This window comes from Lactuca serriola, chromosome 8 (assembly GCF_051521515.1).
Source record: "Lactuca serriola cultivar US96UC23 chromosome 8, Lser_US96UC23_V15, whole genome shotgun sequence".
Classification (NCBI taxonomy): domain Eukaryota; kingdom Viridiplantae; phylum Streptophyta; class Magnoliopsida; order Asterales; family Asteraceae; genus Lactuca; species Lactuca serriola.
The window spans coordinates 125,371,759-125,443,338 of record NC_136415.1 but is presented as its reverse complement, the minus strand read 5'-3'; the positions used below and the strand labels follow the sequence as shown (position 1 = coordinate 125,443,338).

The window sequence follows — 71,580 nt, the reverse complement described above, 5'->3', positions numbered from 1 at the left end:
GAAACTTGGAATCATGCAATGTGTATTGTATGATGAATGAAAAACTTTCACATTTGGGAAACTTAGACTAATTCTTTGACAAAGTGTCAATTGAAGGACAAGGAGATCAAGTACACAAGGTTGTGCGTTGATCAAGTCCACCACAAGAGTGATAAAGACATTCGTCATGATTTACTAAGGTTTAGTAAATATGATTATACTTATAAGATTAAGTGTAATTCTGAGTTGATTGAAAAAGTTTCAATGAATAGTAGAACGAATAAAGCAGAATCAAGTAGGCAGAAAGATAAAAGTTTCTCTATTCTAAGAAGAAGGGAGAGTACCTTTTATTGTGTTTTATGATAAGTCTTTATGATTGAGAACCATGTCTCAATAGATCCTCTAAGTGAGTCTTAGTGCAATTGCATGTCTAAGAAGAGGAATCGAGTATTGTAGAAATGGTTAAATCAATAAGTCAATCATACTTCGTTCCAATATCAAGTCTTAGAGTCAAGATTGTGACAAAAGTAGGTTTATAACACTCATCAAATGTGGAACTTGGAAAAAATTTCTTATTCTTGCACATTAGAAATTGGTAAGTTGTGATGTCTTGGATAAGACAAAGATCAACTAGGACCAATTTATGAAGTGTTTTGTCTTGATAAGAACTACACTAACTCTTGAATATTTGCTTTGTCAAGAAATGTTTCTTCACAAGAGAATCTTATATGTCAAGGAGTCAGTGGGAGTCTTAATGGTCTTGAAAGGTTTCAAGAACAAGTCAAGAATAAACCTTATCGATCATCACTAGCACACGACTTGAGGTTTACAACCTATCGTGCTGACATTATTTTGTTTATATGCTATTCCAATTGAGTTAATTTTGTATGTGAGTTCTATGAGTTCTCATTTGAATGCATACTAGAGCCTTAGTCGATGGAAAGTACATTGATATGTAAGGACAAATTACTAAACTACTTGGAAGACATGGTGGGCACTCGTGTTACCATAAGGCAAGAAATCAAGATTAAGAAAGTTCAGTCCATATGAGCTTGGATTTGTCACAAACTTTGGTTTTGGCAAATTCACATGGATAGGAACTCATACACCATAAAATCTAAGTGTCATAAGATTCCCTCCTTCATGAAAATGACTGTGAGGAAATACTTTCACTAAGAGAGGTTTTAAGAAGATAGCGATTGTGAAAATTGTATTCTCACATTCGATTATGGTTACGGCATCCCTTTCCATAGTTCGAATTGTGAGATTTGGCAATTAGTTTGAACATTTGGAACTTAGTAACATAAGTTCTAGATTGTTTAAACACACATATGAGCTATCTAAGGCAAATGTGTATAAGTTTAAGAAGCTTAGATAAAGGCTTATCGAAGCATCTGATATTAGAAATATGAATTTCAGAAATTCAATAGGCATTGTTTTCTGGAAGTTCATTTGTTTTCTGAATACATGTCAAGGCTAGTGGGAGCATAAGTGTTGTGCTTATATGATAATCATCATGATAGTGGGAGCATAAGTGTTATGATTGTATGATTATTATGGCGAGTATTGCAAGTTAGCAATATTAATTATAGAAAAACAAAGATTCAAATTTGCAAAGTTGCATGGGTTGAAAAGTTGTTTTGCTATAATTAAGGGAGAGAATATTATACTTCGTTTCAAAATCTAAAGCTTAGATTAATAAATTTTAATATTTTCAGTCAAAGGGTACATTGTGTGTTCTTAAAATTCGATTATGATTACGGCATCCCTCTTCATAGTTCGAATTGTGAGAACATGACACATAAAATATTATGGCAAAAGATTGGTAAAGTATCATATCTTTATGTAAGACATTATGCATCGTGTCCCATACGCTTCGGGTATAGGATCGATTGCAAAGGTTATTATATTTTACCATTCTAAAATTTTTCAAATGTCTAGCACATTAAGAGGGAAAAAGGACTAGAATGGATTTTGACTAAAATTATTAAACAACTATCAAAGGACGATCCAAAGTTCGCTGAGGATTGGTCGCTTGTGAGTAGTTGGAAGTATGGTATTGGATGGACCATATCGACATTATTATGAATAGATAAGATTTTATTAAGAATGAGCTGTCATATGGCAAATGTGGAAATGTTTCCATATTGGGAGTTGGATATTGAGAGTCTATGCCTAGATAGAAACTTTTATGCAAGAAGGATGTTCAAATGAATGTACTTTGAATGTGAGACTTCACGTCTATGGAATTGTCTTGTAACAATTTCCGATAGAGTACCTTGTAATTTCATTAGCCAAGTCTTGGTGACTTTTGTGCTGTGACTTTACGAAAGGATCGTTGCGTAAAATGTTAGAATCTAGTATATTCTAGTAGTGGAAGAACCTTGTGTTCTTACACTAATAATGGGGATTGAGGAATTGTGAAATGAGAATCATTGGAAAAGTTTTCAATTGTTCTATTTCACAAAGCATGGACCATAGGAAACATAGCGTGCATGCTTCATGCATGGGACAACTATTGTTGCAATTTAAGTAATAAGTTGATTTTCTGAAACAGTAAACGATAATAATGAGTATTCAATATGGTGGTTAAATAGAAGTGTTTTATTTACTCTCACAAGTTTGAGGCCATATAGGATTAAGTATTATTGTTATGTTTCAATTTGCATGTTTTGACTTCCATAATAACTAGGTTATTCAAACATCCACAGACGGTCATACGTTGGGAGTAGGTATGAATAAAGACTGTCATGAATCTGTCTGTAGATTGTCTGAAGTGTTTAGACATGGCACAAGTTTGCTGCAGAGTTCATGAGTGCTTTGATAAGATTAGAGTATTGGATTAAACCCACACTCACTTGGATCACTTCATGGATTTATCACGAGTGATTAGTGAGACGATAATATTGTATATTCTTGAAACCGAGACGTGTGAGTTGTTATTTGTTGGTCGGTTACACATTGATGATAAGTAAACGCACCAGTAACTTGGTGTTATAAAACTTATTGTTGTGTGTGATTTGATCAGTAAATGCAAGCGAGCATATGAGTCGAAGTTTATCCATTCCTTTTACCCAAAGTATGATAAAATCGATATCTGTGGGCCTCTCGATGATTTAGTGATGACACCTAAGCGCTTGGCCAAGCCGGGACTAAGTTGATGTGTTCAATTGTAGTCTGTTGTCAGTCGTCATAAATCGGAAGTCGGGAAATAGTATAGAGAGAATGATTGAAATTCATGTCTTATGTCTATACGATATCTTGAGAATGGAGGAATATATGATCCCTTATCTAGAGGACACGCTATCTGATAAGATCAGAGTTGACAGCGGCTTTTGAAAGCTACGATTGCTGATCAGGTTCTGAAGTCATACGGAAAATAGTTATTAGACTTATCTAAGTGGGAGACTGTTGGATTAGTGTTTAAGTCCATAACTATTTTGGTATGTACTTGACCCGATTATGAGCATGGTCCTTTTGGGTTGCCTTCACCATAGCAATATGTAGGATGATTTAAGGAGAGAAAGGTTTAAATATGATTTATTAATATATTATGAGAATAATATATTAAAAGAGAAATCATATTGTTTAATTAATATTAGTCAAGAATTAATTGATAATTAATTTTGTGGCTAAAAGAGATTAGTTAAACTTAGGGGACTGAAGTTGTAATTATAAGATAATTATAATTGGGCTATGGATCACCTAATAATATATAGGTTGGACGAATTCTATGGGAAGCCCATTAGAAATCGTCCAAGGGATATGTTTAAGGAGTCCATGGGCTGCTTAGGGCCTAAGCAGTCAGATTAGGGTTTCCTAGTTGTAAACCCTAATAGCCTACATGTATAAAAAGGGCCCCTGTGCCCCAAAAACGTGGACAAGTCTTTAATTAGGGTTTCCAGCCGTTTTTGGTGCCTCCCCTTTCTTCTCCTCTTCATCCAAGTTGTATATGGTGTTTGTGACTCCATTAGAGGTGCAACACTTGAGGCACTAAGCTTTCTAAGGCCAATCCAAGCAAGGAATTGATTGTTATTGCTATATAACAATCAAAGGTAATTCCCTAAATCCTAATTCAGTTCATAATATGTTAGATCTAAGTTTATTAGTCTTGGATTCAAAGCATGTACAATAGAGAAACCTAGATCCAAGCATTAGAGTTTGTATGAGCACATAGGATTGTTCTTATGCTTAAAACCCATCAAATTGTCCCTATGGTTTGGGGTAATTTGCACGCTTGGTCCATAACTTATTTTTTTAAACTCGAAAAGTCCCTATTGTTTGTTTTTATTACGCGTTTGGTTCATACTGTTTGTTTTTGTTACGTGATTGGTCTATGTCTTACCTAAAAAGACTATTATTTAAATAGGAAAAAATTGTGAGATAGGTAAAGTAAGGTGAGGGGGGTTGGGGCTGGGGTGTGCTTATTTAAATATTTTAAAAAATCAATGGCAAAAATAGTTTTTTTTAGGTAAGACAGGGACCAAGTGTGTAACAAAAACAAACAGTAAGGACCTTCCGAGTTAAAAAAATAAGTTATGGACCAAACGCACAAATCATCCTAAACCATAGAGACCATACGTGTAATTTACTCTAATTGTTATTTACCATATTCAAATTACAAACTCATAATGAGTTGATTTTTATTTCCTATTAATTATTTTGTTGCCTTTGCTATAAGTTAAGTTCAAAAATCAACGTAATTGGGTAAGTATTTGCTGAGCTACAAAACCTCAAAAATAAGATGTTGAGGCTCTACAACATTTGTAATTGTTTTTTTATCATATTCTGACATTCATAATTTTTTTTTTTCGTATGAATTCAAAATAAGTTGATTTTTTTATTTTATGAATCTTATCCTATGTCTTGACTAGAAGTTAGGCTCCAAAATCACCTTAATTAAATATGTATTTATTGCATGATATTGCCTTAAACATTGGTTGTTGGGCCTATTTGCATACTTAGTTTTTTCAGCATTTTTAGCTTGCATAACTTCTCGTAAATTTTGAATAACCATAAATCTCTCATGCAAATTTGAATGAGTTAATTTCTTTTCATACGTACTCTTTATTGTTTTGATGACACATCATGTTCAAAAATCAACCTAACTAGATGAATTAAAAAGCCTCAAACATTGTTCGCTGGACTCTTAGACTATCCTCAGTGACCATTTTTAGGATCCTCAGTGACCATTTTTAGGGCTCACTAAAAAATTAAAAAGAAAAAAGAAAAACCTCCGTACTTAATAAAAACCTCTCCGCCACTTGTCATTTTTTTAGACTTCATTTTGCCACGTTGCCACGTGTCTTTTCTCTTCTCTGTTCACCCGAAATTTGTTTTCTCGCTCATCTTCCCTTCCTTTGTTAATGGATGCCATCCCCAAAAATCAGGGATCTTAATTTAAAACCTTGGTTGTTATCCCAATCTCTTAATTTCTATATTTATATTATGCATTCCATTCATGCCCTTGGAAATCAACAATCAACATCCACAAATTGACCCATTCCGATTTTGAAACGACTTCAATTTTCTTTTGTGTCTTCTTCATGTACTGAATCTCTTAATCTATAGGTTTTTGGGTTCAGATTTTTCTCGATAGGGGGGAGGTTTTTGGGTTCGGAATTATCTCGATCAGGGGGAAGGTATTGCTTTTAAGGTTATCAACACCATTTACAGTTTCTGTCATTCCATTTGAGGTTAGTATACATAACTTTGCTTCTTCCAATTTATAGCACGTCATTCATAATTTTAGTTTGCTTGATTAAGTTTCTTTTCTATGTTTTAGGTGTATAGACTCATTTTAATTTCTCTCTCTTTATACAACCCCTTTCTCACACAGTTAGAGGAAATCTCATTGAGGGTATGTTCGTGCCTTTTTTAAAGATCCGGGTGAAGACTTCAAGAGATTAAGGAGTGGGTGAGACCATTCACAAGTTATACCCTCTCACTTACTAATGTCTACGTTGCTAATAAATTGAGCAAGAATGGTAAACGATTTTGCTTTGTTTGATTCAAAAGGGTGTGTAATGTGGATCCTTTCTTGAAGTCTGTATTCTATTTGAATTGAATTTTTCAATGAGCCTTCCCCTCAACCTGTAAGGTCTCTTGCATAATTCTATGATGCCCATAACATGTTTGATGAAATGCTTGAGGGTTTATTTTTATTTCAAATTTTTGTCGTCTTCCTGTATATGAGACGATGTGATATCTAGGTTTTTTTTGTGATTGCGATTACTCTCCTAACTCCTAAGTCCTAATCGATCATTTATCCACAGTCTCGGCAGGAAATTGAAAATCAACGGTACATTGATTTCTACTACGTCTTCTTCCTTCATTTTGTTTAATAGACTGCTTCATCTCTGTATTTTCTTCCTTTGATTTTGTGATGCTTTCAGGAAAATGATACACACATCTAAAACCAATTCAAAACTTATGTGAAACACAGTAACCATGAAGCTTAAGAGCCACTGCAAAATCAGATTTGTATATCTTTGGGGTTTTGTTTTCGTAACTCGTAGAGGGAAAAAGGCTAATAGATCCAACTTTTGTGAAACAGTGCGAAAATGATGTTTCTTAGGATTTTGCTGTTAGAATTTATAATAAAAAATAGTATTTGTGCTTTTTCGATTACAGAGTAAAAAACAAATATGGTAATATTGACATGGATTGGTCTTTTTTGAAAAATTGAATCAGGGGAAGTGAGTATGGATCTACCTAAAGATATAGAAAAATGTATGATCCAATGGGGTATTTTGGTCTTTTACCAAACCACAGAAGTAATGGAATTACTTTCAAGTATTATACTTTAGTTTTTAATTCACATATTTGTATGGAGGCTGACAGAAATGCAATATCATTGCCTATGGATATAAGCATGTTGCCAATTTCTATATTCCATGACAAAATTACATATAATGGTGGAACTATGGTAATAAATTCATAGGGTTAGCTTGTGTTGAAAGATGCAACCATCATTTATCCCAAGTAAAATTCAATAAATAACAATGTGATTTCATTTATTAGTTATTTTGAGTATCACAACATCATATTTTGAATGTTTACCAAATTATAGCAATATCATCTAAACACCAAGCCTGCTATAAATAGGTAGGTTATTCAAAATTAAGTGAGCTAATAAGAAAAAAAATTGGAAAGTACAATGCTATATTTTTGTACTTATAGTATAGTCTCATAAAAAAATGTACAATGTTGTAATAATTATTAATGAAATTAGGATGATATGATACACAAGTACACTGCCATTTCATGCATTTATCCCTTCATTATAATATCATCAAAGTTCTATTTTAACAGGTGATATCATATTCAACAAGGAGCATGAATTGGCACAATATGAAACATATTTTGCTGGTAAATTACAATCTTAAGTTTGTTTTCTTCTTGAAGCCGAATTCTGTCTTTGATTCTTTATTTTTTGGTTGTGTTTCTAAACTACTAAAAATTGTAATCAGTATTATAGTAGCTTATGAGAAATATTTGTTCATTTTAGTTCATCAGATTAAATTTAAAGCCTTAATTGATGTCTATTTAACCATTATCTATGGTTGGTGGCTATATGTGTCAGCAACAAAGTAGATAGAATCACAGAGAATAATTAGTCTCTTTTATGGTATGAAATGAATTATGAAAAAGTGATGAAACTACTATAAATACTTTTCTTGAATTTATTTCAAAAAGTATTCCATATTTGTAATTAAGACACATATATTTTTCCAGGTGAAAGATACAACATAGTTGGACGATATTTTCATTATTTACTCATTTTACCAAAATAGGCAATGTATTTTAGTTTTTTTTACCTGTAATGGCAATGTATTCTCATTTCCTTAGCCAATTGTTTGACTATAAAATTCAACCAAGTTAATTATTTGTATGGTATGACATCATACTTTCATTTTTTTGTTCTTCATTTTTTTTTCTCAAGAAGACATAGTTGCCAAAAATCTTCCCATACCATGATAGTGTCGTTCTATAAAAAGCTTAATTACATGTAGTATTGTATAACATATAAACTCAATAAGACATATTGTATCTTACAACTTTTTTATTCATGTATGCCTTTTGTTGGTTCTTAATGCCTTTAACAGTTAATGTATGCATATTTGTTGTTGAAAAAAAAAATCATATTTTTTTACTTTTGAAACTTATTGGAAACATTTTGATTTTTGAGGAAAAAATTGTTATTTTTTAAATGCCAAAATGTTATCATTATTTCCGATGAATGTTTTCCAGCTATATTTAGCTCAAACAAGAAGAAGTACTTAGCTTAGCTGACGGTTGACTCTTCAAACTGTTGTATTTATTTTTCCATTGTAAACAAATTATTAGTTTTTCAAATCTTATTAACGTAAGTTTTTTGTGCTTTTGTTGCAACCACTATCCCACTCTTCAAATTCATCCGTTGGAAGTCAAAAAGTTGTTAGTAGATAATAAGGAAGATGCTAATGGCCAAGTGTAGGTGGAAGTTTTTACATGTTGATTTTTTATTATAATGGAGTTTTCTAGATTGTTGTTTTTTGAATGTTGTCTTTTTTAAGTTATAAGCAACATATAGATGTATTACTTTTTTTTTATAAAAAATATCAATTTATTTAGGTACAACGTATCATAGTTAACTATTAAATATTATCATATCAATTTTCTAATTTTATTACAAAGATCATTATGATAGTTACATAGATACCCTTGACATTGGAGTTTTAATATTTGCTTATTCCTTTTATTTTCTTCGTAGTACAAAGGAAGACAACTAAGAATTTCATTTTTATTTATATGAATTCAACAACCAAATCGTGGGTTACTGATGCATCGTGTAGCTTTTCAATACCTTATAATTATTTTTCTTGTCTTTTACTATTATAAGATTTTTTTCATTGTTTTTTTTACATTTCTTTTTACTATTTTTAGATTTTTATAACTTCTATTTTCCCATGTTGAATGAATACTTTTTGAATGTAAATTTTCTAATTTTATTACGGTTCTCTCCTCATGCCTCTCTTATTCCAATTATTGCAATGAAAAATGTTTTGATTTTAGATGATGTTATAATTAAATAAAAAAGTTCGAAGTACAGTGCTCTATGGAAAAATATTATAAACATGTTTTATAAATGGTCTTTTACTATAAAAATCCTTTTTGAATGTTTATTTTTATTTTATTGAGAAATGATGTAATCATTAAAAAAAAATGATAATCTAATTTTGCAACCTTTTTTTTCCATTAACGTAGTTTTGCAAATTCTTTTTAGTGAAATTTGGTTATTTTGTGGATTTCTATCAAATTATGGTCGTTTGTTAATACACTATTTCTCATTTTGGTCATTTTAGTAAGTATTTGTATTTTACTTCAAATAATTGATATAAGAATTATGATTTTTAACTATGAAATTTGGTTTAATACTATAACCGTGGTTCACACGGGTTATAACCTAGTGAAACAACGACCTCCTCACCAAAAGTTTTGTTTATTTTTATTTTGCCAAGAGTTCTCTTTAGATAGGTGGACTTAAATTAACTTTTATATTTAAATCTAATTTAGTTAATAACTATGTTTTATACTTAGTAACAAAATCAAATAAAATATACTGAAATATATAATTTATTTTTCTCTACAAAACAAGACCAATACTAATATACTTTTTATATATATATTTTTTAATATAAAATTAGATTGGTTTGGATTGCTAATGAGTGTGAATAATTGAATTGGGTTGGATTGTATACGTAGAGGAAAGAGAAATTATTTTTTTATAAAAAATTTGGATTTGGTTGGGTTGCTAATAAAGATAGTCTAATAAATCTGGTATTAGAGGGTAATGGTATCGAAGTACCGATAATAATACCAGTATGTTCTATTCGGTTAAGAATTTGGTACCTTCACACCTGACATTTCAATTCTCAGTAGTTTCAGTCCAACACCAATGTCATCCCTATTTGAATGGATTTCAATCGAGTAAACCGAATTAAATCTTATGTGGTGCAATATAACACCTAGTATAACAAAATTTGTTTAGTTATTTCCTTGTGATGTTGACTTGTTGTCCTTATGAATATTTATTTAACTATTGTATCGTTTAAATTTTAAATTTGATATTTTGTTTATATTTTAGTTGTTTTTTACTTTGTTTTGAAATATAATTATTTCAATATGACTTACTTAATTTGTTTATTTATTTATTTTATTTTTTTGCTTTTTACTTTGTTGACGAGCATTAATACAATGATTTTAGTTTTTGATTTCACTTATTATAGACTTTGATAAATACTAATTTGAATTTGATGAAAATTGGTATTAGGATGATCTCACTAAAGATGTTATGAAGAAAAAAAAGTACAAATGTTGGACTTTATACGAGTATAATCCAATAACTTTATAATATATCGACTTGTATAATCCAATACTAGTTTTTAGAAATGTATAAGTATAATCCAATAACTTTATAATATATCGACTTGTTGAAATTAATATATTTTTAAAAGGGGTTTGTTGAATTTTGTGGTGTATAATAATAATAATAAATAAATAAATAACTTTGTAGAATTTCATATCAGTTAACACGACTAAAGGTTGTTGCTGATTGGCTTTTGATCGAGTCAATGTCTGTCTGAATCATATACAACCATAAATCTGACCGAAAAATGAATATTAGAGAAACAAGGACCAAATAAAATACTTATAACCGTATACCCAACCTTTTATGATATCAAATCTACATCTACATCCTCTTTAATAAATGAAGGTTTTTTTTGTCACATGTCATCTTCTCCTTCATTTTGATACTTGTCATTTTGTGACAATTTTAGAAATTTTATTTTCCACTTGTCATTTTTTAGGGATTTCTATTTTCTTAAAATTAAATTCCATAAAATTGTAATGAGTTTTATAAGGAAATAAAATCATCCTATTAATTTGGTAATAAATCCTCATAAATACTTCAAATGATTTAATTTTTTTTTTTGCAAATTTTCAAAATATTACATTCTGTTATATAAAGTATTACATTATAAAATATTTCATATTTATATATTGATATTAAATTTTTATTTTTAATAAACCCGTGTAATACACGGGTCTCACACCTAGTCTTCTAATAAATGAAACCTAAAAATGATACATGTCAGTTTTTTAGAATGTCTTTTTGACACGTGACATTTTTATATGATTTTTATTATTTTCTATTTTGGTAACAAATCAAATTCAAATCAAAATTTGAAAATACAAAATCATATCCTAATAACATTATTATTTTTATTTGGTTAAAAAGTTAATTCATAATTACTTACAATCAACAATTGTTTTTATTTTATGAAATTTATTATTTTTTATCTATATATAAATTTTAAATATATCGAACCTCGTTTCCACTGGTTATAACCTAGCAAAAAAATAAGAAATAGGTCTGGCAATCGTGTCGTGTTCGGGTTAGCGTGTCGCGGGTTGGCGAGTCACAGGTTGGCGGGTTTGGAACATAAACCCATATATGACCCGCCAACCCATTTATTTATACGGGTTCACAGGTTGGCGGGTTCGTGGGTCAGATTTGGGTTCGTGAGTCCGAATTTTAGACATTTAAGTCTTAAACATTCAAATGAAAATTAAAAACATTTATAGAAACATTTTACAGACTTAGCCTTAGAGGTTACGACTTACGACCTTAGACCATCCTCCACGAGTCAAAATGTCAAAATAGTCAAATGGTCTATGAATCAATGATATATATTATATAATACTTATTAAATATTAATACTTGATATATAAATACATTTAAAAATAAAATAATTTTTTTATTAAGAATATAAACGGGTTGGCGGGTCAACCCATTTATTTTTTGAGAAACCCATATATAACCCGTTTAATAAACATGTTGGTGGGTTGAAAAACTCAACCCAAACCCATTTATTTCGTATCGTGTCGCGGACCGTATCAAGAATTGTCAGCCCTAATAAGAAATGATACAAAACTGACAAATGGATACCCAAATGGTATTAGTTTTCCGGTTTTGGTTATGGGCTATAGATTGTTTCCGCTTCCCAGCCCAGTTTGCGAACGGGCCTTACCATAGATCAACGGTCTGAAATCAAACACAATTGATCTAACGTCATATTATATGTAGAATGTGCAGCATCGTTTAGGGTTTAGGAAAGAAACTGCTGTAATTCGGAGTTGCATTCTTCGATCTCCAATATCCGTTAACTGTTCATACGTTCGAAACAACATGGTGAGTTTCTCGTTTCACAATTCTATCATAATCTGATGCTAAATGCAATGTGTGTATGTGTGATAATGGATTTATCGAACATTATAGGGTCTGTCAAACGATTTCGATCTGCTTAACCCCCCAGCTGAGTTGGAGAAGAAGATGCATAAGTTGAAACGTCTGGTCCAGTCACCAAACTCTTTCTTCATGGTATCTAGGCTTCTTTTATTTATTTTTCTATACAAAACCCTAATTTGTATCTAATAACTTATAATTTTGCAATTACAGGACGTGAAGTGCCAGGGTTGTTTCAACATGTGAGTTTTGATCTTATTTTTGTTGTATTTTCTTTCAATTCGTGTTTACCCCTTTTTGATCTCTTTTTGATGTTGATGTGCACAGCACAACTGTATTTAGCCACTCCCAAACTGTGGTGGTATGTGGAAACTGTCAGACGGTGTTGTGCCAGCCGACCGGTGGTCGTGCCAGACTCACTGAAGGATGCTCTTTCCGGCGGAAGGGTGATTGATCATGGAAGCGGTTTTGCTTTATTATGGATAATCAGAAACTATTTGGGTTACGAAATATTTATGATAGTTTTTTATGTCAGATTTGAGATCACAAAACTTGCTATAGCTTGATTGATAACTTATCTCTGTAATTGGTGTTGAAGTTTTGGAATTTTTTATATTATCGTTTGTTTCTATAAGATAAGATATCCTTGTTTTGTTTCTTGATTCCTTCCTCAGAAAAGCTTTTGTTTTGTTAATTGTGAGGCATTTCAATATTTCTTTGACTATGTTGATGTCTATCTTGTTTTCATGAGTTAAATTTAGAGATAGCAATCGTGGTTCACGACTTCATATGTATGATTGAAGTGTTGATCTTAAAAAAATAAGTCATATTTTATGTATGGCTTTATGCAACAAGCCAATCATTGTGGTCAGTACTGTATTTTCAATGATACAATACACACCATTTCCAAGGTGAAAAACCTGTATTTTTTGTGCCATTGTGACTTGAAAAGATAATTGTAAAATCAAAAGAATTATAGTAAATTACACAAACGGCCCATGGGTTTCAGTTAGGGGCTGTTTGATTTCCCTCTGACCCGGTCAGGTTAGACCTTTTATCTGACTCAGTCGGAGTCTGGCCGATTGATAACAAGGTCTTTGTTCTTACTTGGTCAGTAGAAGGCTAATAAATGGCTGATCGGGTCCTCCAAAGATATATAGTTGATCGAGATATAACTTTTATTTCCCCTCTTTTGCCTGTCTGTTTCCGCCTCCTCCCCCTTTCTATTCCTCTCGTTGTATCTTCTTACACCGGTACACATCTCCTCCTTCTTCCTTCTTCACTCGCTAAACACCATCCTTCAACCAGCGCTTTCCACCCTCTTTCCCCTGCCCCTCCATCACCTCCCCTCCTATCGGTAAGTTTTATCTCTCGATTTTCTGAAATCATTGGTTGAAATCGATTTTCTTAATGCTTGAAATCATGAAGGGTTGTTTATTAATTCGATCACAAGTCATTGTTTGAGTCAAAGAATTCGAATTATGTTTGAATTTGGAGTTCATCATTTGATTTTCTGTGTTATTGAATCTGATTTTATGAAACAGATTTGCTATTAATTATGGCTATATATGTAGACTGTAGAGAAAGAGAGGTTGTAACTTGTAACGATTTATTTGCCTATAGTTGATTTATGTATTCTAATATTATTAAATATTAATTCAAATCTCTATTGATTATGGACTTATTGTATGTGTAAGATTAATAAAATCTTATATATACAGGTTCTTAAAAATTAGGAACATTGATATTGAAAAATCAAAACATATGTGGACTAATGATATGGGCATATTTAGTCATAAAAATCATGCATGATCTTAATACTTTATGTTAATTTTATCTCAAATAATGAACCAAAGGTGCTTAATTAGCTTAAATATTTCATTTTCAGCAACAAAGACATGCTCGAAAGGAAAATGAAGCGGAACTAGCGATTGGAAGTTTGGATCTTGGATTTTGAAGAAAGAAGGATGTTGCTGGATAGCTTGACCCCTCGTCAATGTTTTGGCCATATCTCATGAACCGTAACTCCGATTGACGAGATTCAAAATGTTCTGAAAAGTAGACACAATTTCGGACGACTTTTGTTTTTTGAGAAAATGCTGATTCGAAACATACTTGGCGAGTAGGGTCGATTACTCGGTGAGTTGTATCGAACTTTCGCGATTCTGGACTCGCTGACTTGCCGTACACGGGTTTTAAGTGATGTACTCGGCGAGTAGGTCATTGGACTCACCGAGTAGCCTCTGTTTTGTGAAAGTCTATATAAAGGGACTTTCAGATCGATACCCTAGCATATAGATGAACCCTTGGAGGCCAATTGTCGACTAATGGTGCTGCTGGAGCGTGGGAAGCTAAGGAATCAACCCTACATTCAATTTTAAGGAGAATCAAGTCAAAATCAAGTTTACTCTTACCTAATCTCTTGTTTGAACTATGTTTTTACCAATTGATTTCGTTTTTGAGCTTGTTTCTGTTGCAATCATGAGCTAAAACCTTTAAACTTCTGTTTGGGGAGACAAAATTCATACTTTGGTTTGATATATGGTAGGATTGATTTAATATTGGTGATTTTGTTGATTCTAGCTTGTTAAAGAACCTTATGTGTGAATGATAACTATTTTTCTGGTAATAGGAAGATAATTGAGCTACATGAACATCTCTTAGTTGTAAACCTCATATGTTTATGTGACCACTTTATCATATGTCTAGGATTAATGAGATTGAAACTAGAATTAATAAGAAACATAGGTAAATTCATGTGTGAGCTTGTATGATGACCATCAACAAGAGGTTAACTAAAGGACCAAATTAGTTAACCATTACAAGTCTAAATTAACCCGAATAAATAACCTAGTGAATTGAATTAAATTAGACAATTGGCCACTGTTTGAGTTAGTTTGTTCTCTAAGGATTAGTGCAGCGAACGTGAATCTAATCACTTGAATCGGTAGCCAATAAAAAAATTAATCCATTGCACTATTACCATAATATCAACCATAGGATCAATTGAGTTGAACTAAACAGAAGTCCCCTTCGTTATTGAATTTAGTTGAATCTTTGTTTATCTAGTTCTTAGTTTCTTAGTTTAAATTTTAGTTAATTGTTTAAGTTTCTAGTCTTGCAAAACTAGAGAAAACCCATTTTCTATTACTTGTTTTATTTAGATAATATTAGCATTTATTTTAATTGTTTACCGTTCCCTGTGTTCGATATCCTACTTGCTTGAACTATCTTACTAATCGATAGGTACATTGCCTTTCGTGTGTTTATTTTGTGTCTAAGTTAGTAGGATTAAAACTAGTTGGTTTTACACACATCAAGTTTTTGGCGCCGTTGTCGGGGAACGGTTATTTGCTAATTGTTATCATTTTTATTTTATTGATTTTTTTTATATATTTTAATTTTAATTTTTATTTATTTATTTATTTTATTATGTATTGTCCAAATCTCAATGAATTTGATGCTTTTCTTGAGGAAGTAGTGCAGGAAATTGAGCAAGAAGATGAGGAGTATGACTCAGATGATGATTTGAAGAAATTTGGAAGATGGTTAGATAACTTCTTGACTGACGAACAAGAGCAATCTGAGTCACAAGGGCTAAATTTACTAGATGAAAATTTTAATCCAGAAAGAGATTTGGAGGAGCTGGAAAGGTTGCTAGCAGAGAGGTCGGACGAAGAACAAGAACAAGCTGAATTGCAGGAACCAAGTTGTGGTTTGACCATTACCACGACATGGTCCCCTGTTCTCCCGATTTGTGTTTCGAAGCATGGGGTGACGATTCCAACTTTGGAGAAAGTTCTGAAGCGCGATCCATTTCTAATTAGTACCCGACCGGTCCCAACCCTTGTCAAGATTCTTGTGTTTCATGAATTCGAGCTTGTTTGGCCAATTTTTGAAGCAAAGAGCCAAATTTTACAAATTGGTCCAAAGAAGATATTCAATGCAATGGATGGATTAGCATTGATTTTATTGGAAGTTTATTAAGTTGGGAGTCCAGCTCAAGACTCGCACAAAAAGAAGCACTTGCGGGAGGCAACCCGTCATTAGAATTTGCTTTTCTTTTTCTTTATAAACTTCTAGTGTTTAAGGATAATTTAGGATTTTTTTTATTTTAATGTTTTTTTTATTACTTGGTTTTTGTTTTTGATCTTTTCAGTTGAGTGTAAGGATTGCATGCGAGAGGTACCTGAAACAACAACTGAAAAACGTAAGCACAAAGCTTAGTGAGTTCCCCCATCGTACCACATACCATACAACACGTATCATACATACTGCTAGGCTATTCTGGGTGCCTGACTACCTGGTACGACCATTCTGGGGTGCCGACTACCTGTGCGGCCATTCTGGGGTGCCGTCTACCCGTGCGGCCATTCTAGGGTGCCGTCTACCCGTGTCAAGCCGGTCTGGGGTGCTGACTACCCATGTCAAACCGTTTTGGGGTGCTGACTACCCTTCGGTCCTAACGACCGAACCTCGGGGACTATTTCACCCCCTACTACTACTACTATCACATATCATAACGTAACATATTATCAGACATATCTGGGGTGTCTAAACTACCCTTCGGTCCTAACAACCGAACTCGGGGACTGCTCCCCTCCTACTACCTCTAACTCATATAACAGATCATGCTAGCATATAAACATAACATCGCATACTGTCAGACGTATATGGGGTGTCTGACTACCCTCCGGTCCTAACAACCGAACTCTACTACTGTCACATATAACATATCATGCTAGCATTTAACATATCAGGTAGTAGCAAACCTAGATGATATCACAGAGACAATCATCTATCATACGTCTCCTACTGGTGGGCCGGCATTATGGCCTTAGTCCCACCGCTACTGGAAGGTAACTCACCTCGAAGTAGCTGCTGATCTGATCGGGAACTGACTGCCTACTGCTGCTGTTGCTGCTCCGGAAATCCTCCGGCTGCAATTCCCACAACATACTCAATCAATTACTGATAACAGTCCTTTGGGTAAAATGACCAATTTACCCCTGATCATGTCATAAGTCAAGGTCAAAGTCAACTTTCAGTTGACCCGACTCACCGAGTTGGCTCTCCAACTCGCCGAGTCCCTATACAATCGATTGTCCTGAATCCCGTCTCTACTCGTCGAGTTAGGCGTTGACTCGACGAGTTCTCCTTCTAAACTGATGTTCAAGTCCTTCATCCTACTCGCCGAGTTGTATGAACAACTCGCCGAGTTCATCTTCATCCGATGAACACTTATGCTGAGACTCGCCGAGTTGTATGAACAGCTCGCTGAGTCTGTTCTTGATCTAAGAAGATTGCCTTGAACTCGCCGAGTTCCTTCATGGATGAGTTAGGCTTCCAACTCACTGAGTCACACCCCGTGACTCACTACTCCCACTCAGCAAACGCGAAAAGGGAAAACTCGGGGACTCGTGACTCGACTCGCCGAGTTAGATGAACGACTCGCCGAGTCGGCCTCATGCAACTACTACACACGCGATTCTGCTTGAATCCAGCTTATGTTATCCACAGATCTGGGTTCCTAGAGCATGAATAACACGTAAAGTTTCCAACTTTACGTGTAGATATTCACCAATGAGGGTTTTAGGGCTCAAAATGCACCAAAAGAGTAGATCTAGGGTTTTCATGCAATATGGGTCCATAAAGGCAGTAGATCCAAGCTCCTTGAGCTCAATCCCACCTAGATCTAGAGGTTACTCAGCTTATTACGAATCCTTAAACATACACAAGCTTGGAAATGGCTCAATAAGGACTTAAATGGAGTTATAAGGAACAATAAGCACGAAATCAGAGGGGAAATCGAGTTTTACCTCAAGGAAAAACACTAAGATTGCTCAAAGATGGCTGACCTCCTCCTCCTCTTCTTGATCCACTCTTCTCCCTTCTCCAAAACTTCAAAACACACTAAGAATGCTTTAAACTCTCAAGGAATAAAGCCTTGAACGAGGGTTAGGGCTCTGAGGGTGAATGGGGGCTGGCTTGGGGCCGAATGAGGGCTTAAATAGGGTGCAAACCCTTGAAACTTAGGGTTTCCTCAAACAGCGGTGACTCGCCGAGTCCAGGATATGGACTCGCCGAGTCGCCAACTTAAACGTGTCCCGGGTCCCGTCTCTACTCGGCGAGTCGGACCTGCAACTCGCCGAGTCCAAGGCTTAAAATGAAAAAGAGCTCAAATGAAATTTACGTACCATGACCCAGGTGCTACAAATCTCCCCCACTTATTTTAGACTTCGTCCTCGAAGTCTGCTGCTTGCTCTAAAAATAGCTCGGGGTAATGCTCCATCATCTCTTCCACCGGCTCCCAAGTCCACTCCGATCCCTTCCGGTGCTGCCATTGCACCTTCACGAGTTCCACTCGCTTGTTCCTCAAATCCTTCGACTTCTTGTCGAGGATTGCGACTGGACGCTCAATGTAATTCAGGCTGTCATCAACCTGTATATCCTCTAACGGCACTACCGCTGAATCGTCCACTAGGCACTTCCGTAGCTGAGAAACATGGAAAGTGTTGTGGATCTGGCTGAGCTTGACTGGAAGATCTAGCCTATACGCCACCTTGCCCACCCGGGCTACAACCCTGAATGGCCCAATATACCTCGGGCCCAACTTGCCCCGCTTCCTGAATCAAATGACACCCTTCCAAGGCGACACCTTCAGGAGAACCATATCCCCAACCTGGAACTCTAGGTCGGATCGGCACTTGTCGGCGTAACTTTTCTGCCGACTCTGTGCGGTCTGAAGCCTGCTCCGAACCTGCTGAATCCTCTCGGTAGTCTTGAGCACCACTTCGGTGCTCCCCATGACCCTCTGACCAACCTCTCCCCAGCATATCGGGGTCCTGCACCTCCGTCCGTACAACATCTCGAATGGAGGGCGATCGATACTCGTGTCGTAGCTGTTGTTGTACGAGAACTCAGCCAAGGGAAGATAAGTATCCCAGCTACCACCGAAGTCTAGCACGTACGCCAGCAACATATCCTCCAGAGTATGGATGGTCCGCTCGCTCTGACCACTGTCTGCGGGTGAAAGGTGGTGCTAAAATGCAAACGAGTGCCCAACTCGTCATGAAACCTCTTCCAAAACCTAGAAGTAAAACGCACATCCCTGTCCGAGATAACCGATATTGGCACCCCGTGCCGCGCCACAATCTCCCTAATATAGATGTCGGCCAATTTCTCGGCCGATATGCTCTCCTGAATCGGAATAAAATGAGCACTCTTGTTCAATCGATCCACGATGACCCAAATCGAATCTACTCCACGCGCGGTCCTGGGAAGCTTCATGATAAAATCCATCGTGATATCGTCCTATTTCCACAACGGGATGTCCAACGGCTGCATCTTGCCATGTGGTCTCTGATGTTCGGCCTTGACCTTCCTGCAGGTCAAGCACCGCTCGACGTACCAAGCCACATCCCATTTCATGCAGGGCCACCAATAATCCAGACGAAGATCCCTATACATCTTCGTCACCCCTGGATGAATAGAGAATCGGGATTTATGCGCCTCCTCCATCAAGATCTGGCGCACGCCTCCGTGATATGGCACCCACACCTACGGTGTAGTGTCAATAGTCCTCGGCTATCATAATCGAAGGAGGAAACCTGACCTACCACACGCTTGCTCTTCCGATGCTCCTCCTTGATAGCCTCCTGTTGAGCCTCCCGAATTTGCTCCAACAGGGGAGTCACTACAGTCATCCTCATGCAAATATCCCTAATCGGCGCCGCCTTGCGGCTAAGCGCATCGGCCACCACGTTGGCCTTCCCCGGGTGGTAGAGGATCTCGCAATCATAATCCTTCACCACGTCCAACCACCGACGCTGCCTCATGTTCAGATTCGGCTGATCCATGAGGTACCTCAAACTCTTGTGGTCCGTGTAGATGGTACATCGAACCCCGTAGAGGTAATGCCGCCAAATCTTGAGGGCAAAAACCACCGCCCCAACTCCAAATCATGCGTCGGGTAGTTCGCCTCGTGAGGCTTGAGCTGCCTCGAAGCGTAAGCAATGACATGCCCCCTCTGCATCAGTACCGCGCCCAACCCTGAAATGGACGCGTCACATTAAACCACAAAATCCTCTACGCCTCTGGCAGGGCTGTGACATCCCCAAAATCACGGCCAGAAAAGACCGGTTTGTTTATGCTTTGTTTAAAAATCAGAGTTACATTTTAAATGAAAGTGTTGCGGAATTTGTCCCAAAACAAAATATGATAAAGATTTATCCAAAGCATTTCCATAGAAATGTATTTCATTAAAAGACTTGGGATGTCATGTTCGTACAGATCAAAAGCATAAACAGTACAATATAAGCCTTACTACATTATTTCATATCTACAGGCCTATATCCGTAATCCCTCGTCCAAAACATCACATTTATGCTCATGCGCCACTACCTGTAATACATAAAACTGAGTGGGTCAGGCTTGGGAGCCTGGTGAGCACATAGGGTTTTCAACCCACAATAAATAAGTTTATTAATTTCATCAAACAACAATAACCCGATTACCCGTTCCCGTTATCCTCACTTTACGTCCCTAAACACCTATCATAAGGGACCTAGCCTAAGGATCATCATCGGGACGGACACTACTGCTAAGGGGATTCCTCAGCAATAAATGTCCTAAAGGCAACCATGTGGGGGATGGAGTACACCGGTGAACACATCGTTCACAAACACCTACAGGTTGCGAGCCTGCTAGTGTTCCACTGGACTGTCTAGAAGAGTCCGTGGTCGTCATCCATACTCCGCTAGATGACAGAAACAACAACATCAACATCGAGGCCTCTCATCATTTTATCACACATCAGCTATTACATCTACCCATGTTTTACCCCAACATTTTCGTAGATATAAAATACATATACAGTTTAAATCATTGAAAACATGTATAACAATGTTCATCCAGCATAGATAGCAAGTATTCAGATAATATGCACACATAGCACGTAGTTTATATAAAATACTTCATATCTATGTGTAAGCTGAAAGTAACTATGCACTCACCTGATTAGGTGGTGACTCAGCACTCGGACAGCGCTTCTATACTCTCAAAACGATATTCCTTCGATAAAACCTAGTATCGATACCACTAGGGTTTAGTTTAACGATAACCGCGACAAATTAATTAGTCCGAGTATTATTAAGCGTTAATAATACTCGATATAACTCATAATAATATCCCAAATAATTATTTTAAGGACCTAATAACATTCCTATAATTATTTGAAAGCTATATTAAAAATTGCGTAAGCGTAGCACACTTACAGCGAATTTTATCGAGAACCGGGACTTAATTGGAGCAGCGTTTCGAAACCGAAAAACTCCTTTTTCTCGGGACTCCGGGAGCCTCGGGGCTTCCCTAGGGTGCTAAGGGGCTTAACTAGGGTTTAGAGGTGTTTTGGGGTTGTAGAGAGAGAAAGAAGTTAGAGAGAGAAGTGAAAAAGGTGTGAGAAATGAAGGAAAATCGGCCCCTTTTTATAGCCCTGCGAGGCCTCGGTACGCTGGGCGTACCTCGGACCTACGCGGGGCGTAGTCATCGGATAGGAGCGCCACCTCGGACCAGCTGGCTAGCACTCCGGAAGAGATAAGGGCGAGGGTACGCGGTGCGTACTGGCTTCGGACGCGGGGCGTATGCGAAGGGCAGGTGTCATCATCCGAAGCGCGTTCCTTCATCAGCGATGGGCGGCCCAGATGCAGCCACGTCATCAGCCTCGCAACAGACTTCGCATTTTCACACATCAACTTTAAAAATTCGTAACTTTCGCGTACGACCTCCGTTTTCGACGTTCTTTATATCCACGCGAAGGTGGGAACGTACTCTACAACTTTCCTTTAGACTCCGTCGGCTAATTTTGGCTCAATTTTAAATTTTATATTATTAACGGGCCGGGACACGATTGGTCCGTTAAATCCTCATAACTTCTTCATCCGACATCCGTTTTCACCCATCTTTTTCTCGTTACGCTACCCTTAACGAGATCTTCGATTCTCATTCAGGTCGTGTCGGCTAAAAACCGCTCGATCTAATATTCGAATTTCGGGCTGTACACTGCTATTCCGAAACTTCGAAAAATCATAACTTCTTCATACGAAGTCAGATTTGGGCGTTCTTTTTATCGATGTTCTTATTTTAACATATTCTACGACTTTCGTTTAGATCGCTAAGGCTAAATCTTGCTCTATCGTAAATTCACTATTTACGCTTCCCGGTGTCGTGCCGGTTTTACCGTAAAACTTCGACGTGTCATAACTTCTTCGTTATAACTCGGATTTCGGCATTCTTTATATGTACGGAAACCTTGAGACATATTCTACAACTTTATGTAGAGATATCGGGATTATCTTATACTTTAATTTTGACGCTTATTTTTATTATTTATTAATTATACATTTATAATTAAATTATAAGCACATAAATACACATAATTCACATAATACTCAAATATTTCATCTTTATTACTTCAAAAAGAGTTACAAGAGTTGACCTAGACTATTACATTGACAAAAATGCTTAGCCCTGAAACCCGGGCGTTACAAGGGCTAAGATTGGCGCCTCACACAATCTATGTCTCAGCGTCTCAAACGCAGCCTACTGCTCGGGTCCCCACCGAAAGACTACAACTTTCTTCGTCAGCCGCGTCAGGGGTACGGCTATCTTGGAGAAATCCTGAATGAATCTCCGATAGTATCCTGCTAATCCTAGGAAGCTCCGAATCTCGGATGGAGACTTAGGAACCTCCCATCTCATCACGGCCTCGACCTTGGCTGGGTCGACTAGAATCCCGTTCTGGTTGACAAGGTGTCCGAGAAATTGCACCTCGCGCAACCAAAACTCACACTTGGAGAACTTGGCATACAAGCTCTCCCTCCTCAGGGTCTCCAAAACCTCTCTCAGATGCTCCACATACTCCTCCTGTGTTTTGGAATAAACCAAGATGTCGTCAATGAAAACTATCACAGACCGATCTAGCATCGGTCTGCATACGCGGTTCATGAGGTCCATGAACGTGGCAGGAGCATTGGTGAGCCCAAACGGCATCACCACGAACTCATAATGGCCATAGCGCGTACGAAACGCGGTCTTCTGCGCATCCTCCTCTCCGACCCTCATCTGATGATAACCCGAACACAAATCGATCTTGGAAAACCAAGACGCTCCCTGAAGCTGGTCAAAGAGATCATCAATCCTCGGGAGTGGGTAACGGTTCTTCACCGTTACCTTGTTCAGCTCCCGGTAATCTATACACATCCGATGCGACCCGTCCTTCTTTTTCACGAACAGAATCGGGGCTCCCCAGGGTGAACTGTTCGGTCGAATGAATCCCTTGTCTAACAGCTCCTGCAGCTGTGTAGACAACTCATGCATCTCAGGAGGAGCCAACCGATACGGTGCCTTGGCTATCGGAGCCGCACCAGGAACGAGGTCAATCCTGAACTCCACCTGTCGCTCCGGAGGTATCCCAGGAAGCTCCTCTGGAAAAACATCTGCGAAATCTCGCACCACCGGAACCTCGCTCACCGTCGCCTTACCCGCCTCCCGGGTATCCATCACGTACGCGACATAACCTGCGCATCCCTGCTAGAGGTATCGTCTAGCCCTCGCTGCTGAACAGACTAAGGGTCCACACTGTGGCCTCTCGCCATGAATCACTAACTCTCCCCCACCTGGGGTCCTGAATCGCACTAGCTGCAGCGCGCAATCTATCACCGCCCCATTAGGGCTCAACCAATCCATGCATATAATCACCTTGTTCCCACGCAACGGAATGGGAACCAAGTCTACCAGGTAGCGCTCCTCAAACAAACGCAATACGCAATCCCGAAACACCATCGATGCTCGCACCGATCGATCATCAGCAATTTCTACCTCTAAAGGGCAATCTAACACGCCCGAAGACTCAGGAAACTTCTTGCTAAGCGCAAGGGAAACAAATGATCGGGAGGCACCCGAGTCGAACAACACCTGAACTGGGATGCCTTTCACATTGAACGATCCTAATGCATACATGTACACACAGAGCACATATCAATATCATAACATCATAAAAATAAAATAGAGGGAAAGAATCATACCCGTCACCACATCGGGTGCGGCGCGAGCTTCCTCGGTAGTCAGCTGAAATGCCCGACTCCTCACCACTGGAGCCTCTGCCTTGCCCTGCCGGCCATCAGTAATCCGTAGGGTCGCTGGTGTTGGTGCCTTCACTGGCGCTGTAGCTGTCAACTGGGACAATTGGCCTTCTTGTGGCCCCTCTGGTTGCAGTGGAAACACAGCAAATCCGATGTTTGTAACACAGGTGCAGGGGCGGTACAATCCCTGCTAAAATGCCCCGTCTTGCCGCACTTATAGCAGCCTAACGATCCCAGTCTACATGCCCCCTCGTGAGGCCTGCCGCATTTCCTGCAGCGGCCCGGTCCTGACTGGCCTTTCGGCCTACCATCTGATCCCTTGGGCTTCTTCCCCGAAGCCCCTCCCGTCTGTCCCTCCTCAGACTTCCGTTTCCGGATATGCTCCAAATCTATCTCCCTCTCCCTGGCAATCATAGAGTCCAAGGTGGGGCAAGCTGAAAAACTAACGTGCTCCCGAATGTCAGCTCGGAGCATGTCATGATAGCGGGTCCTCCTCATGTCCTCATCACCCACGTACTGGGGCACCAACAGTGCCCTCTCCAGGAACTTGGTGGTGATCTCCGCCACAGTCTCCGTCGTGTCTCTCATATCCAAAAACTCCCTAGCCAGCTGCTGAAGCTCGACAGCCGGCGCAAAATCCGCCCTGAATCTGGTCACAAATTCCGACCAGGTCATAGCCTCGACCGCTGAGGCTCCCAACGAGTCACCCACTAACTCCCACCAATCTCGAGCTCGGTCTCGTAAACACCCTGCTGCATACCTCACCTTCGACCCCTCGGGGCAGAAGCCAGTCAACTGTACAGACTCGATGTCTGCAATCCATCGCATGGCAGCAATGGGGTCTTTCACCCCGTGGAAATCCGACGCACCACTGCCCCTGAAGTCCTTAAAGGACAGCATGCGAGATCCCGACTGGCCAGATGCCATGTCGCTCTTGAACGCCCTGAGGCGATCCTCCATCAGTTCAACTATCCCTTCCTTGATCGACCCGAAGATGATGGGGATCGACTCAAGGATACCCCTGGTGATCTCTGACGCGATGAACTCGCGTAGTCCCTCATCTACCGGCTCGGAACCTGATCCCGAACCTGACCCCTCTCCTGAACCGCCATCTATCGGCCTCGATCGAAGTACCACCATTCTACAATACATACATAACAATTGTTAGTGATACTGCTACTTCTTGAGGGATCACAACTACTACAAGTTCCCTAGTCTTATCTCAGCCTTCCTTAGTTCGGGTACGGATCAACTGCTTTCAGTAGTACGGGCCCATACTACCTTCCACATCTATCCGTACCTTCTTCAAGGACTGCCTTGACTTTACCAGACCCCTTTCACTATTGCTGCTCACTGCTATACTCATCCGAGGCTTGCCCTAGGGAAATCTCTGACTCTACTCTACCCAGTCCTCAGCTGCTGCAGGCCTCCTTGTAATGCCAATTAGCCATTACCTGAATACCATCACATGTGATGAGGCTCAGATAATCCTTCGAGTAACAGACTTGTCCCTACAACGGTTGGACTCAAACAAGAGCTGCGCAATAGGATCAAATCCAGCACTCTAAGATTATTCAAACCTGATCACATGTGACGTGACGTATTCACCTAATGGCTAACTCCCATTATTCAGAGTCCCACAAAGCACGAAGCAAGCAACATTCGGACAAGGGTAACAATCTCAATCAAATCTATCTGCTTACAGGAACTGCATTAGCATACAATGCTAAGTTCATACTATCAGGCATAACCTAATCAGACTATTCTACTTGTTGTCTACTCAACACTAGCATGCAATTTCTCATACAGATGAAACATATAAAGCAGGCACATAAGGCATCACTCCTAGATCCTTAGTCCTATTCTAGCATGCCGTTCTACAAAAGCTGATAAACATAACATAAACTTGTATGGGTACTTTGGGGAATACTTACTTGAGCTCGGCCGGTCGCGCACATCACACCCTTCGTTCTTTCTAAAAACTCTTTTCTCAAATTTTTGGAAAACATTTTCTTTTTGGAAAATCTTTTAATCCCTCAATTTGAGTTCAGACACCCCCGAAGGTGTGTCCGAATCCCTCAAACCAGGGCTCTGATACCAAGTTGTAACGACCCAATTTTCACGTCCAAAAATTTCGTTTTTAAAACATTACTTAGAAAACATTAATAATTAAAACATTGTTTAATTAAACCATTTCACATCGAAAACCAAACTTGAAATCCACAACATTCAAACAACCAAAATATCAGAGTATCAATCCCAGAATAAACTCATAACTGCGGAAACAAGAGTGTGTGTGATATGCTGCTACCGCGCCGTGTCAAGCCATTCTGGGGTGCTGACTACCCATGTCAAGCCGTTTTGGGGTGCTGACTACCCTTCGGTCCTAACGACCGAACCTCGGGGACTATTTCACCCCTACTACTACTACTACTATCACATATCATAACATAACATATTATCAGACATATCTGGGGTGTCTAAACTACCCTTCGGTCCTAACAACCGAACTCGGGGACTGCTCCCCTCCTACTACCTCTAACTCATATAACAGATCATGCTAGCATATAAACATAACATCGCATACTGTCAGACGTATATGGGGTGTCTGACTACCCTCCGGTCCTAACAACCGAACTCTACTACTGTCACATATAACATATCATGCTAGCATTTAACATATCAGGTAGTAGCAAACCTAGATGATATCACAGAGACAATCATCTATCATACGTCTCCTACTGGTGGGCCGGCATTATGGCCTTAGTCCCACCGCTACTGGAAGGTAACTCACCTCGAAGTAGCTGCTGATCTGATCGGGAACTGACTGCCTACTGCTGCTGTTGCTGCTCCGGAAATCCTCCGGCTGCAATTCCCACAACATACTCAATCAATTACTGATAACAGTCCTTTGGGTAAAATGACCAATTTACCCCTGATCATGTCATAAGTCAAGGTCAAAGTCAACTTTCAGTTGACCCGACTCACCGAGTTGGCTCTCCAACTCGCCGAGTCCCTATACAATCGATTGTCCTGAATCCCGTCTCTACTCGTCGAGTTAGGCGTTGACTCGACGAGTTCTCCTTCTAAACTGATGTTCAAGCCCTTCATCCTACTCGCCGAGTTGTATGAACAACTCGCCGAGTTCATCTTCATCCGATGAACACTTATGCTGAGACTCGCCGAGTTGTATGAACAGCTCGCCGAGTCTGTTCTTGATCTAAGAAGATTGCCTTGAACTTGCCGAGTTCCTTCATGGATGAGTTCGGCTTCCAACTCACTGAGTCACACCCCGTGACTCACTACTCCCACTCAGCAAACGCGAAAAGGGAAAACTCGGGGACTCGCGACTCGACTCGCCGAGTCAGATGAACGACTCGCCGAGTCGGCCTCATGCAACTACTACACACGCGATTCTGCTTGAATCCAGCTTATGTTATCCACAGATCTGGGTTCCTAGAGCATGAATAACACGTAAAGTTTCCAACTTTACGTGTAGATATTCACCAATGAGGGTTTTAGGGCTCAAAATGGGTCCATAAAGGCAGTAGATCCAAGCTCCTAGAGCTCAATCCCACCTAGATCTAGAGGTTACTCAGCTTATTACGAATCCTTAAACATACACAAGCTTGGAAATGGCTCAAGAAGGACTTAAATGGAGTTATAAGGAACAATAAGCACGAAATCAGAGGGGAAATCGAGTTTTACCTCAAGGAAAAACACTAAGATTACTCAAAGATGGCTGACCTCCTCCTCCTCTTCTTGATCCACTCTTCTCCCTTCTCCAAAACTTCAAAACACACTAAGAATGCTTCAAACTCTCAAGGAATAAAGCTTTGAACGAGGGTTAGGGTTTTGAGGGTGAATGGGGGCTGGCTTGGGGCGGAATGAGGGCTTAAATAGGGTGCAAACCCTTGAAACTTAGGGTTTCCTCAAACAGCGGTGACTCGCCGAGTCCAGGATATGGACTCGCCGAGTCGCCAACTTAAACGTGTCCCGGGTCCCGTCTCTACTCGGCGAGTCGGACCTGCAACTCGCCGAGTCCAAGGCTTAAAATGAAAAAGAGCTCAAATGAAATTTACGTACCAGGAACCAGGTGCTACAACTTCCATCAGTTTTCCTGCTTGTTCTTTATTTTTCATGTGAGACTGAAGATCAAATTCAAAACCCCTGCAACCAAGTTGCAAGGTTGCCAGAACAATAGTTGCACATGCTTAAGATTAATTGTATAAGGGACTTGCTTTTCATACTTAATGAAATCGTTGTTTTTTTGTGTCATTTGTTTCTTTGAATATGCTATTCTATTATTACATTATAATTTTCAAAAATCCGCGATTGATTGTTCTTTTTTATTTATTGGTGAAAAATACTATGAACTATTTTGCTTTAATAAGTTTTACATTTACGGGAGAGATTATGATCAAGTTTCGTTTGTTTGAACAAGAGATTGAATGTATTCATAATAAAACATGTAATATCATAAATTAAATGGTAAATCATAAATGAATTATTATAAAAAATAATGTATGTGGGTAATATAGTCATTTTGCATTATCAGTCAGCTGTAAAATCAAACAACAAGTTTCAGTCAAAAGTTAATTCAGTCAGAAGTTCTCACCCAATCAGCTTCTAACCCAATCAGCTCTCATCCAATCAGCAACTATCAAACGACCCCTTAGTCTGAGTGCCAACGTCTTACAAAAGGAAATGAAAGAATTAGGAGAAGAAAACACATGCCATTGTCTTATCATAAGAAATGAAAAGAAATGTGAGAAGACTAGAACTCGAGACATGTTAAGTGTCATGTATGTGTCTTACCGATGAGCAAAATAATATTTTATAATTAGCGTTGCATGAGTTATATTTCTGTAATTAACACAATGTATGTAATTAACACTACTACATTGTGTAATGTAAAAGACTTACACCTAAAATAGTCTTTGAAGTTGTGTTTACTTTTTCTTAAGTTTTGTACATAAAAATTGAATTCAATCTTTTGTTACAAATTTGTAAGTTCCTATTAAAATATCAATCTATAAAAAAATATTGAGATAAGTGATACCCATTGTTATTTTTAATATATAAATAAAATAAAAATAAGCATAATATATATGATCTTTTAAATCTCTTTTAAGTATTCCATTGTAATAAACATAATATATATGATCTTGTAAATCTCTTTTAAGTATTCCATTGTAATTTCATTATTTATCATTTTTTTAGTAAAACGATGTAGTCAACAAAAAATATTTAATCAGTATAAATAGAAAAAAAAAAAAAAAAAAAAAAAAAAAAAAAACAAATAAAGTTAACATGTTCAAAGAAACCGAAAAAAAAAAAACTATTTAGAATGCGTTTTGTTGACAGAAAATAATTGAAATTCCAAGGAAAATAATTCCAATTCTCTCAATTTCACGCATTTGGTTCAACTTAAGGAAAAGAATCCTAAATGAGAAAAATATTCCTCCATGCCTTGGAAACTACATTCCTTCAACAAACATATGGAAATAATTTAATACCATTTAGGAAAGTAAAACATTACTATTGTACCCTTTTTATTTTATCAAAAGTGAAATCATATTAACAATATCAATTATATTATCGACATTGACTAACGCTTCAAAATTTCCAAATCAAATATCAATTTTAATTCTGGATCACAAGAACCACTTCGTTAAGCATCACTCTTCACCAAAACATCATGCCCTAAATCAAACAAAAATCAACCAAGAATATGAAATCAGCCTTAAATCAACCAATAATCAGAAGTCAAAGTTAATATACATAAATCAACCAAGAATCAGAAAACTATCAACAAATAGAAATCAAGTAACACCTTAACATATAGAAAAGATGGTTTGAAATCAGAGAATCCATATATGAAATCTATAAGAACTTGTGAAATTGAAATTAAAGTATTCGATCTCTTTTGAAGTTGTGAAATCCAAAAGCAATTAGTGAAGATATTGATTGATGAAGAAAATCATAGACGGAAAATCGGGAGCACACCCTGTTTCAAACTATCGACATGAAGATGTAAATCCAATTCTCCGCCTTTTTTTGTTTTCTCGATGGGCTCAATATTTTTTTTCTCCCCATTTCTTCATTAAGGGGGTGTTTTTCATGGCTAAAAGTTCTTTTTGGAAAAGTTACAAAAAGTCTGGATTTCTTTACTTTTCCAAAAAGTTTATTTTCCTGGTATAAAAACTCCAAAAGTAGCTTTTAAAAGTAGTTTTGCTAAACATCTTTTGCTTTTTTTTTTCTTTTCTAAAAAGGACTTTTAGGCTGTGAAAAACTAAGTCAAACACCCCCTAAAAAGAGAAATAAAATGGTGGAAATGGAATTAGATTATTTCTATTTCTCTCCTTTTTTACTACTTACCAAACAATTTCTCTACCCTTAATTCTCTGTACCAAACATGGCCTAAGGTTAAGTTGTTAACTACAATAAATAAAATATTTTCATAATTTACTAATCCATACAACATGCTTTTTATGAATAATAGAAAAATGTTTGTGAAATTTGACGATGTGATTAGACTTAGTTGGGGACCTCAAAACCGTTGAGGATGCTGTTAATAATAAAAAGGCTATAGTTGAGGGACTATTTTGTAAGTTCATCAACCGATAACACAAGAACACGCCGTCTAAATTGGAGTGCTTTGGCCTCGAGGAAGTTGACCTGTGCTGAAAAACTGCTTTCAGTTTCCACTGTGGAAGGATGGCCGGAGTTGACGCATCGGAATCGATTCATCCTTTCATACCTGCAGATCTCATTCTGCAGGATTATGTGCCGATTATACTCTCTCAATCTACAATTCTCAGTGTTTATGGCTGCGCTTCCCTCCTTGTCGTCTCCTTCGTCTGGATCCTCGCAGGTACTCATCTAAATTCTGATAGTTTCACTTTAAATCTCTACTTAATCTGTTACTTATACTGCATTTCTGAATTCACCAACAGTTTTCTGTATTCACACACAATTGTTGCGTATCCTCTGGTCATTCATTTGTACTCTGTCGTTTTTTTCTGTTTATATCTGATAAATCATGCACACATACCGTTTTATTTTAAGTTTAAGATCCAGAAAACTTTTGAAGTCGATAGGTGATCTATTTGGCATCCGGTCAGTAATGTAGATTTTGTTTTGGGAATACAAAACGTGTTAGCAGCTTAAATTTCATGGTGAATCGCATTAATCTGGATCTATGACATACACATTTAATAATATACCAATCGAATCAGAAAGAGTACTCCGACCATTGGATAATCGTTTTAGTTTTAACTACTTCCATTCACAGTGCATTTTTGTTTATTGGCATCCATTACCAGGATCTGCGTTAACCAAAAAAGTTGCATCATCTCAATGAATCATGTCTTCTCTCTCATACACACAGGGTTTTCTTTAACCTAAAAGCTCTGATGCAAGTTTTGTTTGAATGTGATGAACAGGGCGATTTCCTAGAATAACAAAACTTGACAAAGTTCTAATGTGCTGGTGGGTTTTCACTGGGCTCACCCACATGATCCTCGAGGGTTACTTTGTTTTCACTCCAGAATTTTTCAAGCAGACATCTCCCACTTACCTCGCAGAAGTTTGTATGTTCTTGCTACACTTTCTGCATCAAAATTTGTTATAATTAACAAATTAAAATACTTCTTGTTTATTTACATATGATATGACAGGGAAAGAATACAGCAAAGGTGACTCCAGATACGTTGGAAGAGATTCAGCTGTAGTTGCCATTGAAGGAATCACAGCTGTTCTTGAGGGTCCAGCTTGCATTCTAGCTGCGTATGTCTACTTTTTCATCATCATTTTGTTTAATTAATAGCATCTTCGATTCTTGTTAATTTGGTGAATGTTGAACAGGTATGCAATAGCAACAAGAAAGTCATATAGTCATATTCTTCAAATAGCTATTGCTCTTGGACAACTGTATGGGACAGCTGTCTATTTTGTAACTTCATACTTAGAAGGTGATAACTTTGCTGCAAGTCCGTTTTACTACTATTCTTATTACATCTTTGCAAATTCATTTTGGGTTTGGATACCTTCATTGATTGTCATCCGATCATGGAAGAAGATATGTGCTGCTGTAGACAACACACAAGAACACAAAAAGACCAAAAGGCGTTAGTTAAAACTACTTCCTTATTGTTATTGTTATTGTTATAATTTATGATTATTAGCCCTTTATGTTATTTATTTTGGGAGTGTTTGTTTGATCAACAACTTTGAGAAGAAATTAATCTAATTTCATTTAGTCTTGGATTAATCTGGTTGTTTCTTGCTTAATTAATCTGGATGGAATGACTTAACAGGTTAAGCCAAATAACCTGACTTAATATATCAAGACACTAATGTGTTTTCCCTTCTTTTTCCTCTCAACTCCTCTAAGATTAAAATTGATGAATATTGCAAAATTTGTTTTGGGAAATATAAGGGTAAAAAGGTCATTTGGTGTTGAGACTATCCATAGAACAGTTTCATTCTTGACCACAGAAGTTTTAATTTTAATGTTTTTTGACTACCAAGTAAATGACATTAGTAATTATTTTTTAGATTGTCTTCTTTTAACATATTCAAAGTTAAATGACTTTTTCTCAAACTTTGATTATGTCCATGGCTATGTCTAAGGATATTCAAGGTTAACTTGAATATAAATCGAAATAACCGGTTAACTGGTGCCGGTTCAAAAAAAAAATGGTTTTCATATGTATTTCAAAATCAGTGAATTTTAAAATTAATTTTCAAATGAGGATAATCTTTCGATGTAATCTTTAAAAGAGGTAAAATGAGAATTTAAAATTTGGACTTTCAGTAAATGTTGTCAAATAGAACTAGCAAAATATTTTTAAAAAAATGGTTATCAATTAAGCACATATTACAAGTTAGAATAAAAATTGTTACAAGTTAAATAATATTGCATACATATTACAAGTTAAAATAAAAATTATTGTGTTCAAAAAATTATTTATAAAATTTAATCCAACCTCCCATCTACCCAAAAAAAAGCATCATTTTCTTGATGCACATACACATACCTAACGGCCTAACATGCACCAAGCATGATAAATTTCCGCAACAATCGAACAAATTTGTTAAATCACTCCTCTTAAAAGTACCACATTTTCTATTCGAAGTACCAATAACCAATTTTCCTGTTACCATCTATTTTAAAAATATATTGCCGAAATTGATTATCAATCATTATAAATATTAACGAAATTGATTATGCTCCATAAGGCCACGATTTTGCTTATTCAACATTTACTCTTAAATTTCAAACTATTTATAGAATCAAGGGCTATTTACTTATTCAAAATTGATTATGCTCCATAAGTCCATGATTTTGCTTTTGCATTCACATAGGATGAGTTGTGATTTGAGACACTAATAGATATTCACTTTGGGATAAATTTAACAATGAGCGAGTATGCTTTCTTGATAAGCCTCACTTGCACAAGGTGGTTAGCTACCCCTTGTATGATGGTTCACATGTCACCTATCTTTGAAATATGAACATGCATTGAAAATGTATCAAGTAGAGTTGGCTACGTGTATAAGCCCGAATATAACCATTATAAGATATTGGACTTGAGAACAACCTAGGAATTGGGAGTAGTATGCATACATATTGCATTACTTTCTCTATTAAAATTGACATTGAACTGGATTAACTATTGATTATTTGGATCATTTATCTAGCCTTTGAGCTTTTGAATTGTTGATTATGACATAATGAAAGTTTTGAAAATTGAGTTAATGTCTTATTCACCCTGATAACTTTGATGAAGAAGCTATCCACAAGAACGAAAATGATAGAGGAGTTTATGTTACCATTACACAAAATGCATCACTACATATACTGATCATTTTTATTTTCACAACAAAATCCGTGACAAAATTACATATCGACATCTTCACATATGAGATAGATGGTCATCACAAACATATGCCTACACTTGCACATAAATATCATACACTCTACTCCTTTAGCAAACAGCCTATGCCTACTTTCATCCCATATGGCATACAAATCTATTGTTTATATGAGCACTAATAAAAGCATCCAGATTACCATTTAAAACAAAATTTGGATCCGCCAATTGAATACCCGTTTTTACATCTTGAACAAGCTTGTATGGCCTAAACACATACCTTCGTGTTTCTTGATCCCACATGTCCATAACACCATCTTTCTTGATTTCATTTATACTTTTTACTTCTTCGTCTTTCAATATTACTAGGAGTTTCGCCTTTAACCTATTAAGAGCCTTCATCTTGTTGGAAAAATCGTTCCTTTCCCCTACAACATAAAACATTTCCAATATTTCTCATTAAGTCTGGATGTCTAGCATGGGTAAAGTGACTGAATGGTTAATGATGTCTGTCTGGATAAAATGTTGTATGCAGAAAGAAAAGTTTGTTTCTTTTCTAGACCGAGTAAAATGTCAGAATGAGACAAAATAACACCATTTTATCCATACATTTCCAAAAACAAACTTCACAATATTCATCAATTTTAACATGAGAGGAGCTAGGGGGAAAAAAGAACGGTTAGTGTCTTAATACATTAAGCCAGGATTTTTAGCTTAACCCATTAAGTCGTTTTGTCCAGATTAAGTCAAAAAGAAACAATACCTTAACTCTGAAAGAATGAATTGATAAAGAAGGTAAGAAAAACTATTGCTTTTATTCGTGAAAATTAATATTCCATTTAATTTTGAGATTTCAAAATCATAGATTAGCTACCTGATGAATGGACAGTCAAGCCAGTTGGAGAATGTTGAATTTGAACCATACGCCTTTTTCGACCTTCATCATCATCTTCACATAATGATAAATAACTGATCTTCAAATCTTTCTCATCAACAATCAATTCAGGAGTTTCTTCAAGAAACAGAGGTACCACATCAATGGCAGCCGAGCTAACCTGCAAAGTACAAAACGCAAATAAATTAGACAATTAATAAAAAAAAAAAAAAAAATTATATCTTTTGACGAAATATATATAATATATACCACCTCAGATAAGGATTCAGGGTGAGAGGTTATCATTCGATGAGTACCCTTTTCCCCTAAAAAGTAACCATAAGCATACTTGTATTCAAACTCGATAATTGCAGACTTGATACCCCCTCCTTTTGACATGCATTTCTTCTCAATTATCCTTCCCTTTAAACCTTGCTTTTTAGCCCATTTCATATACATTCCAACAAGTTGTTCTGCCCATATCTGTTTCAAAAAATTCAGAAATTCGTTTCATAACTTTTTGTGAAAATGAACACAAATACATCTTTTGCTTGAAATACGATTGATGCACCTCAGATCGGATGCCTTCAGATCCTGCTTCTATTATAATACAAGCTCCCTCAAATTCATATTGCCCTTTAAGAAGTTTGGACATTTCATATTTATCCAAGAACTTGCTCACATCTACAGATGTTGTATACGCTTGTTTAAGAAGTGCATAATTTATAATGTCCATCTCAGCCAACTCTGTTATTAGCTTTGCTTCTTCAACCTAAATAAACCACAATTCACAATATAATCTTATAAAATACAAGATGTGGGATTTCCTGATAAGAGTAAATTACTAGGATACCCTTGGTTTAGAGCATTACCTTGTATGTGAGGTCTTTGAGAGCATCAACCACTTTAGCACTATCAGCTAACTTAATAAGGATATCACTGGTTTTGGCTAAGTCATCCCATAAATCATACTCGCGAATCATTTCTTCTTGTTTGATTTGTCGTGCTTCTTCAAATTCCAATGCAGTTAGACCTAATAATTCAGCACGATTAACTGAATCTTCTATCTTCTTTCTCAATGAGAACATACCTACACAAACCATCCATAAAAATCTGATAGTCAAGGTATAGGATTTGCAGTTTAGCAACCATCTCATAATTCTTTATGAACACATTGAAATTTCCAGACAAATGCTACAGTTAGAATGTTCTTGGTGTTAAATTCGTAAATATAAACATAAATCCAACCTAAAACCTCAAAGGGTACCATTTTTCTTTAGTAGGTTCTTGAGTTAAAGAGTAAAAGATGCGTTTTCGAAAGAAGAAAAATGAGCTGGCGTTCATTTACAATTACTCTCTGCAACAACTGACGAACAGAGCACTACAAAGAAGGGTAAGCTGAAAGATACGAAATAAAGTCAACATAGCAGAGTTTACTTCCCAAATACGAACGCCAAATTTAAACTCCTGAATCATTATTTTGCAATTGCAAAACATAAATGAATTGGCTGCAAATTAGACACTGGTTATCAGAATTATATCAATTTGGTATGTTCTTCCCTAGAAATTCAAAACCAATATCAATTTTCAACTCCGAAAGAGTTAAGACTCAAGTCATCGGAAGTAGAAAAATACAGGGTTGTTAGTTTGGAGGGGAATAAGTAGATAGAAGAAGGCAAACCGAGCTGTTTGTAGGATTTGCTGGTGTGAATATCCATGGGTTGAGAAGAAGAAGAAGACAAGGAAGCAGTAGCTGGAGTTAGCAGACATCGTCGAATGTTTATTCCGGTGGTGTATCTCCTTCGACTCCAACCGCAATAACGGTGGAAATGTGAAGCAGCCGCAGTTCCAGCCGCCATTTTTGGGTACAAAATTGAACTTCTTCCAACATCGAACCCCGAAGGGTTTTGGATAAAGCCGGTAAATATTGTAGGAAAAGGTAAACTCGCGACTCGTGACATGATAAGTTCATAACAGGTAAACAAAATCAAAATTGCAAAAATGCTCCTGTGGTTTGCATTTTCCTTTAGATTAGGTCCAAAAAAAATTGATTTGCAAAAATCATCCTTATTTGTGGATTTCATCATGGATTTGATCGTTAAACTAACATTGTTAAGTGTAAATTTAGTCCGTAAAACTAATATCCAAATATAATAACTTTATAATTACAGTTTTGGTCCATGTGGGAAGTGGTATACATCTTTATGCATGTCCTAGTGGTATACTAATTTTAATTTAATTAAATATATTTTGTATTTCTCTTGTAATACTCATTAACTCTTCTACATGACTTTATGAAATTTTACATTTTTAGTTTACCTCATTTTTCAAACATCTTTTATTAACTAGCAGCTATTTTTTCAATTATTACCTAAGTTTTTCAACTAGAAATTAGTTTTTTCAAATAGTTTGTTAAACATAACCTAAAAAGGCAACATACCGTCACAATTTAGCATTCTACATAAAATATCGAAAAAGTTAAGTTTGTTCCATTCAAATGCTTATATTATACGCAAAATGTGTAAATAATAGTTTGTTATATTACATAGTTAAAATAATAGTTTGTTATATTACATAGTTAAAATATATGTCACATAAGTTGATAAAATAATATAAATGTCTTGCATTTTTGTGGTTGATCCAAATTAAGACTCTATTCTCATCCAATAAGGTTTCACGGTATTGATTGCAACAAATAAGAACGTGAAACAAAAAAGAGTAGAAATTTTTACACAAGTGGGCATGTCAATTCTTACCATAATTCTTCAAAACTCAACTTCAAGTTTAAAGGGATTCAGCAAATTTAGAAGCCTCTAAGTCTTGCTCCTATTTCATGACACAATTCATAAACCAGTCGTTACTAAAAGTAGCAATCCCTTTCTTCACAGCTGACAATGCTTCTTCCATCCCCTCTTCACTTGCAACAAATATCGTTTTCCCTAAATCCTTTGCTTTTTCAAAACTCCTAATCACCTAAATTTTTTTAAATAAAAAATATATATTTAACTCATTCAATTTTTTTCTTTTTAATAAAAAAGAAGTATTCGACTTACATTTCCACCTGTAGACCTCACAATAGCTGACATAGTACTCACAGGAGGCTGCACATGAGTTGCAAGGCATACTTCAAATCCTTTAAGCAAGCCTCCAGGATTTTCTCTTGCTTTAACTATTGTATTCCTTAAGTATATGTTCGATACTTCAACTCATATTCAACATCTTTCACAATGTAATCCATTTCATCTGTAAAATATTTAATAAAAATGACCGTTTTGCAATTCTTTTCTAGACTGAAATTGTTAAAGCCTCTTAACTCATCTACAAATCTTAATAAAACTAAGATCAAATCTGAATTCTTATTTTTATATATAAATACGATTACAATGGGATCCTTTTATAATCAATGTATCCTTATCAGATAAGGAAGCTAGCTATACTAAGATAACGATAATTCTTGTTCAACAAGGAATAATCAAAAGATAATGACATAAATTTAAATCTCAACACTCCCTCTCAAGTTGGACCGTGAAGATCACGAACTCCCAACTTGCTGCATAAGAATCTAAATCGATCTGCTCCCAATGCTTTTGTGAACACGTCTGTCGTTTGAAACTCGGAACGAATAGGACATGGTTTTATTTCTCCATTGTCTACTCGCTCTCTAACAAAATAACAATCCATCTCAACATGCTTGGTCCGTTCATGATAAACTGGATTAACTACGATGTGTCGGGCTGCATCATTGTCACACATCAAAGGAGTAGGACCCTTTTGAGTAGCATCGAAATCTTGCAAGAGCCACCTTAACCAAACAACTTCACAAACAGTATTAGCCATGGACCTATATTCTGCTTCAGCTGAAGACCTAGCAACAACACTTTGTTTCTTTGTGCGCCAAGAGATAGGAGAACCTCCCAAGCTAATGAAATAACTTGTGCAAGATTTTCTGGTGGATGGACAACTTAGCCAACTAGCATCACAATATGCCATCAATTCAAGATTCCCTGATGAAGGCAAAAATAGACCTTGGCCTGGTGTGGTTTTAAGATAACGAAGTACCCGATATGCAGCATCCATGTGTGTTTTTCGAGGTTTAGCAAGAAACTGACTTAATTGGTTTACAGAAAAAGTTATCCCAGGATGTGTAACTGTGAGGTAAAGCAATCTTCCTACTAACCGTCTATACCTGGAAGCATCAACCTCTGAGCTGTCATCGTCTTTATGAAGTTTCAAATTTTGTTCCATAGGAAAAGAACTAGGGTGACTCCCTTCAATTCTAGAGTCCTTCAAAATATCCAAAGTGTACTTGCGTTGACTAATAACAAAACCTTCAGCCGATCTGGCCACCCCAATGCCAAGAAAATATTTTAACAGTCCTAAATCTTTAATGCTAAATTGTGTTTGTAAGTATGCTTTCACCTCATTGAGTCTTTTATCATCATTCCCCATCAAAAGAATGTCATCAACGTAAATAAGTGCAACAAGATGTATTAAGCCTTTCTTGAAGATGAACATGGAATGGTCAGCCTTAGATTACCTAAAACCATTGCTCACAAGTGCCTTCGTGAATTTTTTATACCAATTTCTAGAAGCTTGACGCAACCCATAAATGGATTTTTGTAGTTTGCAGACCCGATCTCCACTCGTTTTGTTAAAACCTTGAGGACTTGTCATGTAGACCTCCTCATCTAAGTCACCATGTAAGAATGCATTGTTTACATCCATTTGGTGAACAAACCATTTCTTTTTAGAGGCGACTGCTAAGGCACATCGAATTGTTACCAATTTTGCAACTGGTGCAAATGTCTCATGGAAATCTATTCCTTCAATCTGCGTATATCCTTTAGCCACTAGTCGTGATTTATAGCGCTCAACTTGACCATCTGGTTTAAATTTAATCTTGTATACCCATTTCGAGTCAATAGGTTTCTTTCCTGGTGGCAGCGAGGTAAGAACCCAAGTTCCATTTTCTTCAAGGGCCTGGAATTCTTTACACATAGCTTTACGCCAATTTGGATCTGTAACAGCTTGCGAAAAACTTTTAGGCTCATCATGAGACGTGATGGCCGCAAGATAAGCTTGATGAGGTTTAGAAAATTTATTATAAGAGATAAAATTAGAGATCGAATGTACCATGGAGGAAGTAGAGGAATCTGAAGTGGGAACGGTAGTGGAGTCCGATGTAGGAACGTTGGAGTGATCATCAAGAGATGGTGGCAGGTCTGTGACGAATTCGTTTAGATGTTTCGGTTTGCTTTTGGTCATGGTACTTCTCCAGTTTTCTTGTTGAAGTGTTCGCTCAACCAGTTCTGGAGCTCTGTCACGAGACGAAGAGTTTGTCTCTTCATGATTTGTAACGACATCCTGATCACAATTTTGGTTGTTATTATCATGATCAGATCCATTATTTGAGTCAGACGATTCATCAATGGAGTCAATTTGAACTTCAGGTTCAACTTGCTTCTCGAAAGTTTGTAAACTTTTATCCAAATAATCGACTTCCATTTGCATTCTATTCATATTTTTTGGAAAGCTTGTGTTATCCACATTCTTGTTAATCTTGTAATCATTTCTAAACGGAAAAATATGTTCAATGAAAGTGGCATTGCGACTGATGTAGGTCCTTTCTTCCTTTATGTCAAAGAATTTGTATCCCTTTTGACCCATTGGATAGCCCAAAAAAACACAAGGTTTGCCCCTCTCACCAAATTTGTCTCGTTTCCCAACACTGTCATGCATATAAGCGAGACAACCAAATACTTTGAGGTGGTCATATGAAGGAATTTTTCCAAGAAGCATTTCATATGGAGTCTTGCTTTTAAGAACTTTTGTGGGCAGCCTATTAATAATGTATGTTGCAGTCAAGACACAATCTCCCCAAAATTCAATCGGTAGAGATGCTTGAAATCGCAGCGCACGACCCATTTCCAAGAGGTGTCCATGTTTTCGTTCTACTACGCTGTTTTGTTCCGGTGTATAGGGACAAGATGTTTCCAAAAGTATGCCACGTTCTTTATAGAATTCAAGCATAACTCTTGAGTTGAATTCCAAACCATTGTCAGTTCGTATCCTTTTCACTTTCTTATCAAATTGTGTAGTTATCATATTACAGAAGGATTTCAAAAAATAGCTTGCCTTAGATTTTTCTTTCATCAAATAAACCCAAACTCCTCTACTGTAATCATCTACTATAGACAAGAAATAATGTTCTCCATTCAAAGTAGCATTTCGATATGGACCCCAAATGTCAACATGTATTAACTCAAAAATCTCATAAGTCTTGGAAAAACTAATAGGAAACGGAAGTTTGGTTTGTTTTTCTCTAAGACAAGAATCACAAAACTGGTTACAATTACCTACATCTACTTGTTGTAACTTTCGTAAAACTCCCTCTGACGCATGACCTAATCTTTTGTGCTACACCATCTCTTTGCTAAAAATTGCTACCGCCACCTTGCTTTCCTTGAATGAGTCCAAGTAATACAGTCCTCCACATTCCTTATTCGTCCCAATCAGGTTCCTCGAACATAAGTCCTGAATGTAACATGTTTTTGGTAAGAAAGTTAGTGAGCAGTTCAAATCATTTGCAAGCTTACTCACAGATAACAAGTTACAATTAAAATTTGGAATATTCAACACATTTTTCAGATCAAACCCATTTGGCAAGTGAATGTTTCCAACATGTTTAACTGGTATAGATGCACCATTAGGAATGATGACCGAAGAATTATGTCTATTGGTTTTGACAACTTTTAACCAATCTTTATGAGGGGTAATATGGTCACTGGCTCCTGAATCAATAATCCAAGAAGTTTGGTTTTCATTCTTACCAGTCATGTAGGCTTTGGAATTGATCTTATCACTCATGTTAGCTTTAGGATGATCATCAACTGTCTTGGCAACCTTTAGCATTTTCATAAGGTTAGCGTACTCTTCCTTTGTGATTGTTTGGTGACCAGAATCTTCTGTAACAGCAGCAACCTTAGCTTGCGTCCCTTTTTTTCTGTTTGGTTTTTCAAGTTTGTGGTTTTTGTGTTCCACCATTTTGGATAGCCAATAATCTCAAAGCAACCATCTATCACGTGTCCTGATTTTTGGCAATGTGTGCACCATCTGTCTTCACTCTTAACAGTTTTGTTGTGATTATCTTGTTTAGCTTTCAACTGTGGACCAGTTTTACCATATTGATGAGGATTGTATTGTCCTGCTGCTTGAAATGTCGATGATTCTGAATTAGTATTACGTGCATTGCCGATTTGTCGTTGTTGTTCATCTTGGCTGACAAGGTGATATGCAATATTTAAAGTAGGAAGTGGGCTGCTACTGAGGATTTGAGTTCTTACTGCATTGAATTCTTCACTCAATCCCATAAGGAAGTCGTATAAACGTTCCTTATCTCGGAGTTTGGCGATTTCCTTATTAATTTCACACTTGCACCCGGTACATGAACAAGATGGGATTTTGGTTGATAGATTGAATTTCGTCCCATACACCTCTTAATTTCGTGTAATAGGAGGATACACTCAAGCTGTTTTGTTGTATGCTAGTGGCTGCACATCGAAGTTCATATGCTCGTGGAGCATTTTCTTTTCCAAATCTCTCCTTCAGATCTAACCAGATGTTACGAGCTGTTGCAGCGTATTTTACACTGCTCTTTATTTCTTTCTCCATGGAGCTCACCAGCCATCCTCTCACCATCGCGTTGCATCTTCTCCAGTTGGTTAAGTCTGCAGAATCTTCCTGTGGCATGAGTAGAGTTACATCAACGAAACCTATCTTGTTCTTGGCAAAAAGAGCATTAGTCATCTCGTTTTCTCAATCACCATAATTCCCATCCCGTAAGAGGTTTTCTCCTACAAAATTTTGTCTCGGGTGATCAGAATTTATGAGGAAGTAAGGCGAAGATATGTCAAGGACCGACTTGTCTCCTCCTGTGGAGGACTCCGGCTTGTCTCCAACTGCCATTTTTATCGAGCACTAGGATTGTATTCCCAGGTATTGCTCTGATACAATAATAAAACTATGATCAAATCTGAATTCTTATTTTTATATAAAAATACGATTACAGTGGGATCCTTTTATAATCAAGGTATCCTTATCAGATAAGGAAGCTAGCTATACTAAGATAACGATAATTCTTGTTCAACAAGGAATAATCAAAAGATAATGACATAAATTTAAATCTCAACAAATCTGCCTTCTCTGAAGCTTTCTTTTAGCTAAGCAGGTGATATCACCCAAGCTCTGGATACATGATTACACTTCCAAATTAAAACTTGAAGTAATAAATAATAATTTTGGAAAAAAATTATCTTGAAACTTAAAATTAAATAAAACTCATCCTGAGCAAAAAGCTGTATAAAAATTTAAAGTTTTTCTGACTTTTCCAGTGATTATATGTGTGCTTACTCTTCCATCAGATGTAACAGAGCCACCAAGATCCTCAATTATTTGCTATTTTTATAAAAATTAAAGAAAGAATCGAAGAGAAAATTTAAGAGATTAAACTAAAATACTTTACCTTTGTAAGATTTGATTTTTTAGCATCGTCTGCAATGCTCATCAGCATGATTTTATAAGAATTATGATTGTTGGTTGCTTTGTAATTTCTCGACACACAACCGCTTTCTGATTGACATACAATCATATGACCTCCTTTGACTTTTTTTGACTTTAGTAAGGTATGAGAGGATTCCCAAGTCCTTTTCTTTGCACCAGATGAAGAACATAAACAAAGTCTAACATGGGAGTACGCCCCGCATACTCGGTCAACCACCCCGATGTTGGTCAACTACGAGGCTTTGTGTACGCCATGCATAACTCCGGAGTACGCCCCGCGTACTTGGGTCAACCTTGTTGAGTTGACTCGGTTGACTCTGTGGGTTTAACCAGGATTTGGTACCTACATATTCGGTTCAGGATTTGGTACCTTCAAATATGACATTTTCAGTTCTTAGTAGTTTCAGTCCAACACCAAGTTCACCCTTATTTGAATGGATTTCAATCGAGTAAACCGAATTAAATCCTATGTGGTGCAATGTAACACCCAATATAACAAAATTTGTTTACTTATTTCCATGTGATGTTGACGTGTCGTCGTTATGAATATTTATTTAACTATTGTATTGTTTAAATTTTAAATTTGTTATTTTGTTTATATTTTAGTTGTTTTTTACTTTGTTTTAAAATATAATTATTTCAATATGATTTATTTAATTTGTTTATAATATATATATATATATATATATATATATATATATATATATATATATATATATATATATATATATATGCTTTTTACTTTGTTGACGAGCACTAATAAACAGTTATTTTAGTTTTTGATTTCGTTGATTATAGACTTCAATAAATACTAATTTGAATTTGATGAAAATGGGTTTGGGATCGATGTCACGAAAGATGTTTATGAAGAAAAAAAATACAAATGTTGGAATTTATACACGCGGTCAGGCTAGTTTGTAGTTTTAGAAGATGTATCGGGTATTATCCAATAACTTTATAATATATGGACTTGTTGAAATAAATATATTTTTAAAAGGGGTTTGTTAAATTTTGTGGTGTATAATAAAAAAAGAAAACTTTGTAGAATTTCAAGATTGTTTGGTAGTTGCTGGTTGGAGATTTAATCGAGTTATTAAGTCAAATATAACCATAAATCTAAACGAACGAAGATGAAATAAAAATAATTCTAAATATGATATGAAACGGTATATCCAACGGTATCAAACTGTATATCCAACCTTTTATTAGATCCAATAAAAATTATATCAAATAATGTTTATAACATCTTATTTGAATATAGGAAACTGATACAAAAACATTAAAAATATGGATACCCAATACCATTATTGGTTTTCCGGTTTTGGATATGGGCTATAAAGTGTTTCCGCTTCCCAGCCCAGTTTGCGAACGAGCCTTACCCTAGATCAACGGTCTAAAATCAAACGCAACTAATCTAGCGTCGTATTATATGTAGAATGTGCAGTATCGTTTATGGTATAGGGAAGAAACTACTCTAGGCATGTTTGGGTTAACTTTTTTAGCATAAAAGTGCTTTATAAGAAAAGTGTTTATTAGCTTATGGTTTTTGGGAAAAGCTGATTTTAAAAATTGTTTGGATAAGAAAAGCAGCTTTTCAAGAGTAAATTGGTTAAAAAGCTAGGATATTCCAGTTTTCTGAAAGTTTTACTTTTTCCTATCCAAAAAGTTGTTTTAAAAAGTGTTTTTCAAATACACAAACACTTAGTTTATTAGCTTTTTGAAAAACTAAAAAGTTAATAAACTATCTTAAAAAGTTATTCCAAATGCCCAGTGTAATTCCGAGTTGTATTCTATCTCCAATATCGTTAACTGTTGATATGTTCGAAACAACATGGTGAGTTTCTCGTTTCAAAATTCTATCATATAATCTGATGCTGATGCTAAGGCTATAGGGGGTGGCCCCTCTCGCCAAAAAGTCGTCAACTAATATTAAGCCACTCCCTCTAGCCAAAAAGTCGCCAACTAATATTAAGCCACTCCATTAATACTCGCTAGTTAATTCGCTAAGGAGTAACTCTTTCAAATAAGAGTTCATTGGTTCAAATTTCAGTACAAGACATAGGTGGTGTTTAGGATTAGATTAGGAGTAGATTTTCGTTTTTTTTTTTTAAAAAAAAAAAATCGGTAAGTATGGATCGTCATGGACTCAACGAGAAGTGAAAGAAATATTATTAGGCTGTTATTGGTTGTTTACTTTTTAACTACACAACTATTGGTTGTTTGTTTTTTTTTCTTTTTTAAAATAAAACCTATTTAAAATCAAACACTACCTCTCCTTATATTCATGCTAAGCCTATGTAAAAAAAAATCCGAGGTGGCAATATATGTGCTTATGTGTGATAATGGATTTATCGAACATTTTATGGTCTGTCAAACGATTTCGATCTGCTTAATCCCCCAACTGAGTTAAAGAAGAAGATGCATAAGTTGAAACGTCTGGTCCAGTCACCAAACTCTTTCTTTCATGGTATCTAGGCTTCTTTTATTTATTTTTCTATACAAAACCCTAATTTGTATCTAATAACTTATAATTTTGCAATTACAGGACGTGAAGTGCCAGGGTTGTTTCAACATGTGAGTTTTGATCTTATTTTTGTTGTGATTTCTTTCAATTCGTGTTTACCCCTTTTTGATCTCTTTTGAACAAAATAATGTTTTCTTCACGTCCCTATGTCACTATGTGTCTTACCGATGAAAATGAAGCCGCACCATAGCCTAAGGGATTTCTCTCTCGAAAAATAGGGTTTAGTGCTCAAGATTCGTATATAAGGTGCTATTTTAAAATTCTTAATCGTGAGCTGCAATGGTGTTTAATTTCATACGTAGAAGTTTTTTACTCCATGCGAGGCCTCATATCAACCACGAACTGTGCTGCTATGGCTCCTTATCCTCTTCCTCGTCCAAGTCGTCCCCATTTACAACCAAAACATCAGCTTCCTTGAATCAACACTCATTTACAGTAACTTACCTCATCAATTCATGTGGGATTTCTCCCGATTCTGCAATTCTAGTCTCCAAACATCTAGATCTATCAAAATCCCTAAACACGGCAGACTCTGTTCTGGCCTTTCTCAACAACTATGGGTTCACCAAATCACAAGTTTCAAAGGTGATTTATACGCGCCCCAAACTCCTATTATCCGATCCTGAAACGACCCTTTTACCTAGTTTCCAGACTTTGAATTCATTAGGTCTTTCAAATACCGATATTGCTGCAGTTGTAGCCGCTAGACCGAAAGGTATTTTGGCTAAAAAGCTGCAAGATACAGCCATTCCATGTTTTAACTACTTAAAAAGCGTTTTGGGGTCCGATGATAAAGTTATCAGTTGCATTAAGCGCTTCCCCCTTGCTTTAACTTACGATTTAAAAGTCTATGCTGCTGAAAACATTCAACTTCTACTTGATACAGGGGTTCCTAAACTTAGAATAGCATCAATGTTAGCGCAACAACCTAGAACTTTCTTTACATCTGCTGATAGATTTAAAAAGGTTGTTGGGGATGTGAAGGAAATGGGGTTTGACCCTTCAAAATCAAGATTTCTTTGGGCTATTCATGCTATTAGGGCAATGAGCAAATCGACATGGGATAAGAAGATGGAGCTTTATAAGAAATGGGGTTGGTCTGAAGATGAGATTTTTGTGGCTTTTGAGAAATATCCAGGGTGTATGATGGCTTCACCTGATAAAATTTCAAGAATCTTGGATTTTCTTGTTAACACGATGGGGTGGGAAAGAAGCTACATTGTTCAATGGCCGATAGTTATCTGTTTTAGCTCAGAGAAGAGGATTATTCCTAGGTGTTTGGTTTATCAGTATTTAGCAGAGAAAGGATTGATTGAGGAGAAAGATGGTTTTTGCTTCAACAAGTGGTTGATGTATTCAGAAAGCAAGTTTCTTAAATGGCTTGTGAAGAAGTATGAAGAGGAAGCCCCAGAACTGTTGAAATTGTATCAGAAGCATTTGGATGAGGCAAATTGACTAAATCATTCATCAAAACAGAAATGTAGTTTGACTTTTTAGATTGAAATTAGAAATTTTGTTAACTGTTTCGTACAGGTTTTATAATCCAAATGAAGTTGGGGGTATCCATGGTTTTCTTGATTGTGATCGATGTGCTTTTTCTTTTTGCAAATTGATATGATTATACTTTTTTTTTGGAAAGGGAACTTCCTAAAATTGATGAATATAACACCAATGTCTACATCATCATTTTATGTCATATTTGATTTCATGCCATCTAGTTTTGTAAAAATCAACAATGTGAGCAAGGTTGCCAAATTTGTACCAAATAATTTCAACATTTATAAATAATTTATAGCTGATATGTTTGGTAGCCAACATATTTAGATGGTAACACTATACTAGTTGATTAATCAAGACATTGTAAGATTTGTATAAAACTGTAACTTTGTTAAATTAAATGTATTAAAAATCATGTTGAGTAAATTATGAAAACATTTTATATTTAATTATTTATCGTAGTTAACAACTTAACCTTATTGATTTTGCATGATACATTAATGGTATAGATATTAGATTTGAAAACTAAAAACGTTAGTAACCAAAAAGTCAAAACTTACAAAAGTGCAAAAAGATCAATCTTGAACTTATCCCAAAATCGACCCATATAGGTATTGATTGCATTAAACAAGAACATGCAATAAATTTTTACAAGTGGGCATATATCAATTCTTACAATAATTCTTCAAAACTTAACTTAAAGTTTAAAGAGATTCAGCAAATTTAGGAGCCTCTAAGTCTAGCTCCTGTTTCATGACACAATTCATAAACCACTCATTACTAAAAGTAGCAATCCCTTTCTTCACAGCTGACAATGCTTCTTCCATCCCCTCTTCACTTGCAACAAATATCGTTTTCCCTGAATCCTTTGCTTTTTCAACACTCCCAATCACCTAAATATATATATTTTTTTTAAATAAAAAAATATATATTTAATTCATACAACTTTTTTTTAAAAGAAAAAAAAAAAAAAAAAAAAAGTATTATCGACTTACATTTCCACCTGCAGACCTCACAATAGCCGACATAGTACTCACAGGAGGCTGCACATGAGCTGCAAGACATACTTCAAATCCTTTAAGTAAGCCTCCAGGATTTGCTCTTGCTTTAACTACTGTATTCTTTAACTCTGTTCGATACTTCAACTCATATTCAACATCTTTCACAATGTAATCCCTTTCATCTGTAAATTTAAAAAAAAAAATATGACCATTTTGCCCTTCTTTTCTAGACTGAAATTGTTAACTCACCTACGAATCTGCCTTGTCTGAAGCTTTCTTTTAGCCATGCAGGTGATATCACCCAAGCTCTGTATACATGAAACTTGAAGTAACAAATAATAATTTTGGAAAAAAAATTCTAATATTCTATCTTGAAACTTAAAATTAAGTAAAACTCACCCTGAGCAAAGAGCTGTACAAAAATTTAAAGTTTTTCTGACTTTTCCAGTGATTACATGTGTGCTTACTCTTCCATCAGATGTAACAGAGCCACCGAGATCCTCAATTATCTGTGCTAATTTTATAAACATTAAATAAACAAACAAAGAGAAAAATCAAGGGATTAAACTAAAATACTTTACCTTTGTAAGATTTGATTTTTTAGCATCGTCCGCAATGTTCATCAGCATGATTTTATAGGAATTATTATTTCTTGAAACACAACCGCGTTCTGATTGACACACAATCATATGACCTCCTTTGACTTTTTTTGACTTCAGTGAGGTATGAGAGGATTCCCAAGTCCTCTTCTTTGCACCAGATGAAGAACATGAACAAAGTCTAGCATCATCAAAATCACTACTAATTTTTATACCTTCCACATTGTTTTCTGTATTCATGCATTCCAGACTATCCATACAGACAAGATCTTGGCAACCTGTTATCAGATTTTCAACTCCAGGTCCAGGATGTTGACTTTGACCCATGGAAACAGTTGTTGACTTTTCATGAGACTTTAAAAGAGAAGAAACTTGTAAAGAGACTGCAGAAGATTCATTGTGAAGATGAGCAATCATGAGGGTTGAACCACCTGGAAAGCATAAAGCTTTCCTGATATCTGCTTTAATTGCCAACTTTCTAGCTTTACCCTTGGCATCTACTTCACCAACTGAGATAAATCCCTGTCAATTTCATAATTAGATGCATCTAACTAACAAAACTACACAAACAAACGCATGATTTATCAAAACAACTACAATAGAAAGAACTAATATGTTACCTGTTTGAGCCAAAATCCTTCAGATTCCTCATCTGCCCAGCAAAATATAGAATGAACACCAACACTCTGTAGTCTTTTCCTCATTTCCAGATATATGAGGTGCCCAATGCCCTGTAAGGTTCAAGATTAAGTTATTTGTGTAATTAATCAAGAAAGAAACTTTGGACTAATTATGTATCAAAGGAAGACCTTATGTTGGTAAATTGAACTGACAGCAGCAAGTGGAACCTCAGCATATTGGGTATCAGCAGGGATTATTTGAAAAGTAATTGCAGCAACAACCTGTACAGGGGTATAAAAGTAAATTGACTGCAAGCAACAAACATAGTATCTGTTCATTCAATCTAATTAATATAAACGTTACCTCTCCAGAACCTTCCATAGAATTAGATTTCAAAACCAGCGTACAATACTTGCTGCATTAATAAGATTATGAAACTGATATAGCAATTAGCAAGTAACTTTAGAAAGAAAGATTATGGAAGCAAGTAAGAGTACCCATTGGATACACATCTGTCAAGGAACATAGATTTCTTTCCAGTATTTGCAGCATAATTCATTGATGGTAGTTCTTTCGTGTATAAGCTTAATATTTCCTACAAAACATGATTGATGATACATGAGCACTTAAAGATGGATAATATAATGACTATTATGTATATGTGAATGTGTATATATATAGAGAGTGAGAAAGATGAGTTACTTGGAGTAGAGACTTTGATTGAACATCAGAATCCTTAGGGTTAACAAGCACGAAGTTATAATCTCCTGATTAGAAGTAGTAAAATTGAAATGAGTAAATAATTATCACTTAACAATGTTCAAGAAGTAATTCTCAAGCCCATAGTCGTTAATATAGAAAACATTCCCACCTTCCTAAAGTTGCAACATTCCCATTTTGGGGTGTCCATATTAAATTATTAATCAAAACATTTCCCTTATTTGGAAAATTTGTAAAGCTAAGAACATACTTTTTGTTCGTTTTATGATTACATGTTACTAGTATTTGATAGGACTAATGGAATTCCACTCATTTTTTGCTATTGAATTGAATTTTATATATTTGATCAATAGTAAAGTGTATTTCAACAAACGAATCAGTTAACGGAATGTGAGTATATTACCATTTTCTCCCAAACTAGACAATCGGATATCATTATGTTCTTTTTCATGTGCATCCTCCACAACTGCCACAGACAATAGATTTGGTGAGAAAGAAAAAAGAGAAGAAAATCAGCCATGGCAATCACAGCAAGGTCAGAAAAAACGACTGTTTTCTCTAGAAAGCCCAAAGCCCCAAATCCCAATTTAATGAAACTGCGTTGTTGTTCACTGCTAAGCAATCAAGAAAAAACGGAAAAATATACTCAAATTAGTTTAGAGTAACAAAAGAAACAGTGGATTTTTCTGGAAAATAGCACATCAAGTAGAAGCCCTTTCGTTATTTCCCGCAAACTATAATGCCGTCAAGTGGATCAATTACTTTAGAAACGTCATGGTTAAGAGAGCTAATAAGTTCTTTTTGTTAAGATCAAACGATTTAGAATTAACAGTGACATAGAGAAAAAATCATTTCTTGTAGTTCATCATATGAATACCAGAGATCACGATTTTGGAGTTTCTGGAAAGGGATATTTGAAGGTTGTTTTGGTTGGACTCAGCTTTGAAGTTCTTTGCTTCAACAACCACCTGACAGTTCCCTGACATAAGCAAATTCATGTAAATGTAAAGCCGATTCTAGGGTTCTTGCGTAAATGGAGAAAGTCAAATTATTTACCTATCATGATTGGTGAAGAAGACGATGAGGGCTTCTTTCGAGCCATTGCAATTTGGATTTGGGGTGAAATGTCAATTGGATTTGGGTTGGACGAGGCGCTAAAAGCATATATAAGAGCGGGAAAAGAAATGAGATAGGGGGGTGTTTCGGATTCCTTTTAAACCGTCCTTTTATATTTCTCCAAAAGTAGTTTTTTAAAAATGTTTTTGGGTTAACTCTTCAAATGTTAAAAATTATTTTAAAAAAATGTTTGTCTTTAACTTTTAGTTGTAAAATAATTAAAAATTAGATGCTTATATATTTTCAATGATTTACTACTTTACACTATTTTATACATAACAATTTTTTACACGCAATTTATAATTTTTTTATTTTTTATTAGACTATGATAATATTTAAATTACGTTCATACAAAAAGCAAAATACAAATTGTAAATAATTCATAAAGAATATCATAAATTAAGTTCATACAAAAGCAAAATACAAATTGTAAATAATTCATAAAGAAGATCACAGATAGTGTCATATTACATTCATCTCCGCAATGTGATTATATTTTCTGCAATAATATCTCGTATCGCTGCCATATATTAATCATCATCACTCGTACGACGTGTACTTGGACCTTCTTCGTAAACTTCACTACTACTACCATCTCGTGTGGAATTGTAGAATTCTTCTTGTGCTCTATTGAATGCTTCATCAAACCTACCAAACTTTCTAATATAGTTATGGATCGCCATTGATGTCATCATAATTCTCACTTGGTTATTGTACTTGTAATTAACATGCATGTCTCTTAATAATGCTCATCTAGCTTTCGACACTCCAAAAGTTTGTTCAATGATATTTCGCAATGATGAGTGGAGATAGTTAAATTTATCTTTCGGTCCACGAGGTTCATGTATAGCAGTTGTGTGTCCACATCGAAAATCTGGTATATGATAACGAATATTAGCGCCTTTGTATGGAGCAAGATACCATCTGGTATTTGGATATCCGGCATCAACAACATAATATCTATCTGTAAATAAAGCAAACATTTGTTATTCGTAATATTAAAAACATAAAACTTGTGTTACTAAAAAAAATTATACTAACCACCCGTTGGATATGAAAAATATATGATCTGATCTTTGTAAGGCTTCATTGAAAATTCTAGTGTCATGTGCAGTCCCCTCCCAACCGGCCAACACAAATGTAAAACACATGTTGAAATCACAAACACCCATTATATTTTGTGTTGCATATCCCTTTCGACCAATTTACTCTTTTTCCTCTTTTTCTGGAACTAATGCCCTGACATTTGTCTCATCTATAGCACCAATGCAATCGTTCAAATACAAAAAGATATCATAAAAAATAATTTGTTACAGTTTAAATTCTCTATCATATTCCAACCAACTTTCGTCATTGTCATCACTAGCCATCCTACATAATACAAATATAAAAGTGTAAAGCAATAACACATAACGACAAACAATGATTCATATTATAAAATGTCGAACACATAATGTCAAATGTCGAATACATAATGTCAAAGGACAAACACATAATGTCAAAGGATACCACATAATGTCAAAGCATAACACATAATGACAAAACATTATTTCATAATAAACTTAAGGAACTCAATCTTGGCATCAGTCGTTGGAAACATAAAAGCATCACGATTTTCCTTTTTGGTAAAGGTAGCCAATGCTTGTGAAAATTCTTTGGTCCCTTCACGAAACTCCAAAAATTTGATGACAATGGCCATGCAATCTGGTATTGTTGGGGAAGGATTATCTTGTGGAAACGTTTGTGTGTTTTTTGTCGATATGACCTCCAATAAAGCATCTACTTTTTTCTCATAAACTGAACTTTTACTCTTAGTTGAACGGTTGTTGAAAAAGGACATTTTCTTCTCCCTTTTAGTTGAACTACTTTCAAGGAAACTAGGAAAAAAAGACTCATCATCATCTAAATTAATTTCATCACTATCTCCTTTGCCCTCCATATTTTCTTCGTTCGGATTGCTATTGTTTTGAAATTGTAATGGCGTCATAGTTTGATCTCCAATGGCAACAAAATCCCGAAACAAAATAACATATTTCTCATCAAATATGCTCAAATTTGTGTCCCTAAATTTGGCATAATCTTTATTCTCCTGTGTGACAACAGATAATGTAAATAAAAAATGCTCAATCTATATGCAATCATAACTTAAAATAATTAAAAAAGAATTGTAAGTCATACCTTTATTTTCTCCTCCCACTAATCAGGTGATGCCTCTATTAGGCTTCTCGTCCCACCAAGTCCGGTTTCAAGCCTCATTAACCATTCATATAGCTTCCATTCTCTTTTCATGTTCTCCCATTTGTTTGTTAGTTGTTTCTTTTCAAGGTCGTTGTAACGCCCGTAGATTCGGGCTAGTCAATTAGAGGCAATAGGAGTCGAAAATGACTTTTCGACAAAAGATTATTTAGAATAAATAATCTTAACCAAGTTGTAGAATATGTCACAAGGTTTCCGTACATATAAAGAACGCCGAAATCCGAGTTACAACGAAGAAATTATGACCCGTCGAAGTTTCGCGACAAAACCGACACGGCACCGGGAAGCGTAAATAGTGAATTTACGATAGAGCGAGATTTATCCTTAGCGATCTAAACGAAAGTCGTAGAATATGTTAAACTAAGAACATCGATAAAAAGAACGCCCAAATCTGACTTCGTATGAAGAAGTTATGATTTTTCGAAGTTTCGGATTAGCAGTGTACAGCCCGAAATTCGAATATTAGATCGAGCGATTTTTAGCTGACATGAACTGAACGAGAATCGAAGATCTCGTTAAGAGTAGCGTAAAGAGAAAAAGATGGGTGAAAACGGATGTCGGATGAAGAAGTTATGAGGATTTAACGGACCAATCCTGTCCCGGCCCGTTAATAAAATAAAATTTGAAATCGAGCCAAAATTAGTCGACGGAGTCTAAACGAAAGTTGTAAAGTACATTCCCACCTTCGCGTGGATATAAAGAATGTCAAAAACGGAGTTCGTATGAGAAAGTTACGAATTTTTAAAGTTGAAGCATGAATCTACGAAGTCTGTTGCGAGGTTGATGACGTGGCTGCATCTGGGCCGCCCATCGCTGATGAAGGAACGCGCTTCGGATCTTGACACGTCGCCCTTCGCATACGTCCCGCGTCCGAGGTCAGTACGCCCCGCGTACCCTCGCCTTATCTCTTCCGATGTTGCGAGCCAGCTGGTGCGAAGCTGGCACTCTTATCCGATGGCTACGCCCCGCGTAGGTCCGAGGTACGCCCAACGTACCGAGGCCTCGCAGGGCTATAAAAGGGGCCGATGATCCTTCATTTTTCACACCTTTTTCACTTCTCCCTCTAACTTCTTTCTCTCTCTAAGTGCTATAAACCTCCCCTAAGCCCTAGTTAAACCCCTAGCACCCTAAGGAAGCCCCGAGGCTCCCGGAGTCCTGAGAAAAAAGAGTTTTTCGGTTTCGAAACGATGCTCCAATTAAGTCCCGGTTTTCGATAAAATTCACTGTAAGTGTGCTACGCTTACGCAATTTTTTATATGACTTTCAAATAATTATAGGAATGTTATTAGGTCCTTAAAATAATTATTTGGGCTATTATTGAGTGTTATTAACGCTTAATAATAGTCAGACTAATTAATTTGTCGCGGTTATCGTTAAACTAAACCCTAGTGGTATCGATACTAGGTTTTATCGAAGGAATATCGTTTTAAGAGTATTGAAGCGCTGTCCGAGTGCTGAGCCACCACCTAATCAAGTGAGTGCATAGTTACTTTCAGCTTACACATAGATATGAAGTATTTTATACAAATTACGTGCTGTGTGTGTATATTATCTGTATACTTGCTATCTATGATGGATGAACGTTGTATACATGTTTTCAAAGATTTAAACTGTATATGTATTTTATATCTACAAAATGTGTTGGGTAAAACATGGGTAGATGTAATAGTTGTTGTGTGACAAAATAAAATAATGAGAGGCCTCGTTATAGCTGTTCTTGATGATCTAGTCATCTAGCGGAGTATAGATGACGACCACGGACTATTCTAGACAGTCCAGTGGAACACTAGCAGGCTCGCAACCTGTAGGTGTTTATTCGAACTGTGTGTTTATTCGAACTGTGTGAACTGTGTGCTCACCAGATATACTCCATCCCAATGATAGTCCTTTGACTAGGTCCCTTGTGTTAGATGTTTTAGGGACGTAATGTGAGGATAACGGGAATGGGTAATTGGGTTGATTGCTTGATGTTTAAAAATAATAATTATATTATTGTGGGTTGAAAACCCTATGTGCTCATCAGGTTTCCCAACCTGACCCACTCAGTTTATTTATATCACAGGTGTTGATATGAAGTGACATTACAGTGAGAGATTTAAAGAGATGTAGACCACTAGTGTGAATAATTGTAAGTTCTGTTTATGCTTATGTTCCTGTATTAACGATGACATCCCAAACGTTTTAAAATGAAATAAATACGTTTCTTCGAAAATGTTTTAATAACGTATTTACCATGTTTTTCTGGGAACAAATTCCGTAACATTTTTATAAAATGAAGTACTCTGATTTTTATAAAGCATAAACAAAATCGGTCTTTTCTGGCCTTGAAATGGGGATGTCACAGTCGTAACCTGTGTTTTCCCTTTTTGTGCTTTTGTAAATTCGTCCACCCAACCTTATCAAAGTGAGTACCGGGTCTATGGCCTTTTCTTAGTTCAATCAAGCACGAATTGACAAACACCATGAGGGTACGATTATCCCATTTGAATTTTGGTTTTTTCATTTTTAAAAATGCTTCACAATCAACAACATTAGTGTTGTTTTCATCCATTATCTGTGAATTACATAATATGAACATTTAAACGACATCAATATGAACCTAGCATCAAACCAAAGCAACACCAATTCACATAATTAAGAGACTAAACCAGAAAAAATTGTAATTGTTATATCTATTTTCACTAATTTCATCAATTTAATTAATCAATTTCATCAATTTAAATAATCAATTTCACTAATTTTATCAATTCACAGAATCAAGAGACTAAACCATAATCAATTTCATCAAGTTATGATTGCAAAACAGAAAGTAATTGTTAACAGAACACAAAACAACATAATACAAAGCAACAAACTGGAGTAATGCATGAAAAAGGTGTTCCAGTAGGCACATTTTTTTGTAGTTGTATCCGGAGAGGACTTAACTATTCAATGCATTACTGGAAAAGAGAACATATCGAAAATTTAAAAGTAAAGGTTCATGTCTCTTTCTCTAAAATAGAAAAGAGGAGGATGAAAAAGAGAAGACGAAAGGAAGCAATAAAATACAGAGCAACAAACTGGAAAAGAAAACAGATCGAGAGAAGAGAACGAGAGAGCAAAAGTCTCAAAAATACAGGAATAGAGAATCTTACCTAATCGGAGACGAAGGTAGCGACGTCGGAACCAGTGGTGGTTGTTGGAGGAGTCGCCGATGTGGAACAAGAGAAAGAATGAGAGAGCAGAGAACGAGAGCAGCGAGCGAGAGAGAAGAAGCAGATAAGTGGAATACGATTTGGGTGTGGTGGGTGTGAATGGTGTAAGACATTAATGGGCATTAATGTAATTTTCTTTTTCTAAGTTCAAAAGTCTCAAAAATACGGGAATGTGCACCTTTTGTTCTTGGCCAAAAGTTAAAATGAGAAGGACTTTTCTTTTTGCCAAACGACTTTTGGGCATTTTTTACTTTTTGAAAAGATAAAAGTCAAAAAATATGTATAAAAAGGTATCCCAAACACCCTCTTATAAGACCGGAGGGGTGTGGGCGGAAACTCCCCTCATTTTTTGTGGGCCACAAGATCATTCTCATCACTTTCCTTTCCTTCACCTAAACTCAATGAATGGGTTGGAAACTTCTCTCACTATATTTAAAAAAAACATATATTTTCTATAAATATTATACTTATTTTGAAGGGAATTAAAAACCATGAACTTTGATATATATATTTTTATAATTTTTAACAGGTATATAATTTAATAAGTATTAAATAAATAAATAAATAAATAAGTTGGTCAATAGAAGCTTGTAATCCATTAAGCCACTCTCTCATCTCTTATAGAAAGCTTCCTAGCGTCTATAAGCTTCATAAAAACCCTTTCTTTATGGACATACATGTTGAATGCATGTCTTGAACTTGGTTAGGTCAAAAATGATGAAGATGAGGTGAAAACCTCATGCATGGAACCAAAACTCAACCATTATTTAGATCTGGAACACTAAACCTTAAAGGGACCTCAAGGATCCATAAAGTTGCCAGCTTTATGGAATACATCAACTCAAACTCTCCCAAGCATGGAGAAAGCCGAGACCTATAAGCATATCACGTGAATATTGGAACTTAAAGACTTACAATGGTACATAATATGTGATACAAGGTGGTGAGGGAACTTGCTTGTTGGATCTTTACTCAAGGGACACCTTCTTCTCCTTCAAAATCCCAAAAAATCACTAAAAAACTTTGATAACTCAACAATGGAGGTTAGGGTTTGATCTAGGTCAAGAGTGAGTGATGGAGGCTAAGGGTAAGCAAACCCTAGCCATCACATCCCTTAAATAGGGGCACAAACCCGTAAATTAGGGTTTAGCATAAAACGGTTGCCACGTCGTGGCCAAAACCTTACCATGTCGTGGTGTAATATCCCAAAAATATAGATAAAAAATGTGTTTTAAAATTCATTCCATTCATAAGAAACGGATAACAAAGTATTCAAAAGAGTCACATTGTATCATAATATCAGAGTACTAATCCCAAAATCACTAAGTGCAGAAAAAACATGGAGTGATGCAATGCGATCAAGCTGGGCCCTTCCCATTCGAACTAGAAGTACCTGAAACAGAAACTAAAAACTATAAGCACAAATCTTAGTGAGTCCCCCAACATGCCACATACTAATCAAACATATTGAACAAACATAGTGCCAAATATATGTGGGTGTTGGTTTGCCCCTTCGATTTATTTCAATCGGATACTGGCAAGTATATTTAGGTGTTGGCCTACCCTTCGGTCTATCTCAACCGGATACTGCCAAACATATTTGGGTGTTGGTCTACTCATTCGGTCTATTTTAACCGGATATCGAGTCTATTTCACCCCATACTACTACCATAGTAATCACTGAGTCATCATACAAACACAAACATGACTGACAATTATCACAAAGACAATCATCATGCTATAACATAACTAGTGGTTCGGCCTTAGTGCCTTCGACCCATGACTACTGCGAAGGAAAATGCACCTTAGACAGTGGGTATCAAATCGCACTCGACGGATGACTCGCTGACTCCTCTCCCTGTCGTACAAGAACAAAACCCTAATTAGGAGTGTAGGGGTGCAAACGAGCCAAGCTACTCGTGAGCTACTCGGGATCGGATCGATAAAAGCTCGACTCGAAACCGATTTTAAACGAGCCCGAGCCGAGCTCGAGCTTAATATTAAGATCGTTTATTAAACGAGCTCAAGCTCGAGCTTATGTCACTAAGCTCGATTAGGCTCGCGAGCCTAAACGAGCCTTTATATAAAATAATTTATTATTATTTTTTATATTAAAATAAAAACATATTTCGGGATTAGGGATTTAGGGTATTAGTAAATGAGCTTCTTAACGAGCTCGAGCCGAGCTTAAGCTTATTTAGGCACGTCAGACAAAAAACGAGCCGAGCCCGAGCCCAAATCGAGCTTGTATAATTATTTACGAGCTCGAGCCGAGCTCAGTACAAGAAGCTCGAATCGAGCCGAGCTCGAGCTCGAGCCTTGCATAACTTAAACGAGCCCGAGCCGAGCCTGACCAGGCTCGGGCTCGGCTCGGCTCGTTTGCACCCCTATAGAAGTGTAACACCCAAAACATGGTTCCAAACATTTTTGTTTTTAATAATAGATAAAACATTGATTCTGTTAACATCCAATCATCTCAATTAAAAACCAATGTATTAATTGTCATAATATTAGAGTAAAACAACGATTGCAAAATCCAATGGTTTGTACGATGCAGTCATCCCGAGCTCTTCCCCCTGGAACCAAAAGTTCCTGAAACATAAACTGAAAATTGTAAGCATGAAGCTTAGTGAGTTCCCTAAATATACCACATACCAATCATACAATAAGCAAATAGTGGGCCCCACCCAGCTTCGGACACCGTCCGACATCGCCCCCTCCACCTCGACATTGAGTTGAGCTCGGTAAAACGGGCCTGCCCAACGTACAATAACATATATCAAAATAAACACATACACATGCAATAATCACAGAGATACACAACATACAAATATCTATCAGGCCCCGCCCGACATCGGGCCTTGACCCGGAAAACATATAAACACAGCACATGCAAGAGTCACAGAGACAACTAGCATACTAACAACATAATATAAACATGGGCCAGACTTGGTGCCTTCGACCTGCTAAACCTGGTATGGAAACTCACCTCAAATGCTGAAAGATAACTAGATAAATCCTCGGCCCCGGAAACAGCTCTACTCAACCCTAAACAAAAACAATCCCTTAGATACCAATCAATATTTCAAAACCTATTGAAGTTCAAACTTGGGCAAAGTCAAATTCAAAGTCAATGTTCCGGGTTGACTCAGCTCGTCGAGTTATCCCACAACGCGCCGAGTTTCCATTAAGCACAAAACTGTGATATTTCGATCCACCTCACTGACTTTCCCAATAACTCGTCAAGTTCCTCATTTTTCAACAGAATCGGGACAATCCCAACCCAACTAGCCAATTTCCCTTAAGAACTCACCAAGTTCTTCGATCAGCCAACCCACTTAATGCATTAAGCCAATATTCTTCAAACTGAAGCCCTGTCTTCCATATCTAGACTGATACTACGTCTAGGAGGGTAAAGTTTCCAACTTTACCCATTAAGAACCACACTAAAGGCATTAATCTTCAAACCCTAATCCTAAAAGGCTTATGTCTTAATCCAAAAACCACAATATCTTCAAGATAGCGCTCATGAACACAGATCTGGACCTTAAAGGCTAAAAGGTCACGTAAAGTCTTCAACTTTACTCACATGCATGGCCAAATGAAGCTTAAAAGGCCAAAGCAAAGGATTAAAGGAAGCATGGAGCTCTTAGGACCGTAAGGTTGGCACCTTTATGCCATAACAACTCAAGAGGACCATAGATCTGGAAAGATAGCACTTGGGACGACCTTCAACCCCACCAGTCACCCAAACATGGCTAAAAGCCTCAAAACTAACCCAAAAAGAGATTCAATCAAATATTGAGCAAGGTTAGAACTTTATACCAGAAAAGTGTCGAAAATGAAACAAGGATTCGAGATCTAGCAGCTCCTTCTTGTATCACCAAGCTTCCCTTTCTTCCAACAGCTTCAAACACACACAAAAACACTTAAAATAACTCACAAACACTCAAAAGTACCTTAGGGTTTAGGACAACGGAGGTTGGAAATGAGGCCAACTTGTAGGGTTTAAGCTGTTTAAATAGGGTGCAAAACCCCGAAATTAGGGTCTCATTTCTTCCAGACAACTCATCGAGTTGAGACCTCCTAACTCGCCGAGTTGGTCACTTAAAATACATGGTCCATATCATTTCAACACGACGAGTTCAGGGCCACCAACTCATCTAGTTGCTTTATAAAATTGAATAAATTATAAGTTTAAATACATACCAGGAACCAGATGTTACAAAAAGTTAGGTCACAATCTAACTCAAAGTCCAAAATCCTAGTCCTTGACTTAAGGCAAAAGTCTCTTTTACCTTTGGCTTATTGGGCCTCCTTTCTCTAAGGCCCAAAATCACAAAACCCAAAAAGGCATCCAAGCCCACCATAGGAACTTTATGGCCCAAGGACCCCAAACATGGCCTTAGGCCCAAAAAGGACTTGCTACACTAAGGTGGGCCAGAGGCTCAATTTCTCAAGTTTAAAGCCCAAAACCAAAAGAGCCCTAAATCCTCCAAGACCACAGATCATGTATGTGCATAGTACTTGGCTGGTACACCCAGCATACACTGGTGTTAACCAAGGTCGAGGCGCTGACCCAATACGTGCAACTTACACCCGAGTACACACAGCATACTGGTCTGTCAAGCCAAACTTATCCCTATGTGACTATGTCTTAATCCCTTAAGACCTTACGTCAAAAACCTAGATCCAAACCCCTAGAAATGTCCTAAGCCATAAAGTTGCAAACTTTATGCTTTTTCATGCAAGGATGGGGCTCAAAACATGAATCAAGTCCATAAGCACACTTGGTTGGTCCCTAACTCCAAGAACTACACTATGGAACCAAAAGATGACATTTTTCCACCCTACAATTAGATCTAAGCATGTAATGGTCAAGGTTAAAGCTTTATACCTTCGTTGGGTCAGAAATGGTGCCAAACTTCTGGATCTACAAGCTCTTCCCACGTCCTTGCTTCTTCTCAATCTTCCTTCTTCTTCAAGAGCTTCAAAGAACACCAAAAATCACTCAAGAAGCTCAAAAATGCACTAAGGTTGCTTAGGGTTTGAGATTTGCACTTCAAGAGCAATGGATGTTGAAAAGGTAAGTGACTTATGGGACTTAAGGTCCTTAAACAGGGTGCAAACCATAAAAACTAGGGTTTGCTTCAGACATGAGTACGCCATGCGTACACCACGTACGCGGTACGCCCAACATACGTGGTTAATGATCCGCGACCATGTTGTGGCTAGTACGCTAAGCGTACTCAATGAGTACGCCCATCATACTAATAAAGGGACTAATATGAAATGGATTTTAGACTAGGTACCAAAATGGACCTTAGCGAAAAATTGGATGTTACAAATCTCCCCTACTTGAATCAGACATCGTCCATGAAGTCTGCTGCTCCAAATAACTCCGGATAATGCTCCCGCATTGGAACGCTCGTGTTTCGAGGCTAAACATTGATACGATGATGTAAGGTCAACAAATGTAACTTATTTGGAAGTAATAAAGAGGAATTACTTGAATTATGTGATTTTATGTGCATTATACTTATTTATAAGATATAATAAATTAAGAATGAAAATAAGCGCCAAAAATAAAAATATAGATAAACCCGATATCTATGAAGAAAGTTGTAACGGTCGTGACAAGGATACTAGAGATATAAAGAACACCGAAATCCGAGCTATAACGAAGAAGTTATGACATGTCGAAGTTTCGCTACAAAACCGACACGACAGCGTGTGACGTAAAAAATGAGTTTACGATAAAGTGATTTTTAGCCTTAGAGATCTAAATGGAAGTTGTAGTATACGTAAAACCGAGAGCATGCATAAAACGGACATTCAAGTCTGACTTTGTATGAAGAAGTTATGAATTTTCTAAGATTTGGCATAACAGTGTGCAACCCGGAGTTCAAATTTTAGATCCAGAGATTTTTAGCCGACACAACCTAAATGAGAATTGATGGTCTCATTAATAGGGGTTCAACGATAAAAATACAGTCGAAAACGGAGTCCGTATGTAGAAGTTATGAATTTTACACGGTCATTAAACAATATAATTTCTCATACTGTTAAATTTAACATCAGTCAAGAATTAGCCGATGGAATCAAAAGGATAGTTGTAGATCTTGTCAATACCTACGTTTGGATATAAAGAACATCAAAAACGGAGCTCATATGCAAAAGTTACGGGGTTTAGAAGTCGAAAGGGTACTGCAGCGAAGTAGGTGACGTGGCGCAATCTGAGCCATTGCTTTCTCCCCAATAGATAACGAAATATGGCACCAACTCGACGAGTTGGACCAAAAACTTGACGATTTTGGGGCCAGAAACTCGACGAGTGGGCCAGAACTCGACGAGTTCATCACTTTTTTAGCTTATAAATACCACCCGAGAGTTCCTTCATTTTTCACACAGTTAGCCATCTCTTTCTCTCTCTACTCACTCTCTAAACCTCCCAAAACACCCCCAAAATCATAGGAAACTTCCCTAGCACTTGAAGAAAGCCCCGGAGTGCCCGGAGGCTCCGAGAAAAAAGAGTTTTTTCGGTTCAGAAACTCTACCCTCACAGAGCCCGGTTTTCAAGCAAACCTCCTGGCTTCGTCGAAGCGAAGTGTTGTCCTTGTTGGAATCACTACTTTATTAGGTGAGTGCATAGTCCCTTTCATGAACATGATTTTAATACAAGTATTAAATTATAGATTTATGTGTGAAATATTTGATACCACCTAAAATACGTGATAAGAGCATATCTGATAAATATATGATTATTTAGGATACATAGTAGACCTAGATAAATTAAAAGGGATATTGGGTACTATCTTTTTGTGAGTACGAGTGTGATATACACGGAGGGAATAACTTTAAAACTTGTCATTGATCCGATAGTATAGATTAAACTTAGTCAGTTGTCCTTAGTCTGAGAGTATGGATATGACATAGTTATTTGTTATTAATCCGGGAGTATGGATTAAGAGATTAGGGTTATCTTGGATACACCAGCCTTATCCAATACCTTCCTAACACCTATATAAACCCTCATTAGGGTTAAATTTCATCTATGACTCTTATAAGATCCTAAGGGCCGAAATTTCTCTTCTATTACTCTCTCTCTCTCTCTCGCTCTTTCTCTCTCTCTCTATAGTTTTCCTTGGTTGCTTGAGTTTGTTTGTAAACCATTAGAGGAGCGACACTTGTGACGCTTGCTACCAAAGGTCTTTCAAGAAAGGATTCAAGATTGTTTACAATAACAATCTAAAAGGTATGCATCATAACCCTTCTTATGTAATTTTCGATTATTATCCATAGATCCAGGGTTTATACTTTGTTGTTCATTATTGTATGTTCAATTAGAGAAAACGTAGATCTACAATCAGGGTTACATACACACATAAGATTGTATGTTCTGCTCAAAACCCATCACCTCCCACGTCCTTGCTTATTCTCAGGCTCCATTCTTCCTCAATAGCTCTAAAGAACACTAAAAATCACTTAAGAAGCTCAAAATGCACTAAGGTGGCTTAGGGTTCGAGATTTTCACTTCAAGGGAAATGGAGGCTAAAAAGGTAAGTGACTTGGGTGACTTAAGGTCCTTAAATAGGGTGCAAAACCTAAAAACCAGGGTTTGCTTCAGACATGAGTACATACGTGGTTCATGATCCGCGACCATGTTGTGGCTAGTACGCTAAGCATACTCAATGTGTACGCCCCACATACTAACCAAGGGACTAATATGAAAGGGATTTTAAACTAGGGACCAAAACGGAACTTGCCAAAAACTAGGAGGTTACACATGGCATGCACCAAAATGCGAGTTTCTTGAAATTGCAACGCCAAGTCGTGACACTTCATTCTCCATCTAGTGGTACAAGGTTTTTCACAAAAACCTTATATTTGATCCCTCAAGTCCTCAACTGATTTATTATGGAAGACGAGTGTTACAATAACGCCCCAAAATTTAAGACTAAAAATTTCAATTTTTAAATTAATAAAACTATTATCCAAAACAACATCATAGAAAACATAGTGAACCAGAGTGTATCAATAACATCCAAGTACATCGGAGTAATATGAAATGTGGAACAATGTGGTGTGTGCAGTGCGATCATCCCTGGCTCTTCCATTTCCAACAACAAGTACCTGAAACATAAACTGAAAACTATAAGCACAAAGCTTAGTGAGTTCCCCAAAATACCACATACCCTACATATCAAACATATAATGGGCCCCGCTCGGAACAGATCTGTCGGTCATCAGGCCCTGTTCGGTATATGATATAGGCATATTTAGTTATAAAATTCATGAATTATGTTAATACTTTATGTTGATTTTATCTCACTTAATGAACAAAAGATGCTTAATTAGTTTTAAATTTCATTTTTAGCAACAAATAAATGCTCGGGAAGAATAAGGAAGTGGAATTGGCGATTAGAAGCTTGGATCTTGGATTTTGAAGAAAGAAGGATGTTGCTGGATAGCTTGACCACTCGTCGGTGTTTTGGCCATATCTCATGACTCATAAATCCGATTGATGAAATTCAAAATGTTATGAAAACTAGACACAATTTCGGACGATTTTCATGTTTTGAGAAAATGTTGATTCCAAATGAAATCGATGAGTTGGGTCGAAAAACTCGACGAGTTGCCAAGAAAGTTCCCGATTCAACAATGTCTTGACGTACACACGTTTTAAGTGAGAAACTCGGTGATTTTTTTTCATAAAACTCGACGAATTAGAGCTGTTTTCACAATATATATAAAGATCGTTCTCATTCGAAACCCTAATTGGTGTTGGAGGCTTTGAGCGACTTTTGGAGGCCAGAAAGGTTCTTAGAGGCTTTGGTTTTCGAGAATTCAACCTAAAAGTCATTTTTGAAGAGATCAAATGCAAACAAACTTTACTTTTATCTTAATCTTTTGTGTGAACCATGTTGAATCATTAGATTTCGATTTTAGGATGCTATTTGCTATAGTTATAAGCTAAAATTTTCATATTCCTGTTTAGACTAGATGATATTATGAATATGGTTTGATTGAGTGGTTTGGATTAATCTGATTTGATTATTTATCTTTCAAGCTTGTTAAAATATCCTTTCATGTTAATGATAATTATTTTATGTTAATAATCAAGTTTATTGAGTTGTATGAATATCTTCTTAATTGCTTGAATCATATAGTTTTGTGAAAACACGATTGTATGCCTAGTATTAGTGAACATGATGATGGGTTTTGAGCATAACATCAATCCTATGGTGTTCATGCAACCCTAATTGCTTGGATCTAGTTTTTCTAATTTGAACATGCAATAAACTTCCAAGACTTAAACCCTAGATCTAGCATACAAATAATCAAATTAACATATAAACTAGGGTTTAGATCTTACCTTGATTGTTATGTAGCAATAACAATCAATTCCTTGGTTTCAGAAAGCTTAGTGCCTCAAGTGTTGCACCTCTAATGGAGTCACAAACACCACTAAGCAACTTGGATGAAGAGGGGGGGGAGAGAGGAGGCACCAAAAACGACTGGAAACCCTAATAGAAGTGTTGACCACGTTTTTGGGGCCATAAGGGTCCTTTATATATGTAGGCTATTAGGGTTTTCAACTAGGAAACCCTAATCTGATTGCTTAGGCCTTAAGCAGTCCAATGGACCATTCCAGAAGGCCCTTGGACGATTTCTTTATGAATCTCCATATAGAATTCGTCCATTGCCATCTAATGGATCCTAAGCCCAACTTTGTAATCATCTTATAGTTACAATATTAGTCCCCTAAGTTTAATTAATCTCTTTTAGCTACAAAATTAATTCTTAATTAATTCTTGACTAATATTAATTAAACAATATGATTTCTCCTTTAATATATTATTCTTATAATATATTAATAAATCATAATTAAACCTTTCTCTCCTTAATTCATCCTACATATTGCTATGGTGAAGGCAACCCAAAAGGACCATGCTCATAATCGGGTCAAGTACATACCAAAATAGTTATGGACTTAGACACTAATCCAATAGTCTCCCACTTGGATATGTCTAATAACTATTTTCCGTATGACTTCAAAACATGATCAACATTCGTAGCTTTCAAAAGCCGCTGTCAACTCTGATCTTATCAGATAGCGTGTCCTTTAGATAAGGGATCATATATTCCTCCATTCTCAAGATATCGTATAGACATAAGACATGAATATCAGTTGAGATATGGTTCTTAATCATTAAGACTTATCATAAAACACAATAAAAGCTACTCTCCATTTTTCTTAGAATAGAGAAACTTTTATCTTTCTGTGTACTTGATTCTTCTTTAATCGTTCTGCCATTCATTGAAAACTTTTCAATTAACTCAGAATTACACTTAATCTTATAAGTATAACCATATTCACTAAACTTTAGTAAATCATGACGAATATCTTCTTCACTCTTGTGGTAGACTTGATCAACGTACGACCTAGTGTACTCGATCTCCTAGTCCTTCAATTGACACTTTGTCAAAGAATTAGTCTAAATTTCACAAATGTGAAAGTTTTTCATTCATCATACACGTTGCATGATTCCAAGTTTCTATCTACTTGAAACTTGGGCGATGAGAAACTTTCCTTATTTGGTAAACTCTTGACACTTCCACAAATGACCTAGTTAAGAATCAAATCCATTATTGCTAATAATAAAAACCTTCAAACATCAATTTTTCATACATGCCATTGAAAGGATAAATAAATAAGATAAAATCAAAATTCATTTTATTGCGGAAAAAATTTGTCCTTACAATGCAATTCAATTGAAAAACTATGTTATTACAAATTTCTTAGCAATCTATTCTAACTCAAAGTAGTAGCTCAAGAATCCAATCTTCAAGTATTGCGATCGAAATCCATTTCTTCACGATTAGATTCAACTCACTTCTTCCCTTAAGCATCCTCTATTTTCTTCGATCCTACAAAACATCAAAATGTAACCTTATCACCTCATGTATTAAGAATCTATAATAGGAACTTAAAAGAGTTAGATAATGGAATTTACCTGAAGTAGAGCCATACGTCTTGACTCTCCCATCTCTTAGATTTCTCAGGTAAATAGGGTAGCTTCGTCTCCAATGCCCCTTCTCTTGGCAATAAAAGCAAATGGACTCCTTTGGCACAACACATGGGAAAATCTCATGCTTAGTCCTTTCTGGACTTCCAATGTTGCCAACGTCCATTGAAGTTTGGGAGTTTGATTCACCAGACAAATTTGCTTGACCAGCACGCCAAATCATTGTTGATTCAACAACTATAAGCAAATAGGTGAGATCAATGAGGGTCACGTCGTGATCCATCATATAATACTCTCTAACGAACTCACTATATGATTCAGGAAGTGATTAAAGAACCCAGTCAACAACCAACATCTCTGAGATATCGACACCCAACATCTTTAACCTATCAATGTGAGACTTCATCTCTAAGACGTGTGCACACACAGGTTTCCCATCATCGTGTTTACTTGCCAAAAGGGTTTGAGTGAGCTTGAACTTTTCAAGCCTTTGAACTTATGGGTTAGGGAGAACAATTGGAGGTGGTGGAGGAAGTGAAGCATGACTCTCATTTCCTTGATCGTATCTCGGAACGTCATCTTCATTTGGAAAACTTGTTCCATGGGATTTGGGAAGACCATTGTTAGATCTAGACATCTACAAAACGGGAGAAAATTCAAGTCAAGTTGATTAGAATTCTTGATGTAACACCCAAATGAAACATCAAGGATAGGATCCAACACAATACTCTACAACCTAGAAGATGGATGTCGTAATCTAGTTGTAGAATATTTGAAGGTAGGTAAATGACGATTTACCAATTTCTACCATGAAAAACGAAAAGGAAGTTTAAGTTTTACATGAATTGAAACTCCTAGATCTTTTGAGATTCATTGAACTTTTCAATGGCATGTTTAAATCTCGATTATGCCCTTCTATTTGTGACTGGGATGCCGAGGATCACAAATAAGGTATGAATAACCATACGAATCACGTGGTGCCCCCAATGCTACAATCACCTAATCAATGTGCCGGTTAGCCACACACGCTCCATTGATCTATGATAAGCATCGAGCCACACTTTGCTACCAATGTCATCCCCAAATTAGTGTGCCGGTTAACCACACACGCTCTACTAACGTTTGACAAGGGTACGAAGTGTAATTCCATGGATTAGCATACAATTTCACATTTTGCCTAAAGTAACTATGATTTGGGATTTTGTAAAAGCATTTAGTTACTTCGTACTTCATTATAATTAAAATGGAAGGTTTCGTCCTATCCTACCCGTTCAGCTAACGACCCTCCACTAGTCAAAAGTGTGGTGGGTAACAGTGGATACCCATTCAATCGCCATTTTATAGGCAATTTCCTTAAACACCCCTTATAGACCAACTTCGTGAATGAGGCCTACTAACGGTAAGACTAACTTTTACTCATACATATATATATATATATATATATATATATATATATATACATATATATATATATAATATTAGACTTTTAATGTTATATATAGTATAGGGTGTATTTTTCACTTTTAAAATACTAGGTGGTCTTAGCAAATTATACTTTTAATTTATTTAAATGTAAACCAAAACTTTATGGGTTTATTAAATCTCTTTTAATTATACACTTTAATTAACTAATAAAACCATAAGGGTGTGATTTGAACTTTTCAAATTACTAGGGTTTTAGAATTTAAAATTTCAAATTAAGACTTTTAATTAATTTTAAAATCCAAAACTTGAGGGCAAGTTTTGAAACTTTTCAAAACATTAGGGTTTAACTTATTTAAATTTCAAAAACAAAAGCTATTAAGCTCAAATTTAAACTATAAAACCTAAAGGGTGCAAATTGAAACTTTTCAAACTTACTAGGTCAAATATTTATCTAATATTAATCATATATTATCCATATTTAACCTAATCCATCAATTTTGATAAGGATAAACATTCCAAACATGAAAAATCGATTTTAGGCAATAAAAACGAGTTTTGGTAATTATCCCCATCAAAATCTGGCCAGAAATTCGAAAATCCTGTCAACAAAACAGCCAACTCGTCGAGTTCTCTTTGGAACTCGTCGAGTTCATGCTACTCGTTGAGTTCTAAGAGAAACTCGGCGAGTTCATCAGGCAGACAGCAAGAAATTTCGATTTTCAGGTCTTTGGCAGTTCAATTATGCATCAATTCAATAGGAAAACGACCTAGGCTCTGATACCACTGATGGGTTTTGAGCATAACATCAATCCTATGGTGTTCATGCAACCCTAATTGCTTGGATCTAGTTTTTCTACTTTCATGTAATAAACTTCCAAGACTTAAACCCTAGATCTAGCATACAAATAATCAAATTAACATATAAACTAGGGTTTAGATCTTACCTTGATTGTTATGTAGCAATAACAATCAATTCCTTGGCTTCAGAAAGCTTAGTGCCTCAAGTGTTGCACCTCTAATGGAGTCACAAACACCACTAAGCAACTTGGATGAAGAGGGCGGAGAGAGGAGACACCAAAAACGGCTGGAAACCCTAATAGAAGTGTTCACCACGTTTTTGTAGCCATAAGGGTCCTTTATATATGTAGGCTATTAGGGTTTTCAACTAGGAAACCCTAATCTGACTGCTTAGGCCTTAAGCAGTCCAATGGACCATTCCATAAAGCCCTTAGACGATTTCTTTATGGATCTCCATATAGAATTCGTCCATTGCCATCTAATGGATCTTAAGCCCAACTTTGTAATTATCTTATAATTACAATATCAGTCCCCTAAGTTTAATTAATCTTTTTTAGCCACAAAATTAATTCTTAATTAATTCTTCACTAATATTAATTAAACAATATGATTTCTCCTTTAATATATTATTCTCATAATATATTAAAAAATCATAATTAAACCTTTCTCTCCTTAATTCATCCTACATATTGTTATGGTGAAGGCAACCCAAAAGGACCATGCCCATAATCGCGTCAAGTACATACCGAAATAGTTATGGACTTAGACACTAATCCAACACATGAACCTAAGGTTAACTAGAAAATAAGTAACTTAATGTGTGAGCATGTGTGATGAACAACCACATATGAGTTGATTGAATTGACAAATTTAGTTAACTAGCACTACAAGTCTTACTTGATTTGAACTGAATGCTATGAAACTTGTTAGTTGAATCACTTGATCACTATTTGAATAAACTTGTTTGCTAAAGGATTAGTAATAGTGAACATGAACCTAATCACATTAGAAATCAGTAACCATTGATATATTAATCCATTGCACTTGCCACAAAATCAATCATAGGAATAAGTG

The 71,580-nt window shown here is 36.3% G+C and overlaps 6 protein-coding genes and 1 long non-coding RNA gene across 9 annotated transcripts; 4 read left to right on the top strand and 3 right to left on the bottom strand.

Moving 5' to 3' along the window:
* Positions 1 to 5,273: 5,273 nt before the first annotated feature.
* Positions 5,274 to 7,845, top strand: LOC145071403 (uncharacterized). 2 transcript variants are annotated; one of them, XR_013690437.1, is made up of 4 exons: positions 5,274 to 5,675; positions 5,819 to 6,280; positions 6,375 to 7,350; positions 7,717 to 7,845. It is a non-coding gene; the product is annotated as an uncharacterized LOC145071403 (long non-coding RNA). The 2 variants fall into 2 exon arrangements; XR_013690438.1 differs by lacking the exon at positions 7,717 to 7,845 and having other exon boundaries at positions 5,819 to 6,777.
* Positions 7,846 to 12,080: 4,235 nt separating this feature from the next.
* Positions 12,081 to 12,930, top strand: LOC145071009 (small ribosomal subunit protein eS27y-like). Its single transcript, XM_079017959.1, has 4 exons — positions 12,081 to 12,217; positions 12,305 to 12,406; positions 12,485 to 12,513; positions 12,599 to 12,930. The coding sequence occupies exons 1-4, from the start codon at positions 12,215 to 12,217 to the stop codon at positions 12,723 to 12,725; spliced, it is 261 nt and encodes an 86-aa protein (XP_078874085.1). The 5' UTR covers positions 12,081 to 12,214; the 3' UTR covers positions 12,726 to 12,930.
* An 18,118-nt stretch (positions 12,931 to 31,048) lies between these two features.
* On the top strand, positions 31,049 to 32,686 carry HYD1 (C-8,7 sterol isomerase). The gene is made up of 4 exons (XM_079017751.1): positions 31,049 to 31,288; positions 31,860 to 32,006; positions 32,094 to 32,202; positions 32,281 to 32,686. The coding sequence occupies exons 1-4, from the start codon at positions 31,132 to 31,134 to the stop codon at positions 32,546 to 32,548; spliced, it is 681 nt and encodes a 226-aa protein (XP_078873877.1). The 5' UTR covers positions 31,049 to 31,131; the 3' UTR covers positions 32,549 to 32,686.
* Positions 32,687 to 34,253: 1,567 nt separating this feature from the next.
* Positions 34,254 to 37,104, bottom strand: PRFB3 (peptide chain release factor). 2 transcript variants are annotated; one of them, XM_079016426.1, is made up of 6 exons: positions 36,848 to 37,104; positions 36,039 to 36,256; positions 35,738 to 35,938; positions 35,437 to 35,649; positions 35,167 to 35,347; positions 34,254 to 34,720 (listed from the first exon to the last, which is right to left on the bottom strand). In XM_079016426.1, exons 1-6 carry the CDS (start codon positions 37,023 to 37,025, stop codon positions 34,431 to 34,433), a joined length of 1,281 nt encoding a protein of 426 aa, XP_078872552.1. In that variant the 5' UTR covers positions 37,026 to 37,104; the 3' UTR covers positions 34,254 to 34,430. The 2 variants fall into 2 exon arrangements, with proteins under 2 accessions (XP_078872552.1, XP_078872553.1); XM_079016427.1 differs by having other exon boundaries at positions 35,440 to 35,649.
* A 4,976-nt stretch (positions 37,105 to 42,080) lies between these two features.
* On the bottom strand, positions 42,081 to 42,972 carry LOC145067377 (uncharacterized). Its single transcript, XM_079014530.1, has 2 exons — positions 42,688 to 42,972; positions 42,081 to 42,581 (listed from the first exon to the last, which is right to left on the bottom strand). The coding sequence occupies exons 1-2, from the start codon at positions 42,970 to 42,972 to the stop codon at positions 42,081 to 42,083; spliced, it is 786 nt and encodes a 261-aa protein (XP_078870656.1).
* Positions 42,973 to 46,305: 3,333 nt separating this feature from the next.
* LOC145070448 (transcription termination factor MTERF8, chloroplastic-like) lies at positions 46,306 to 47,811 on the top strand. The gene has a single exon (XM_079017390.1). It carries the CDS (start codon positions 46,529 to 46,531, stop codon positions 47,702 to 47,704), a length of 1,176 nt encoding a protein of 391 aa, XP_078873516.1. The 5' UTR covers positions 46,306 to 46,528; the 3' UTR covers positions 47,705 to 47,811.
* A 496-nt stretch (positions 47,812 to 48,307) lies between these two features.
* On the bottom strand, positions 48,308 to 51,868 carry LOC145071212 (N-acetyltransferase). Its single transcript, XM_079018133.1, has 13 exons — positions 51,744 to 51,868; positions 51,565 to 51,666; positions 51,091 to 51,153; positions 50,670 to 50,734; positions 50,465 to 50,562; positions 50,331 to 50,382; positions 50,156 to 50,248; positions 49,967 to 50,077; positions 49,329 to 49,868; positions 49,147 to 49,256; positions 48,997 to 49,055; positions 48,742 to 48,929; positions 48,308 to 48,639 (listed from the first exon to the last, which is right to left on the bottom strand). Exons 1-13 carry the CDS (start codon positions 51,787 to 51,789, stop codon positions 48,451 to 48,453), a joined length of 1,716 nt encoding a protein of 571 aa, XP_078874259.1. The 5' UTR covers positions 51,790 to 51,868; the 3' UTR covers positions 48,308 to 48,450.
* Positions 51,869 to 71,580: the final 19,712 nt, after the last annotated feature.

What these genes read in the sequence shown, in the direction of transcription:
- LOC145071009 (XM_079017959.1), top strand. An exon ending in CACCAAACTCTTTCTTCATG is followed by an intron (nt 12,407 to 12,484) that starts GTATCTAGGCTT and finishes TTGCAATTACAG; the next exon opens with GACGTGAAGTGCCAGGGTTG. An exon ending in TGCCAGGGTTGTTTCAACAT is followed by an intron (nt 12,514 to 12,598) that starts GTGAGTTTTGAT and finishes TGATGTGCACAG; the next exon opens with CACAACTGTATTTAGCCACT.
- HYD1 (XM_079017751.1), top strand. Translation starts at nt 31,132, where the DNA reads ATGGCCGGAGTTGACGCATCGGAATCGATTCATCCTTTCATACCTGCA. An exon ending in CACTTACCTCGCAGAAGTTT is followed by an intron (nt 32,007 to 32,093) that starts GTATGTTCTTGC and finishes ATGATATGACAG; the next exon opens with GGAAAGAATACAGCAAAGGT. An exon ending in CCAGCTTGCATTCTAGCTGC is followed by an intron (nt 32,203 to 32,280) that starts GTATGTCTACTT and finishes AATGTTGAACAG; the next exon opens with GTATGCAATAGCAACAAGAA.
- PRFB3 (XM_079016426.1), bottom strand. Translation starts at nt 37,025, where the DNA reads ATGGCGGCTGGAACTGCGGCTGCTTCACATTTCCACCGTTATTGCGGT. An exon ending in CTGAAGGCATCCGATCTGAG is followed by an intron (nt 35,650 to 35,737) that starts GTGCATCAATCG and finishes TTTTTGAAACAG; the next exon opens with ATATGGGCAGAACAACTTGT. An exon ending in CTGAATCCTTATCTGAGGTG is followed by an intron (nt 35,348 to 35,436) that starts GTATATATTATA and finishes TGTACTTTGCAG; the next exon opens with GTTAGCTCGGCTGCCATTGA.
- LOC145067377 (XM_079014530.1), bottom strand. Translation starts at nt 42,972, where the DNA reads ATGACTAATGCTCTTTTTGCCAAGAACAAGATAGGTTTCGTTGATGTA. An exon ending in TACAACAAAACAGCTTGAGT is followed by an intron (nt 42,582 to 42,687) that starts GTATCCTCCTAT and finishes GAAATTAATAAG; the next exon opens with GAAATCGCCAAACTCCGAGA.
- LOC145070448 (XM_079017390.1), top strand. Translation starts at nt 46,529, where the DNA reads ATGGTGTTTAATTTCATACGTAGAAGTTTTTTACTCCATGCGAGGCCT.
- LOC145071212 (XM_079018133.1), bottom strand. Translation starts at nt 51,789, where the DNA reads ATGGCTCGAAAGAAGCCCTCATCGTCTTCTTCACCAATCATGATAG. An exon ending in AAAAATCAAATCTTACAAAG is followed by an intron (nt 49,257 to 49,328) that starts GTAAAGTATTTT and finishes AAATTAGCACAG; the next exon opens with ATAATTGAGGATCTCGGTGG. An exon ending in CAGACAAGGCAGATTCGTAG is followed by an intron (nt 48,930 to 48,996) that starts GTGAGTTAACAA and finishes TTAAATTTACAG; the next exon opens with ATGAAAGGGATTACATTGTG.